Source organism: Anomalospiza imberbis, chromosome Z, assembly GCF_031753505.1.
Source record: "Anomalospiza imberbis isolate Cuckoo-Finch-1a 21T00152 chromosome Z, ASM3175350v1, whole genome shotgun sequence".
NCBI lineage: Eukaryota > Metazoa > Chordata > Aves > Passeriformes > Viduidae > Anomalospiza > Anomalospiza imberbis.
The window spans coordinates 21685487-21743414 of record NC_089721.1 but is presented as its reverse complement, the minus strand read 5'-3'; the positions used below and the strand labels follow the sequence as shown (position 1 = coordinate 21743414).

General features: G+C 41.4%; 1 protein-coding gene and 2 long non-coding RNA genes across 6 annotated transcripts; 1 reads left to right on the top strand and 2 right to left on the bottom strand.

The window, feature by feature from the left end:
- Window positions 1-22996: 22996 nt before the first annotated feature.
- Window positions 22997-23853, bottom strand: LOC137464903 (uncharacterized). Its single transcript, XR_010994476.1, has 2 exons — window positions 23414-23853; window positions 22997-23272 (listed from the first exon to the last, which is right to left on the bottom strand). It is a non-coding gene; the product is annotated as an uncharacterized lncRNA (long non-coding RNA).
- A 15330-nt stretch (window positions 23854-39183) lies between these two features.
- LOC137464818 (uncharacterized) lies at window positions 39184-49069 on the top strand. Its single transcript, XR_010994439.1, has 3 exons — window positions 39184-40047; window positions 40185-40418; window positions 48596-49069. It is a non-coding gene; the product is annotated as an uncharacterized lncRNA (long non-coding RNA).
- On the bottom strand, window positions 48510-56806 carry MTX3 (metaxin 3). Of its 4 annotated transcripts, none has more exons than XM_068176354.1 (9): window positions 56690-56806; window positions 56201-56270; window positions 54631-54707; window positions 52984-53076; window positions 51746-51928; window positions 51532-51608; window positions 50512-50669; window positions 50029-50117; window positions 48510-48685 (listed from the first exon to the last, which is right to left on the bottom strand). In XM_068176354.1, the coding sequence occupies exons 1-9, from the start codon at window positions 56768-56770 to the stop codon at window positions 48566-48568; spliced, it is 948 nt and encodes a 315-aa protein (XP_068032455.1). In that variant the 5' UTR covers window positions 56771-56806; the 3' UTR covers window positions 48510-48565. The 4 variants fall into 4 exon arrangements, with proteins under 4 accessions (XP_068032455.1, XP_068032456.1, XP_068032457.1 ...); XM_068176355.1 differs by having other exon boundaries at window positions 48510-48659; XM_068176356.1 differs by lacking the exon at window positions 50029-50117.
- Window positions 56807-57928: the final 1122 nt, after the last annotated feature.

Sequence of the window (57928 nt, the reverse complement as noted above, 5' to 3'; positions counted from 1 at the left end):
CCACTAAGACCTGCATAAATCCCTGGGGCCAGATGGGATCCACCTGAGGCAGTTAGTGGACGAGCTTAACCAGGAATTCTAGTTAGCCAGAGAGGTCCCAGGTGACCAGAAGCTGGCTAATGTGACACTCATCTCCAAGGAGGTTTGTAAGTGCATCAGACCAGAGCCAGGTGTCACTACCAGGGAAAGTCACAGAGTAGCTGATCCTGAGTGCCATGACATGGTGTGTGCAGAACAGCCAGAGCTCAGCCCCAGCCAGCAGGGCTCTGTGAAAGGCAGGTCCTGACTGACTACCCTGATCTCCTTCTGTGACAGGGTGACCTGCTTTGTAGATTAGGGAGAGCCTGTGCATGTAGTCTGCATGGACATTACTAAAGCCTTTGACTCTGTCTTCCACAGCATTATCCTTGAGAAACTGGCAGCAGCTAATGGCTTGGGCAGGTGCACTGTTCATGATTTAAAAACCTCCTGGATGGCTGGGCCTGGAGTGGTGGTGAGTGGAGTTATATCCAGCTCGTGCTCAGTCACCAGCAGTGGTTCAGTTACCTGGTGTTCCCCAGGGTCAGTACTGGGGCCAGTCCTGTTTAATATCTTTATCAGTGATCTGAACAAGGGGATCGAGTGCACCCTCAGGCAGTGTGCAGGTGACACCAAGCTGGGTGGGAGTGAGGATCTGCTGGAGGGCAGGAAGGCTCCACAGAGGGATCTGGACAGGCTGGATCATGGGCTGAGTCTAATGGTGTGAGTCTGATGAGGAGCAGTTGAGGGAGCTGGAGGTGTTTCGCCAGGGAAAAAGGAGGCTCAGGGGAAAACTCATTGCTCTCTACAACTCTGTGAATGGAGGCTATAGTCAGGTGGGTGCTTGGTCTCTTCTCCCAAGTAACCAGTGGTAGGACAAGAGAAAATGGCCTTAAGTTGTGGCAGGAGAAGTTTAGATAAAATATTAGGGGAAAAAAATCATAGAAAGCAGGGTAAAACATTGGAACAGGCTGCCAAGGAAAATGGTGAAGTCACCATCCCTGAAAGATTTAAAAAAAATGTGTGGATGGGCCACTTGGGGAAGTGGTTTAGTGGTGAACATGATGGTGGTTCTGGGTTCATGTTTGAACTTGATCTTAGAGATCCTTTTCAACCTTAATGATTCAAATAATTCTATGATTCTATCTACAGCCAGTAGAAACAACATCTACAAGTAAGGAAACTAGGAGGCATAGCAAGTCTTAGATTTTCTCTCATATTTCTCCTTCAGCTGTAGTGACAGCACTGATTGCTGTTTCTGCAAGTGTCTAATTCAGTGACTGCAGCAATGTGAGAAGCACTCTCACTTTCTCCTTTTTTAATCTACACTCAAAGCATGCATGTGTGGGAGTGTATCATGCAAGTATGGCTTCACAAGGACTGACAAATTCTTAAAACACTTTCCCCTGATTGCATTCCTGGAATGACCCTGGTGCAAATGATGAATATTTGGACAATTTTATGCCAGCTCATTAGTTCTTGTAACTGAGACTGAGGAAAGGGGAAGAGCATTTAATTAAAAAAAAAAGGCTGTGTGGAACTTTCAGGGGAACCAGGAGAAGACAGGGTAATGTTACTAAGCCACTTAATTCTGAGTTACTCAGTAACTCAAAAAAGATGGGTCTATATCTTTAATTATGTATTCTGCTTTGGAATAGAGGGCCATATCCTAATGAATCCCAAAGATTTACGAGTATAAAAGGTCCATCACCTGTATCATAGAATCACAGAATAGTTATTGAGGTTGTAAGGAACCTCTGTAGGTTATCTTGTCCAACCTCCCTGACAATCAGGGGCCCTGTTACTGGCTGCCCAGGATGATGTCCAGGTGGCTGTTGAAGACTTCCAAGGATGGTGACCCCATCAGCTCTCTGAGCAACATGTACCATTATTCTGTCATTCTCAAAGTAACAAAAATTTTCCTGATGTTTCCTGCCTCCTAGCCCTGGGGAACCCTCACACAATACTTGGAGCTGCAATAGCCAGGCTGCTGTTTTAGAAAAATGTCTGGAAAAGGCTTCGAGGGCTATGACTGGAGGATGACAAGAGCTATTTGGTTGCAGAGGTAACAGCAAGAGGGTCCAGCAAGGTCAGGGCTGTCAGCATGGACTCTGTCCAGGGGACCCTGCTTCACAGGTCTTCAGGACAGCAGGCCCAGCAGATACTTGAGATACTTAGCTCTGGCCTGGTGGCTGGGAGATAGAGGGGAGGAAACTGGAAAGCATTCCCTGCAGTAGCTTGTGCTTTGGTTTTGAAAAAAATGCTATCCAAAATCTTCTGCATCTTTATTCAAATTCCTCTCACCACTGCAGGTCATAGCAGCTATCAGGTTCATCTGCTGAGCTGGCTGCACTCCACCCTGTGGTCTGCTGGACAGAGACACTGGGATACCATGGAGCTGCTTGGTACCTCCCTGAGTAGCCCTTCTCCCAGTGGTGGGTTCACTGCAGGAGCCAGGGCCTTTGGCACAGGGTGCAGTGCTGCTGCAGGGTTCTGCTGCCCACCTGCTCCCTGGCCACAGCATTTTTCTGATAGGAGGCCAGCTCCGTGAAGCTGCTGACTGCCCTTACAGTGTCCAGGATGTGGCTGAAAGGCTGCCTGCAGGGCGGTCACAGCTGTCACGGCAGATCACAGTGGGAGGCAGTGGAAGCAGAAGGTGTGGAAGCATCTGTCAACAAGGGCTGCACTTCTGATGTCGCTCAGGCAGCTGGAGCTCAGCTCCAGCGCGCCCTGCCCACTGGTGGTGGCTGCTGCAGCAAAGGTGCTCAGCTTCTGGTTGTTCTCAGCACACAAAACCGTGTCCTGCCAAGAGGGATGTTTAGAGATTTCTTGGCACTAAAAATGGAAAAGCAAAGACCCAGAAAAAGGTGGGAGAGGAGAGTCAAAAGCTTCACAAATAGTTTCCTTGAAAGACGAAAAGTGGCAGCAGAAGCAGCCCTGGGGGACAGCCAGCCCCAAGGACTGCCCTCTCCCCTCCCTATCCTTCTCAGCTCTTTCATAGCTCAAGACCCCCCACCTGCTCTGTTCCACCCCCAGAAGCAACACAACTTGAGCAAGCAAAGGGTACTGAAGGAGGCATCCAAGAAAGGCAGAGGAAGGCTGGAAATCTCCAGTGGCACCTGTGTCTGGCTCGCAGAGGCCACGGGATGGAGGTTGGCCAGCTCGCTGTCCCGCTTGTGGCCGCAGGGCAGACACGCGAGCGGCCGCCCCCGAGTCTCTGCCGAGACTGTTGCGGGTGGCAGTGATTGCTGCGGCGTGGATAGCACAGCAGAGGCACAGAGCACAAGGAAACTGAGGCAAAGGAATAAGGGAAGGACACTTGTCTGAGTCTCCAAATATTTAATGTCGAAGTTCGGGCAGAGCAAGTGACAAATCTGAACCTGAAGGTGCTTCTTTTAAAGGGTGGGGGGAACACGGGGAGGACACAACCCTTGACCAATAGGAGGGCATTTGGGGAGGGGTGCAGGGTAAGGGCTCCCCAACAGAAGCCAACACGGGGAGGGAGCAAACCTTACAACCCAATTCTGCTTCGAGGAAGGGATGAGAGACAGGGAACACTCTAGAACCAACCTGTATATCTTTGACAGACAGGGGTGAGACAAGGGAACAAGGGAGGTATACGGGTGGATTGACATGTGAATTGACATACATTTTGGGGGGGAAACTGTGGTAAACAACTCAAGACTGAACCATTAGGGAAGTCAAATGGGGTACAGAGAATGAACCACTACAAACTTATAACAAGGAAAATTAAAACATACTACAAAAGAACAAACTGTAAAATAACAGACTACCACAGGCACCCACTCCAGTGGCCTTAGCCAGCCAAGGCTTGGCATAGAGGTGTTGCCGGTGGAGGTCTGCAGTCCTGAGAGCCCTCCAGGACCCACAGGTCCTTTACTGTGTAGCTGCTTTCCAGTCAGCCAGTTCTGTACATACAATGATGCTTATTCCTCCCCCAGGGCAGGACTTCATAATTCCCCTCACTGAAGTTGATGTTTCTTTCACCCCAGTTCTCCAGATTGTCAAGGTCCCTCTGGCCAGCAGCCTTACTTCTAGTATATCAACCACTCCTCCCAGTTGTGTGTCATTGGCAAACTTGCTGAAAGTACAGTCTACCTCATCATCCTGTTCATTAATAAAGATGTTGAACAACGTTGGCCCCCGTATTGAATTCCTGGGGTGCACCAAGTGTTACTGGCTTCCAACTAGACCTTATACCATTGATCACCATGCTGAATCCACCTGCCCATGCTTGTAACAAAAGTATCCTTTGTAACCCCTTCAAAAAATTATTTTAAGCTGCCGCAGTAAAATTAGCACTATATAATGGAAACTTTGCATGTAATCACATCTCAGTGGGATGTTTGAGCTTCACCATGACATTCTGCTGAGGCTGAGCCCCAAGATTTTGTGGAGGTCTGATGCCCACATAGATACTGCTTAGCAACCAAGAGCTTCTTTAGGAGAAAGCAAATCCTTTGCAGCCTGGGAGCTGGTTGCTCTGACTTCCATCCAGGAAGGAGGAGGAGAGCTGAAACTGGAGAGTGGCTCAAGGCTCATTCATCTCCAAGAAGATACCAATGGCTTTGTACCTCTACCCCATTATCTATGTTGATATCTGAACCAAGCACAGCTCAAAGCCAACCACTGCCTTGCAGACTTCCCTGGTGCTCTGAGGACATAAGGAATGCTTACTTCTTTCCTTACAAAAAGTTTTACTTAAAGGTCTGCTACCAGACTCCTGCTGTCAGAATCTAGACTGTTCTGAAAGTCTGTCCAAAATTTATTAATTTCTTCTGCTAAGATAGCATTAACCTAGCCTTGAGGAACACTGGCTATGAACCTAGCAGGGAGATGGGGCAAGCTGAGGCTCAGTACTTGCTTGTCACCATGAGGATCTGTTCCTTCACCTATAAAATTACCACAGGAGACCTGTTCCAAAGGGTGCAGTGCCTTCTGATTTTTCAGAGCTCTAGAAGTGTCTTTGCAAAGGGACAGATGAAGGAAAGGAGAAATTGCTGAGCCAGTGCAGGAGTAACAGTTATTTTCTAGTGAGTGATGGGCACATCCAGAGATGTCTGACACAGTCCTGTCTGACACAGTCCTGTCTGACACAGAGAATGCTGAGCTGCAGACCACTGGCAAAGAGATGCTTGTCCTGGGTTATTAACACTGTGTAAAGTTGGACTTCTGTTGGTACCCTGAACTTCTCCTGGAGGATAGAAAACATGTCCTCTTTCCCTCTCCCTGTTATTGTAGCTTTCCCAGCCATGGTAACAACACACTGTATATAAAGAGGAGACAAAATGGAAAAAATATGCTGTGTTTCAAATGTCCCCTGTGTTAAAAGTTAATTCTAAATCTTTGATAGCACCTTTGCTAACTTATCTCATGCTTCTCATTTTTTTCTGTCATTTTCATTGTCCTTTAGTAAGTCCATTCCGATGTGGATTTACATTGCTCTGCATCTTCTTATGGTCGTTTCTGTAAATATTAAGAGGTTGCCTTGGAATTCCTTCTCTAAATATTAAGGCAGTCTTAACCAGCATCTTATATGATCTGTGGCAATATTTTGGAGTTATTTTTAGGGCCACAGTCTTTAAGGATGGTGTGCAGACTTTGCAATTATTTTGCTCAGGGAAGTCCTCTTGTCCAAAAAAATTTTAAATTCTATAAGCTCTCTGAAAACCAGTCTGGTACTTGATGTTCCTTGTGGCTCAAGATTTTTTCCTTGTGCCAAATGTAAATGTTCCTTGCCATGCTATAAGCAAGTGACATGCAGAAAGATCTATTTCTTTCCATTTTGTAAATACTTATTTACATCATTGTGTCGCTGTACAATATCATCTTTGCATAAATCCAATTTGTAATCTATTTTCTCACAAGGTATCTTTCCACACCTCTGAATAGCAACTTTTCATTTTCTGTATGCTCCCCAGATGCTGTACTCTTTTTGTAGTTTGGTTTTTTCCTGACATCTACTGACTAATACAAGAAATAGAGACCCAACTATTACCAAGTCAAGAAGAGTATTTACGCAGAATTCTTAGTTATGTTTACGTATTCCCATAAAATGTACTCCCTTTTGTACAGCTTATGATACAGTGACAGACGCATTCCTGAATTACTGCTGCCATCCATTACTGTTCCCATCCTATACATATATATCCCATATATTCTTACCTAAGCGGTTTTTCTCTTTTTCTTCAGGTGGGGTAGGGTTATTCTGGGCTCTGCTTCTGTCTTCCAACACTCTTACACCACTGTGACTGTCCCTGGGCTCTGTTGTACGTTCCTGGAACAGCATTCAGATCATTATTGGAGTTATTCTGAAATAGCAGTGGAGTCACAATTCCTTCTTTCATCCAGGTGTTTTGAAGATAAGAAACGTGTATTTTCCAATTAAAACATTGATAAGTAATAGATTTTTTTTTTTCAAGAATAAACTTAGTTTCTGGTCACCTATTTTCCATAACAGGGCAATATGTAGCAAGAAGAAATGAACTGCACAGAAAGTTTTTGTCAGGACCCAAGACCGGGTGCATTTTTGCCACCCAGTTTTCTCTGCTTTTCTCCATCAGGAAAGGAATTTGAAGGATCTCAACCTATGGTGTTATTGATGTCTTACAGCTCTTGAGAAGTTAATTTTATTTTACACACTTACGGCCTTCAGTTGGGACAGTTGTGCTGCATTTGTCTTTAGAGAGAGAAAAAGTTATTTGCAAGAGAAAATGGCAACTTTTGTTTTCCTTTTTGATATGTTATATGAAGAACAGGATAGTAGTACAAATACGTTGTTCAGCTGAAGCTATACAATTTTGGAAAAACAGTTTTGTCAGAAGTGAATGAGATTCCAAGAGGAATATCCTGTCAGTGGTATTGAAAGGGAAATCTGTGTCAGTTCACTGGAAGTTCATCCACCTTTATGCTTTCATAGCAGTACTCCAGACAGAAGGGGGAGAGGGAAAGATAATTTTCCAGCTCATATATGACTTTGCTATTCCTAAACCAGCCTGATTCTTCACATAAAATTAAAAAAGCCTTATGGATGGAAGCCGCTGATGCCTAACATCTGGGATTAGACAAAAAATGATGTTCCAGACACATCCTATTTCCTTCATCTATGCCACAGATGGCACTGCCAATGAGGTCACTCTTCTGTATGTGGCACCCAGGGTGTCTGCCTGTGCTCGTCATGGGTGAATATTTTTGGTGGAGCAAAAGTGGTAGTGAGGTCCTCTGTATGTCACAGTGGTGGGCACTTGCACTAGCAGTTTACATCATTCTTTGACAGGTAAAAATAGTGATCATTACCTGTCCTGAAAAATATGTAGAATAGGACATGCAAGAAGAGACACTGTGTTCCAGAAGGAAAAATATGCACAGGAGACCCTGGTAGTCTCATCCTCTTTTCTGTTAGTCATAGACTGAAAGATCTGAGGGGTAAATCTGTAACCACTGAGCTAAGGACAGTAATTATGAACTGGGGGCCAGGACTTGCATCTGTTAAGTGAGTTTCTAATAGGTTTTGGTTGGTTCCAGCTGCTGTTATCTGAAAGATATTCTGAGTAAATTGTACTGTTTAAGTATTTTGGTGTATGGTAATGTTTCTGAATATGTTCCAGGAACAGTGGCAAAAAATATCCTTACTCAGATAATGAGTAAAGTTGTTAGATTCTACAGAGGCCAACTTCCCAATATCATTGAAATGCCAGGCAGTCTGAGTCAGTCTTGATCATCAATTTGGGGGAAAAATTTACTTATTTTCTGAAAAATAGCATGAGAGAGGCATGACCTCCCAATTACTCTGCCATTCCTCAGAAGTGGAGAACTTGGTGTGAAGCACAGCACAACTTCCTGAGGCTCAGGATGGGTCATGTGACAGACAACTCTTCTATGCCCCAATGCTTCAGGTACAGAAAAAGATATTTTAGACTCCATGGTGCTAAATGTCCTTTCCCCTCTTCACAGCTAAAGTCTATTTTTGTTTTCTGCTCTTCTTCCTTCCCAGGCATGGTAATCACCACCAGTGGATTTCTGATTTACTTCTCCATTTGACTTTTCTCTTATGCCACTTTTCATTAAATACTTCAGAAAATCCAGGCCAGGCTCTCTGCTGACAGAAGTTGAGCCCTTATTAAGAGATGGTGGATTCATATTTGTACAGCCTAGTCTGGAACTTTAGCCCCAGTAACATGTTATGCAAAGTAGTTGCTTCTTCTTATTTGGCTTGTCCTCTGGCTACACACACATCCCTGCCTCTCACCTGGGACAGTGGGTCTGGGACAGTGGGCCTTGGGAGACCTCCATGTGAGATTTTGCAAAGCTTCACATCACACTGCCCCTGCTGTGGCTGCAGAGAACCAAAGCCAAATGAGCACCAAAGGATTCAGGTCCAAAGGTGTATCCTTAAACACTAAATGTATCCAGTCTACCTAATTGGTCACATAATTCCTTACTTCAACATACTCTCTGCCTTAATACCAAATATATCTCTAAAATTAGAACTAACAAGAATACTAAGGAAACAGAAGAGGGAGATAAAGTGATTTAAAATTCTAAGACTGAAAACATTTTTCTCTTATGAATTTGATATAAAGAACAGATGGTCCTCTTAAAAAAACAAACAAACAAACAAAAACTCCAAAAAGGCCAAAAACCCCCAAACAAACAAAAAAATCCCCCAAACCCGACAAATAAATAAAATCCCCCAAAAAACAAAACAAAAACCGAACAAACAGTCAAACAAACAAAACCCAAAACCTGTTCAGGCAGAAGAAAGGAACCTAGAATGAGTCTCCCACTGCACCAGGACTATGACCAACCAAAAGGCTAATGCAATTGATTGTTCTGTAGAATGGAAATGCCCATCCTGTCCGCAGAAAAAACAGCTCTGAATTTTTTTAATTCATAGTTGCTTCTTTTAATTTTGTTTCTCAGTAACCAGTGTACAACAGAATCAGATTATGTGATGCTGAAATACATTGTCAGTGGGAACCCTTAGCTGGTCTTCCTAGGATGCATTTTCATTACTAATCTATATGTGCAAGAGCTAGACAATCTTGCTATAATGATGTTTGAAAAGGGATTGTTGTTGTGAAGATGAAGAAGCAAATAGCAGGACCTCTTGTTTTCTTTATCCTAAAATACACTCTATTTCCAGCCATCAAGACATTTGCTAAGTAGGTCAGTGTGTGTCTAAGAAGCTGAATTTTTCTTCTCCAGAAACTGCTCCGAAAAGCTCAGTTTTTATTAACTGAAACCACTGCCCCCAAAATGTAAACCCTACTGAAACAGGTTTTGCTTGTAAGAAATTATTTTTCTGCTTCAAAAACCCTAGTATTTCTCTTTACATCTGATGATGAACAACTGGTAGCTGAAGGACCAGCTAAACTTTTCTCAAGTCAGTGCATTACTTGCCTAGGTGGCCACCACAAAATCTGTCACAAATCCAGACCATCTTGTCTTATTTTCCTTCTGCAGTCACACCTCTCTTAAGCTGCTTTCTATTCATGTGGAAATAATTTTGCAAGTGGAAGTCAAGCAAGTGGTTCTCCTGTGGTAAATTTTTATTTAAAATAATTGTGTTATTAGCCATTTATGCTGGCTTGGCCTCCCACCATTCTTCTGTGGCAGGCCTGTGATGCCATATTTAAATAGAGGTTTGCTTCTAAAACTAACATAAAAGGTCCATTTCAAATTGAACCAGTTAAAACTTATTGTTTTCCGGGTGCCAAAGGGAGAGTATTTTGAGGTAAACAAGCATTTGGAGCCTTCACCTCACAAATCAAAGGGTGCTTCCTCAAATCAAATGCTTTTTATTCCAGCTTTGTTATAATGTTTTGTACCCTTCCTTCAATTTGTTTGATTTGGCAGGACTGTAATTACAGACCAGACATGGACAAGTGTTCATCTGAGGCAAAGAACAGTGAGTGAAGCAGAAGAGTCTAGTTGAATTTTCAAGAAGCATTTTTCAAGGATGAACATCCTGTTCTTTAAGGCTAAATATTCAGGGAAATGACAAGGCTCTTCTTTTTCTAATTGCTTCTGTTCTCCTTTAAAATTACTGCAATCAGTAATTTTAAAGGGGAACAAAACAAAATGAATTAATTCCAATCACATCGCAAAAAAAGGTAAGACCTCACTAAAGGGGCATCAGGCAAATTCAGACTGCAGCTGTTACAGAAATAAACACTGAGAATCTTATCCTCTTTTCTCCTCTGCAGAATCGATGCTCTTGTATCACCTTTATGCCATTGTAAGACTTTACTAGACTAACTTCTGGTTTATTCCCCTTGTCAGCATTGGAGGGTATATTCCCTCATGTTCATGCATCCAGTGTTGTGGGAACAGCAGGCCATACAACAAACTTAATCAATGGAAAAAAATTAAGAATATCTGACTAACAAGAGTGTTTCTCCAGAGGCAAGGGAAACTCCTTTGCCAAAGAACTGCTTCTGCATATTCTGCAGTTTTCATCCTTTGGCTGCTCCAAGTATGTGTCTGTAAAGGGTCTTTGTGCTTGAAGTGAAGTACTCAAATGAAGTACTATCATAAAAAGTTTCTGTATGCTATAAAAGTTCCCACCCTGTATATGTACATGTTGCTCTTACTGCTTTCTGATACTTCAGCAAGAGGAAAGACCATTTTTGTAATTGGAGTTGAGTAAAAATAACACTTGAATGTGAAAGATATTTGCTGGGTTTTAGAACATTTTGATTTCTGGAAACAGACCACCTGCTGCGTAGGACCCATAAGTCTCCTAGCTAATAATCTTCTCTCCACTTGGACTAATTTTAGCTATTGCCACTTGAAACTTTTAATGGTTTCAGCCACCTACTGCCTTAACGTAACTTTTACAGCCCCTCTCTAGAGCTCTGCCTGTTCATATATCTGAAGATTATAAATAGTTTTATTTGGAAAATGGTCATTGGAGATGGAGGTGGAGAGACAGGAATCATCTGAGAGTAAATAGATTGTTAATTCCCTTCTGAGCGCTGAGCTGCTGATTCATTCCAAATCAATTCCCACACAGCCTGGGCTGAGTCAGCCCAGAGGGTGTTGAATAGTCAAGAGCAAAGACAATTCAGAGGATAATGGTTCTGAAAAGTCCAAAACAGAAAAGTGATTCAGAATGGGAAACTAAAAGAAGAAAAATACATAGTGGAGACAGAGGGAAAAAAGGAAAAGTAAAAAAAAAAAAAAAAAAAAAAAAAAAAAAAAAAAAAGACAGGTAACCCCTATGCTGCAAGGAATGAATGGAAGCAGTGAAAAGTCATTAAAAACATAAAATAATATGGGAGTGAAATCAGCAGAAAGAGCCAAAAAAGAAGATGGGTGTAGGCAGAAAATGGACTTGAAGTAGGAACACCCTTCCAGGTATGTCTCAGCCTAGGCACTGATTTCCCATCCATGTAAGTAAGCACATGAAAGCTTGCATCTATAAATGTCATACCATACACATCCATGGGGAGGAAATAGAAGAAGATTGACCCTACAGTCAAGGACTTTCTATTCTTTATAGATCAAAGAGCATGAGAGGGAAAAATAATAAGATTCATATGAGAAATGGACACCTCAGAGATATATGAACATATTGGGAAGCACATTGATCCTGATTAAAGTCAGGCTTCTCCCTCAGAGTCTGCTGTCAATTAAGTGAAGAGAGTGAAGCTGAACTGGATGCTCTGAATCAACCTGTGAGACATTTCCACAGCCTTTGATTACTCTAACACTTCAAAAAGTTCTCTAAGCCTCCTCAGTCCTCATACTGCAGTTCTTTTAAATCTGAAGGTCAGTGCTGCAGCCTGCTTGGGCTCAGGACACAGACTTGGCACACCACAGAGTGTCTCGTGCAGGAGCCTTCTCCCCCTGCACTTTGTTCACATGAAGGCAAGCTGCTGCCATGGTGCTGTGCCTCCCACAGCAACAAGCTCCCTGCTTACTTTCAGCACTGCTGAATTCACGTTATGTCACAGTAATATAGGCTCTGATTTCCTTCTTCTTAAAGCTTCTTATTTTAAAATAGTGTGTATATATTTAACCTGAGCTAGTTTAAGGAGGCCATAGGGAAGGCTTATCAACAAGAAGACAGGAGATTGTTAGAAAGATACTGTATTGCCTTGCAATACAAATTAAAGCACAGTAATGGTTAAGATTTAGGCAAAAAATACTGGTATTAATCCCAAAGCTTGAGGACAAACACTTTAAGGCACGTATCTGGGTACATCAGCACTGCTCTGTACAGAACTATAGGGATGATGCAAGGCACACTTGAGTGAAATGCCTAAGTTAGGAGTGTGTTTGCCCAGTAAAAGATGTGGTATGTGTGGAGAGAGATGGCACCTGAGGTGATGATTCAGCCAACTTGACCTCTACAGGTTCAAAGAGCACTTGTATAGCCAGCATTATCAGCACAGACAGTTCATTAAAGATAGAAATGGATAAGCCCAAATCTACATTCCCAATTCAGACACTAAGTTAGGTGTTCAAGTGAGGCTGTGCAAGATCCTACAAGAGCATATTGATTATTTATATGCAGAAACAAGCCCCACGTAACTGTGATGGGAATGTTTGTATGACAATTAATCCCATCTAATTCCCCAGAGGAGTTGAGATAGACTTAGCATTACATCTAAGGCTGCTGTGTACTGCTCTGACACCCAAACACTTACCAGAACAGATGAAAAATAAAATTAACAGTTCTGGTATATTGTTCATAATACCACACTCTTCTGCCAAAGAAAGAGACTTGTATGATTGTGGCTTATGATCTGGTAAGCTCTTGAAGTTGTGGAGATAAATTTGTTTTGCTTTAGTTTGTTATGTATTCACATAGAGAAGGAAAACTCTAGAAAGCACTCTTCACACCGAGCAAATACCACTGAGTTTTGAGATGCTCCCTGGCTCCTGGTGTGGCTGAAGATCAACTTCCACAGTCTCAGACCAGCTCCAGAAAAATAATATCTCCATGAAATGGAGGTAGCTATTATATCTGTGAGGCACTGATAGGCCTCCAAAGAGAGCCTTATCGGTGTCTGACTGCTATCTGACTATTCTGACTGCTGACTGGGAAAAATTACCATGTGATGGCTACAGCAGGCTGTGCTAGTGTGACAGAAAAGAAAACCTGTGAACAGTCATGCTGCCTATGGCAGAACTAACCAGGCTACAGACCCTGAGCTCCACTGGGCCAGCTGGAGAGCACCTGGCTCAGCCTGGCATTGACCTGAGTCATGACCTCTCCATAGGCACTACTCAGCCATGCTTGTATTCCTCGTGGGCTGGAGTCCAGAGACCTCAAGTGAAAAACATCTGCTTACCGCCAATTCAGATGGAGCTCTTTGTCAAGTGCTGTCTTCATGCATCACTGTGCTACAGGCTCAAGGCATTCCTTGCTCAGCTCACTCTGACACATGGTTAGCTCAGAGCCACACAGAGGTGCGATGAGCTCCAAGCAGATGTGAGTCCTGGGCACTTCTCTCCCACCATTGCATGGTGTACTTTTCTTTGCTTCCTAACACCCTGCTTTAGGACTTGCCCTAGTTTTCTTTGCTGCTCTTCCCACAAGGTTGTTCTGGATTGATCTACTATTACCTAACAACACAGCTGGGGGAACAGGAAAGGAAATGGAACTATCTTCATGTTCTGAAAAGTTCCAACAGACATGTCAGCTTGAATTGTTCCTTGCTTCAGAGAGTCTTTGGTATTATAGTTGTTACACTATAAACATGACATGCATTTTATAATTTACGTGCTTGAACACATGACTAACTTCAGAGGACTGTTCCCATTATTAAAGTTAAATCTGTATATGTGTGTTGCTTAATCAGTGACCAAAGGCTAATGCAGAAACATTGATTCATTATATAAGAATAAGAATATAATAAGAATTAATAACACCTTAACACACTAATAAACTCCTAATTGGTTTCTGCCTATTTGCACTAATAGGATTTAAGAAAAAAACAAGTATACTTGCAAAAGAATTTGGGATCCTTATAAGCAGAAATGAATGGACTTGACTGGAAAAATTATATTTGCTTTTACTGATGGTGTAATCAATTGTGTCAAGGTTACGTGCTTTTTATATCAGCTAATACCTCAACACACTAAGAAAATTTTGATAGCAAGCTTTTTCAACAGCTCACTGTTCAGTGGCCATTAATTGCATGATTCTGTGTGTATACTTTACAGATGCGGATCTGGAATCTTATGGGGGTTTTCTTTTAAAAAAAGAAAAAAAAAAAGCCTGGAATTATGATATTTAGAATTTTTTTTATTCTGCCCAGAAAGCAAAAAATATTTGTTTGCTGAAAGCATTAATTTTTTATTCAAAATGGGACATCTCCATTTTGATGTTGGAGATTGGAGGGTTGGGAGAGTACAGCTAACAGAGAAAGAAGCACTTCAAGATAAAAGCAAGTGGAGACCTCAAAAAGACTGAGTGGGGAAAAAAAACACTCTTCAAGGAAAAAAAAAGTGAGAAATTACATAGGAAACTAAGGCACAATCAAGTTAACAATGTAAAATATTGAGATAACCTCTTGTTTATTAGCAGCCTCCATCTGGAAGAGACCAAGTCCAAACCTTTTGTCCACAAATGTCTGGCTTGCAATATGTTTTAACTGTGTTCTATGGGATGAAGTACCTTATGCAGGGAGTGTGTCTTATGACCTAAGTTAATGTTTCGTATCCTCTGGAAAACAGAGGGTTAGCTTCTAAGAATTTGAATCCACTATGTGCAGGATATTTGATCATCTGGAAACTCAACTGGAAAAAAGAGAGAGATCATAGGATCATAGCATGTGCTGAGTTGGAAAGGACCCAACAGGATCATCAATCCAACTCCTGGCCCCATGCAGGACACTTCAAGAATCACACCCTGTGCCTGAGAATGTTTCCAAACGCTTCTGGAACTCAGATATTCCTACTACAGACTGCATCAGTATGCTGGATAGCTTAGGCTGGGTACTAGGTACTTTAGCTATCCAATACCACATTGAAGTTTAGAAGTCAGCTAGAGTTTCATGAGAATACTTGAAGGAAAAATATTTTCCTTCACTTTATTCACTCAGTTCAAGTCTTAGGATATCAGGCTGTTCAGAAGAGCAGAATAAACAAAACCACAGAACTGAGCTAAGCCTTCAAGTGATAACAGTGGATGTTCTGGGGATCAGATCCAGGCTTGAGCATCATGGCATTTGAACAATCTCAGTACAGCTTTTCTGCCTTGGTTACCTCCTAACAACAACCTCAGACAGGGATTGCATCTGGAGCTGGAGTGCATTATCTTTTGAATAACCTTACTTTTCCAAATGCTGAGTTTTCTCTAAGCTGTTGTACTTAATGAATAATCCCATATAAATTACTGACAATTCCAACAGGACACTGACTGAAATGGTAGCACAGTGAAGGAGCAAACTGTCCCTCCCTTTGAACTGGTGCAATATACATAAGTATTTGTCAGTAAGTCTCTTTCACAACACTCCTGTAAGGGAGAAACAGTTTGTGGGCTTCTTTTGTTGGTTGGTTGGGGGTTTGTTAGGGGTTGTTTGGGTATTTTTGGTTTTTGTTTTGGTAGAGTTTTTTGTTGTTGTTGCTATTTTTTTTTTGTTTTGGTTGGTTTTTTTGGGGGGCTGTTTTGTTTCTTGAAAAAAATAGTTAACTCTCTGGTGTACTATTTCTTTACTTGTTTTTCTCCATCTTAAGTCACACCAACATCACATATTTTTTTACTTCAGTGTTGCACAGACTGGGCACTTTTTAACAGCCTGTTTTCTTCATTGAATTGGGAAAATTGAAATTTCTAATTGAAGTGCTTCTCAAAGGCAGATGCTTGAAAATGGTGCTATTTTTCCAAAGGATATTGCTTAATGGGACAGTGCTTAATGGCAACACCAGCAGCTTATGGCATTGGTTTATGCATTGCATTCCTGATGGTGCTGCAGGTTCCTGGAAGCTCTGCTCCCTTAGATGCCAACTTTCCAGCTTTCCTCTAGCCCAATTCAGACAGAAAAGCTCCTCTCTTGTCCATTAAGCACTGGCTATGAGTGCAGAGGCATTACAACCTGGATATTTTATATCTGTTACATATGATTAAGGGGGAAAGTCCTCATCCTGTATCAGCCAGGGCACACTCACAGTTTGAATTTTATGCCAGTCAGTGGAGCCAGAAACTGCTCCTCTGAGAAGATCCTTCTCTAGTTATAATGGTTATGAGCACCACCATCTTTGTGTGCTGTTTTCCTTTCCAGTGGGAAGGAGGATGTTTGAAGCAGAAAGCGCTGTGAGGAGTCTGCATGGGTTTAAACCAGTTTCTTCTTGCAGAGATTTAACACTGAATTCCAGCTCTCCTGCCAAGATAAGCCAGCTACTCCATAGCAGCCTGGATCAGAGTATAATCCTGCCACATCATCAGTTTAAACAGGAAGCAAACAGACTTTATTGAATTGGCTAAGTTTTCAATTAAAATAATTGGAATGCCAGAATATAACAAATGCTTAAGCAGTGAAGTGAGGACTAGATAAAAATGGTTTTAGAAACCACCACTGAGAGAGAAAAAAAAGAGCTCTCAAAGAAACCCAAGAGCATAATGTGTCATATCTACCAGGGAGGAAAATAAGCACTAGGAAAGAAAAACATATTATTACGATGATAAAAGGAACTATGTTGGAGTGATTGTCTGCAGACTCCAACATCAAAATTAGAAGAATTTATTTTCCCAGAGCTGCAAAAGAGCTGATTCTCCAAATGAATAATATGTTTACCATGTATTTTCTTGTGCTCTTCATTACTGAGACATTGCAGAAAAGAACTCTATTTTTTTTTTCTTGGAAGCCAGTAATTACAACAGGAACAGCTGAGGATCCTATGGCCCATCAGTCTAGAGGTCTGTATATTAGTGGAGAAATCAGTTGTTCATAGTCTGATCATAATCCAGGGCTTGCAGAAAATGACAAAGTGTTTTTTGATCCTACATATTGTTAAATTACCTTCATAATACATAGTACAGGTCACTGTGAGCTAGGAATTCATGCTGGGAAGGGAAGATCTATCCTTTGTAGCAGCATGGGGATGTATCAGCCTCAAACATCTGCCTCATTATAGTTGCTGGGTTTGCAGCATTCATATGAAAATATTTGGATAACTAGTTTGAGAGACTGTGGAATATCCCCTTCCCAGCAGAGCAGTCTTCAAAGTCTAAAGAAGATGTTTAAACTGTACTGGATGATCTAATTAAATTATGTGACTGAATAATAGTTTGTGTGTGCATGGCAGCACAGTGTGTGGCTAGCTCTTACTTTTGGAAACCAATGCACATATATCAATGTTTCTGTTTCACCTGCCAAGCAGTGAACCCTGAGCAAGATGGAGGAACAAAGGTTCCTCTAAGTGTGGTCATCAGGGAAGACTCTGCAGGGAACAAAGAAGGAGAAACTTTCTGATGAAGGATTAGTGAGGAAGTGGGAGTGTCACAGAAAACATGCTTAGCCCAAAATGGTTAGTCTGATCAGCTTGTGAGTACTCTGCTTTATCTAACTCCTCATATTGCTGTTATAATGGATCAGACCATCCCACAATCCCTGCCAAAACCTGTAACTGCTCATCTTCTTGCCCCTGTCATCTGACAAAGCATGAGCCACAGGGCTCCTTTGACTATGAGCCTCTCCTTGCACTTAGGAAGTGGAGGGTGCTTCCTCATTTGTTTTTTCCTACTTAAGCAAAAAAACATGCCTTTCATGATCTTTTCTTTCTTTCTTGGCCAAGAAAGATTATCTCCTGCTGCAAACCCCCCTCTACCTTGGATCCTGCTGTATGCCCTTACTATGTTGCACCCACCTAAACCAGGGAAAACCAGGAAGAGAGAAATGGGATCATGTGTACATTCTCTGCTGAGTCAGTATCTAGCTATTATCCATTTATTTTGTGATTTTAAACTGTTTCACCACCCATGATAAGAAGATACTCTGACCATAATTTGGAGTGAATAGGAAAGGAGAATTTTGGGTTCCCTTTCCAAAAGGAGAAATAAGCCTCAATCTAGCATTGCCTTTGCTACTGACACCAGACTAATGGAGGCAGATATCTACAATTATGACCACCTCCTCACCTCATTGCCTCGTATATCTCTGTGTCTTCTGGGAAGCTGTTTCCTGAGCACAGTCAGGGAAAACTTGAGCCTAAAAAACAAATGTTCCTCCTAACCTCTGTACCACAGAAAGGGCACCAGGAAAGACTAACATTATATAGTTGTGAATACTACAGATCTAGCGTTTGTATTAGAGTTGAGCATATTCTAGTAGTAGTAGTATTCCAAAATTGTGTGTTTCTTTTGCATTTAGATTGGACACAGATATATTTGGTGCCTAGATTTCAATCTTTTTTAGTCCACTTTTTGAGAGCATTTTGACCAAGCCTTTCTCGTAGCATTTCAACAAACTCATGCCCTGTGCCATCTCTTAATTTGGTCCCTGTGGGAGTATTCCCACAACTATTCCCTGAACCCCCAACCAGTTGCTGATTGAATTTCCTGCCTTTGCCCCTTGCTTCTTACCATATTGGATCTCATCTGGTCAAACACCTTAAAAATGTAATGTGGTGGTGTGCTGTCTGTCTTTATACCACATAGGAGGTGTAAACATGGGAGAAATCAATGATCCTTATAAGCTGTCAGAAAGAGAAGGTGGCCAACAAGCTGTCCATGGGCCAGCAGCATGTCCTGGTGGCCAAGAAGGCCAGTGCTGTCCTGGGGGGCATTAGGAACAGTATTGCCAGCGGGTGGAGGGAGGTGATCCTGCCCCTCTACTCAGCCCTGCTGAGGCCTCACCTGGAGTGCTGTGTCCAGTTCTGGGCTCCCCAGGACAACAGAGACATGGAGCTCCTGGGGTGGCTCCAGTGGAGGCTACAAAGATGATGAGGGCTCTGGAGAATCTCCCTTATGGAGAAAGGCAGGGGGAGCTGGGGCTGTTTAGCCTTGAGGAGATAGAACTGAGAGCAGACCTCATTGATGTGTACAAGTACGTGAAGGAAAAATACCAAGAGGTTGGATGAAGGCTCTTCTCAGTGGTGCTGAGCAACAGGACAAGAGGCAATGGGCAGATATTGATGCACAGGAAGATCTAGCTAGGCATCTTTACTGTGCACGTGACCATTCACTGGAACCGGTGGCCCAGAGACATTGTGGAGCCTCCCTCACTGCAAGGGAGAACTGTCTGGACACAATCCTATGAAATGTGTTCTGGGATGACCCTGCTGGCCCAGGGAGGTTGGACCACAGGACCCAATCCAGTTCCCTTCCAGCATTACCCATTCTGTGATATCATCAGAAAAATAAGTGAGAAGGAACTTTTTTGCATATATTGCATTTTATAAACAGGTTTTGAACTAGACAATTCTATAATAAAGAGATTCAGACATTCATCAGGAGATTAGTTTCTGCCATCATCACATTTATATAGCTGAAAGTTCACTTTGGCAATATTGCAGCAAATAAAGCACACATCATACAAGGCTCTGCCAGAAAGATCACCAGTAATAATTCCAGATACTACAAGATGCTAGACAAACATGGATCACCTTTCAGGATTAAAGCAACAGAATTTGAAATTTCATATCTGGATATCCTCCCAAATCCCTAGGCTTTTTTGATTGGCAACTAGTGGAACAACTGAAAGGTTACCAAGACTGTGCTTTGGAATTTCCTGAGGAGTTTAGCCATAGTATGTCCTAGTTTTTGACAATGATTGCAGATATCTGATATCCATAATGAGATTTTATTGCAATCCGTGGGTGCAGTTAATTCTGCTTTGATTTTTTCCAGTTGTCATAAGTCTTCAGTTTGGGGATGTTAGAATATCTATTACCTTTAAAAACCACCACTAGAAATCCCATTCCTGTCATAGCACACAAATAGTTTTAGCTTTAAACAATTTTAACCCAAATGCTGTTCTACGTCACAAAGATGAGAACTGACTCATAACAACCCAAACAAAGATAATGATGATTTTGGACACGTAGTATTAGTACCCTATCTCTTAAGCAACATAGTTCCTGGACAGGTTATCTGAACACCATTCTGCAAGCTCCCTTGAGTCATCATTCACCTCTTAACAGACATCTCATTCCGCAGAACATGAACCTGGATAGAAGCTGTAGAAATGGACACAGCCAGTGGCCTTGTAGATGAAACAGACAAACCTTAAGGGTTCTGCTGCAGAGAAAGGGTCTTGATCAGATGAGGTATTGGTATCTGTAGGTTGCAGAACACTGTTGTAAGGGTGAGGGTACAGAGACTGGAGACTGCCATCTGTGTCCACCTGTACAACATCTGCCCCAAACAGAGCCCTGCTCTGTGGCTAGGGAGTGCCCTCTGCCCTAGCAGTAAAGCCACCTTCTTCACCTGGTAACTTGCTGAGAATTGTGAAGACAGTGTACAGTCTTTAATAGGATCTGCTAGTTTAAAATACTGTTATGGTGCCCACGAGTCACCAGCTTCACCCATCATTGCAATTTAATTATGTAGCACACAGCAGGATTTTCACCACTTTTTTTCTTTTATCTATGAAATTCTGAAGGTGTCTCATTATAGTCTCTGAAAGCCTTCTCAGAATCTTCCCTGCACTAAGGTCATAATGCTGTTAATGAGTTATATTCAATTGTGTTTAGAACCATGTGAAGATTCACTCTGTTCCTATTAGACCCTGTACTTCTTGAAAGACACCAGAGATTTTAATTCTACAGAATTTTCTGCATATTTCAGTGACAATGCTCTTCCAAATAGGGGTGAGACTAAGATCTTCTGGCATGAAAAATTGATTGTCTTATCCACCCACAAATTATTGAGTCCAGCTATGTCTCTAAAATTCCAGTCCCTGGGACTCTGAAACTTAATTATTGACAGAAATTCAAACACCATTAAGAAAAGATAATTAGTAGGTTCTGAGAAGAGAACTGTTAGTGTTCTCAGAGCTCTCAGCAGGGCAAGATGATGTACCAGATGAGTTAGTATTTACTACTCAATGATGCTGCTGTTGCTAGAGCAGGCAGCTGAATGATCATCTTGAAATTCCTGTGTAAAAACTCAGACCAACAGGGCTACTCTGGGTTTTTACACAGGAATTTCAAGATGATAATTGAAGGGAGCAGGTTTTAGAGAAAGTATTTTTTCAGAAAATTCCTCCTCATATCTCACATTGCATTCTCAGTGTTTCACCTAGCATGTTCCTTAGAGGCTGCTCTTAATCACTGCTACCTGTACTTTATGATGATCCAGTTTTTCATCGGAATTTGTTTAAGTCTGGGTAGATCATACTCTGCTGTCTGAAAGTTAAAAGTTATCTTAACTAAATCTTTGTAGATTGTGTGTCTTTCAGCCCCACATGCTTTAAAGAGAGCTACCAATGGCAGGATGAGACTTATCCATAAGACTGTGCAGTACACTAGCCTGATACTTTCAATGTGTAGATACTGACTTGGCCTTGTAATACTGTCTGGTATAGAGGAATTGTTCTGGTAAATAAGATGGGGTTTCTGAATTGTTTTTTCCTATTAATATTGGCATACATTGCTCTCTCTGACAGCTCATTTGCTTGTAGATCAGAAGAAAATACTATGAGAGAAGCATAGCCCCTGTCTGTTCAGGATGCAAGGTGCTTGTGACCTATTGAGCCAATGAAGATGTTGATTGTTTGTTAAACATTATTTGCCTAAGCTTTGGTGTCTGAAAACCAGCTGAGCAATTCACTGCAGGTTTCCACTCACATCTGTGTAATTTGTATTGCATCCACCAACACCAAAACTGCTGATGTCTGCAGTAGTGTCAGTGGGCTTGGAAATTACATCAAATATAGCTTGCAATACATGATCAGGTGTTTCTAGGTCTTCCTTTAAGGAACTGTGTGAGATCAAGTTAGACATGATATTCCTCCATAAGTGTATTGCATGGGGGAATGCACCTGTCCTCATACACTTTCAGCTATGATATTTCAGGTTTGACCCTTTCTGAATGTGCCCTTTCCTTCATATATCAGTCATAGGTGCTAAGAACAGTAGCTGACTTTTCTGGATCATGTGTGTTTTTTCACAAATTCTAGTACATCTTAGCCACATGTTAAGCTGTACTAGAATTATCATAGGTGTGATTTTTCCCCTTACCTAAATGTCATATGTACAGCAGCCCAGTGCCTTCTTGGTATTAGAGAATCACACTCTTTTGTAGAGTTTCTGAAGGCCCTGTGACACTTTGATATTGTACACAAGTAAGATTCATGCCAAAGGGGCAATACAATACCTTTGTTCTGTTTCACTGGTCCTTGTTAAATTTGTACAGACTTCATATAGACCTAGCATGTGTCTTGGCTTTGCAGCTTGTCAATAGTTTTGAATCATCTTAGGTGAAATATGTGCCCCTCCAGATACTGAGGAAAGTGACTTTGAGCCATTCCAGTCATGGGCTGATAGTCTTCTTTGGGAAAGTTTCTAGTACAATACAGTGGAGAGAAGCTTTGTTTTTTATGTGAAAAGGTATTGCCGACACCAAGCTATAGATGCCGCCTCCCCTGAGGAGTTCTGCAATTCAGTAATGATCTTAGAAATAGCACACTGATCATCTTTGCTTAGGACCTATTTCCTTTGATCTGTTCTGTCTTCCAGTGGGGTTACTCTTGTTTTTTTGGTGATCTGATAGACCTCATCTTTTGTAGACTCTTATCACAGCTGTGTCTCTTCTGCTCCCACATTCAGAGTACTTTCTCTGTATTTATTTTAGGGCTGGGAGAGTCAGATCCCAGGGGGAGCTCCCTACCACCCTTACTGCTATTTGGTTACTTCAGACTACTTGAGACTACCTGCCTCATATAAATAAGGACATTTTTGTTTATTTTTCTGAAGTATGGGCACTGTTACCATTTCTTTATAAAAGTTTCTTCTGTGTTTTTTTACCTTCTAGCTCAGAATAAGGCATATAAAGCAGAAGTTTTGATTTCTGGCATTTTATTTATTCTCACTTCATTCAAAAACCATTTCCATTAACCACGGGAACAGAACTCAGTAGTGTTCAATCTTTTCTTTGCTATTGCAGCAACCTATCCCATTCTCTCTATGTTCTCTCTCCCACACCTCCATGCTGGGGTGTTGACTTTTCCCCCTGGCTATTTGTGTTGGAACCTTTGGCAATAGCATTTCAGACTCAGCATTCTTTCCAGGCTGGGAACAGCAGGGAGTTTGCCTTCTGACTGCTTCTGATAATTTCCTACAAGGTGAAAAAAGAAGGAGTGTGTGCTCTGAGCTCCCAAATGGGCATTGGTTTACATGTTTGAAGTTACAGGTCTAGACAGCCATTTGACTAATGACATTTTGGAAGTGCAAATGTGCTTTTTTTTTTTAAACCCACCTTCTGTCATCCTTCTCTAGAAACAGACAATCAAAATGTCTTGGAGGTAAAGCTAGTTCCCATGGCCTCTGGGTATTATTGGTTGTCAGTTATTTCTTTTTGAGATTTAATGTTGACAAAGGCAAGTACCTCTCAATAAAGCTTCAGCAGTGGGCTCCTTTAGGTGAAGTTCCCAGTTGTAAATTAAAGTGTTATTTACTGTCTGTGTAGGAAGACTAAGCAAAAGACCATGTGAAAGGAGAGTGGGATTTTATTTTGCAAATCTCTGTGTAAGTTGTTTCTACCCACTGACATTCTCACAAGCACAAATTCCAAAGCAGGAAGACATCCAGTCAGGTTTCTCAACTGTTTTCTTTCCCAATTTTGGGCAATTTGGCCACTATACTGTGTTGTCCTGTTGGGAGAGCTGGAAGAAGCACAGCCACATGCACCAGGCTGTACTTCTGTTACTGCACTTCTGAACTTCTGTTACTTCCTCTGTGTTGATCAGTTTCATTGCTTCCACTCGATGAAGCACAGGCCATTCTTCTAAACCTTGCTCTTTTTTCCTTCCTCCCCTGCTTCCACATTACAAATCTCCGCACCTGCCAGCAGATATTAGGATAGCTTGGGGGTGGAGATTTTCAAAGGATACCATATGGCAGGTTTTCTCACTAAATGTAGTCCCATGTCACACACTAATGCCAATACAACCCCACTCTGTGCATCTCACCAATACTTGTTTTCACAAAATATTGAGTAGCATTTTATATTCTTTAACAAGCCATACATTCCTGACACCTGCTGAGGTATTGGGCCTGGAAGAGGATGGTGTCTTCAAAAAAAACCAACCTAAAATTAATTTGGAGGAGTGTACTAGTAGGAAGCCACACTTCAGGTCGATTTTTTTGCTGTGTACACACAAAGCTGGCTTCTCTGCTGAAGATTCAGCCTTCAGACTATGAAGCCTTTGACTGCCTTTGAAGCGAGACCTGCCTGGGATGAGAGCATCACAACACATTTTGCATACATGGCCCAGCAACCCCTTGAGGGAAGGCACACTGTGCCATCTGCTGTCTCCAGCTCAGCAGAGGCATGCCGGTCATTTTCAGCAAGCAGAAATGTTGGCATGGAATAGGGAGTGGTAATACTTTCAATCTGTTAGCAGAGTTTTCTTCATTCTTTAAGAAAATCCATCCTTTTGGTTTCTTGCCTTAATCTTTTGGGAATCATAACTGGGCCTGTCTTTATTTAAAAACTCCTGTTTCTGCTGAAGAAACATATTTCTTAAACACTGGGCTCAAAGGATCTCATTGATAAGCTGCTGAGCTTCCAAGAAGTGTCATGATGAAGTCCTAGTGAGACATATGTTCCAAAGACCTTACATGAGAGATATCCATTTTCTTTTGCTATGAATAAAGGTTACAGAAAATGGCTCTAACACTGAGTAGAGTGCAAACAAATAAATTACATGCAAAACATTTCTAGCAATATAGTTATTCTGTAGTTCTGTATAAAAACATATTATTTTCATTAGCTGTAAAAGCAAAATTAGAATCATCTGCAGGATTTTTTAGTAATTCATTTAATTTCCTGTTTTCTGAGTTATTTGACTTCTAGACCATGATTGTTAAGACAGGGGTTGAAAGCATCAACTGCTTTTCTTTGAAGATGATACAGGAAACTCAGGAAAGTTAAGTTTCAAAAGATTAGCCAGTTCATAACAGGAATATATTTTACCAAGTCCATGTATATTCCAAATAGTGAACTGACTCTCAATTGAGCTGTGGTGACCAGCAGCCTTCATCTGTTTTTATAAATGGAGAAATAATGTTTTTCCTGTATGTCAAGGACCTGGGAAAAAAGGTTGTGTAACAGTGACAGAGAATATGTACCTGCCACCTTTAATGCATAAAAATAATTGAGGTACTCTCTCCTCACTGCCTCCCAGTCCCACATCTAGCCCATGTAAAGATTGGATCTTCACTAATCCTCCCAATTAAAACATTGCAAATGTTTTCCTTCCCACATCTCAAATCCAGATACAGAAACCTCCGCTTTAGTGAAACCTGCATTTGTTGTTGGGGAGTAGTGCAGCTATCATTCCAGTTTGCCCAACAACCATGGGTTAGGGCTTTGTCTTTCAGTATACAGATCTTTGGCAGCTTTGCCCTGTCCCTGTGGGATCCAGGGGCCTGTACAGACTGTGGTCTCACTCCCATTAGTGGACCCCAGCTAATATGCCTTACTCTGGCCTCCAGAGATCCCCAAAAAACACACAACGAAAAGGCAGCAGCATGAACTGGTAACATGAAAAAATTAATCCTGATGAAAGATATGGAAACATTCATATGGATTCCCCTTAAAGGCTAGATGCAGAAGAGATTAATGGTAGTGCTCGTAATGCACATGCCTTTATTCTCATGCCACCTGCTCCCAGGGCCCCATGACTTTACCCTGTGATCCCCCCAAGTGTCTGGGTTAGGATCAAGGGCATGAGTGCTATCTTTCAGAGGCGATTCAAGCTCGCCTCTAGACACACAACAGGTTCACCAGCCAACGCCTCTAAGCAAAGTCTTTCAGAGGCTATATTCAGAAATTATCGCTTGTTACAACCCCTGGATGTCAAGGGAATGTCTTGGCTGCCCTATTCAAGAAATGCCAAACTCCTGCACAGGCTGCTTCTTTGCTCCTGGAGAAGAAAAGCAGCCAAGTAAGGAAAGAGAAAGGCTCCTCAGAGAAAAGCTTTTATCTAACTTCAAAGACAAGATCTTCAGAGAGCTATGGAATAATGAGCTTATTAGCAAACAAGTTCCATGTTTCTACAGATAATAGCCATATCTGATTTCTGGCACTAAAACCTTTTGATTCTTCCCATATTTGTAGTCCAGATCCTTTGAGCTACTTCCAGGACCAAGTCCCAGTCGTATGGCTGAAACGTAGGCCCGGTGCATGCAGATGATGTGCAGTTCCATAACAAATGGGTCAGGGCAGAAGGAAGCGTCTCAGGGCTCAGAACCCAGAAGAGATGCTGTGACCATCCAGTCCAAGCTTTTCTAAAACTTAGGCCAGAAATGCATCCTGAATTCATTTCAGCTTATGCTGGAGCATACTAGTTAGGAAAGTAGCCCTCTCCATTATAAAGTTTCCATGGAGGTGGAATTCCTGCAGTTCTTTACTAGAAGGCATTTTCTGATCTGTTAATAACTCCTAGTTCTGCTCTGCCTCTAATTCACCAGCACCCTTTTTGGACTACAGGCATCTGAAACCATCTGAGCACTTTGGAATTTGCCCTGATGTCAGAGACAGACATGGCAACTCCTTTGCAACTAGACGCAGGCCCATTTTCACAGCATCCTTTAGCTGTTGTGGCCCTCATGTCCCGTGGAGAGCTCACAATTTGCTAACTATCTGCCATGAACCCTTGTCCTCCTTCAAACTGCTGAGACAGTTCCCTTATTCTGCAAACATTCACGATACTTTGGCATCTTCAATGGATGATTTGTCATTTAGCTGAATTCAAATGTACTCTGTTTGCTTACCCCACACAGTCAGCCTGTCTAGGTTCCACATGGTTATATCTTTATTTTGCATTCCTTAGCATTCAGGGGTATTTTTTACCATCTGTGTTGCTAACAGGCAGTGTGATAGAAAATAAAGAGAACATTAGTTATTCAGTCCAGGAACAGCAGGAAGGGCGACTACTCTTCAGCATCCTCCTTCCCTTTTCTCTCTCTTGTAGCTGCTGCCATTTTGGGTGAGCATAAGGACTGTTACAAAAGAGGACAGTGCATAGTAGTGCAGATGGAGAAGGGGTGCTTTGGTTTACAGTGAGTGTGGAATCTGCTGGAGAGCCTCGCCTCAGTGCTCACCCCCACGCAGTGCATGGGAAGCAGGGCATGGACACAGAGATGACCACCTCACACCTGATACATTCGCGCTTCTGGCAGGTGCACGGGAACAAGCTCTAAGCTGGCTATCCAGTTATCCCAGCAGCCAGCCATGGGGCCTTACCACAGGCAGCTGACCCAGCCTCTTCCTTGAGCCCCAGTTGTCGTGACTGCTGTGCCAGTGGCATCCAAGCCCACCTCTGCAACTGGCATGGCCTCTGCTGTGTGCTGTGTACTCAAAGGCCGCTCTGGAACCTTCCAGAATTAGAGTTTGTAAAGTATACCTCAGTGTCTTTTCTCATTTGCCTTTTGATACCAAAGGGAATTAATTAGTATCAGCATGAGTATAAGAACTGCAGGAAGCAGAAAAAGCTATGTGAACTTTCTTGAAAGCTATGTGAACTTTCAGCTCTCAGAGAATCTCATCAGACTTCATCCAAATGTCATCCTTGGTTTGCTTCTTTCAGAAACCTACTGTTCTGTTCATAAACTGTATGTTTAAAATGATCCTGTGCATGTACTGTTCATCTGAGCTAATTAAAGACTGTAGATTAACAGGCACATTTTGCTCCTTTTTCTATCTACAAATGCTGGAGATGCTGTATGTGCAAAGATGTATGGTATATTTTGCAGTCAAACTATGACAGCTTTATATACAATAAAAGGAATGTATCTGAGCTGATACTGTTTATTGCAGAACTGATTTTAAGTGTTTTTTATTTTGATGTTTCAATAATAACCTAATCATTTTAATCCGAGGAAGGAGGAATATATGACATTCCCATCTTATAAAATAGCTTCATTCTTATATGAAAGTTAATATTAAATAAGTTAATGTTATAGTTTGGTTTACTAACTCTTTCAAGTATTTTTGGTCAGCTCCTGATAAAACTTTTTAAATTAAAATCTTTTTTCATAATATTTGAAGAACGATGGTTAGGAATTTATTCTTATATCTGCCTTTTGAATCTAGAGTGATTTGCTAACTAAATCTATGGCTTTGAAAATTTGTTTTTTAGTCTGTGTAATGGGCTATTAAGGAAACAAAACAAAGGAAAAATATAATCTGGAACATGTCACTGCATGACCTATTCTCATTTTTTATTGTTGTTACTACATTCATAACATATTAAAAATTGCAAGAATTTGGAAGGAAATACATGCACAGCTATTTTAACAGGCAAACCTAGAATGATGCACAGCCACATTTCTGTCAAGATTTTAAAACAGTGCTTTTTAATTTTTCTTGGTATTGGTTCATCTGTGATCTTTTATTGTTGTCTACAATATGCCCTGTTAACTGAAGCCCCTTTCGAAATCACAAGTGCTATTCTCTGCTTGAATCAGCAAAGGCTGTTCCCATAGTGTGCATTAAGACCCTGTTGGAATGAAACGTCTGTGTGGCAAACAAGATTTATAGACAGATGGATAAGACAGGCAAATAGATGAATTAGATAGAGATCCAGTCCCAGCTGACATTTGTTGAATCAATATTAAAATAGCTGTGTTAAACCACAAGGCTTTTACATTGGGTATATTGACAGCAGTTAATGAGTGGAGAACAAGAACAAGCTTCTTCCAAAGCAAGACATTGGAACAGCTTTTTCATTTATGATCTCAATAAGCCAAGGGCATAATGCAAAGAAAATTCCATTGCTCCTAATGCTAAAATGAACTCCTGTAATTAGCATAGGCCGTCCTCCTCGCCTGGCTGGAAGGCAAGGGGGGAGGGTGTTGAAAGACATACATTGTTGAGCTGCTTAGCACTAGCTGTCAGAGGGGTACTCTTTGCCACCTAACGACCCTGATACTACTACTAGCCCTCACATATTTTGGGCTGTATGTCACTTAATCAGAAACTGATGCCCCTACTGCAATGTTATTCATTGCATTAATGCCTTGAGTATCTACATGGCGGTGGTCCTTTCACAGTATTACAAAAAGCTGTAGCAAATTCTAATCCCTGGAACTGATGGCTCAATCCTTTGCATGCCAGGGAAACATTTTTTTTGTGCAAGGAGGAGCTGCAGCATACCTTCCCATGTCAACCCTTGCATGTCCTTTGTAGTACAAAACTCAGGTAGGAAAGCATTGCCTAAGACGTGTTCTCACTGAGGTAGGCAAAACCTGCCATGAGAAATCATGGGATCAGTGGTCATGCTAAGATAAAATAACCAGCTAAATGGCAGGAGAAGAAGCAATAGGTGTCTGAACATGACTTTAAATGACTACCAATACTTCTGCATTGACCATAAGCCTGTGAGGAGGTGTTCCATTAGCGAAGATTCAAACCTCGCATATCACATTTTTCTAGAGTTAAAACAGACAAACAAACAAACAAAACAAAACAAAAACTACTGAGAAGACATGGGTCTTAAATATCAGTTTTCTGGATAGGAGGATGTACAAACAAAATTTGTTATCAGTCATTTCTATCACACAAGTCCAACACTGGTCAAATGATTCCCTGCTTTCCTGTTCCTCATGAATGCAAACCAGATTTTAAAAAAGCAGAGGCACACTACTATTTAGATACTTTGAAAACACCTGGTGGTGACCAAAAGCCTCTGTGTCAGTAAACCCAGCTTACAGCTGGATTAATTCTAAGAAAAAATATTATCTTCCATATCTATTGTTGAACCCCTGAGGAGCTGGGTAGAAGTGAGGAATATTATAATTAAATTGCCTCCTCTGTTATCATCTGATTGTGCCTTCCAAAAGAGCCAGGTGTCCCGAGTCCCCAGTTCTGGCTGAGTGATGAGGCTGAAAGTTTCTTGGTCTGGGCTTAAGCCTGCAGCGGTCTGAAAATCAGTCCTGCCATGTATTGTAGCATCAGTGTAATCTTGATATATCCACCCTTATGCAGAGCCAGGAAATAGGTGTGGATCTGGAAAAGCAAAACGCAGATCAGCTCACCCTATGTACAACTATCATGCAGGAGAAGTGGGTCTCTGAGGCCAGACTGTTTTGAATAGCCAAGCCTGGACTGGATGAGTATTAAGACCAAGCTATGAGCACTAACTATCGACAGCTGCCAGGTTTGAGACTCCTCTGCATTACACAACTTGGAGGAGGTTGGGTTGGGAGAGGCTGGGGTTTCCACATTCAGCTGTTCTCAATATTAACTGCTATTTCAGTGGTGTATTGATGCTGCTACAACAGGGGCTCATCACCAGCTTCTTGTGCTTTGTGAAATGCTGGGATCTTACCAGACTGCTCAGATCTGGTTTCTTTCTACCAAGGTAGAATTGATATAGGGGGGCTCTTGAAAATCCTAACTTAGTTTATGATATCAGGCCCTTGTGTCACCTTCAAAAAGAAGTTCAAGCTACTGCAGGTTGTGTAAACTCTGCACCTCTGCACAGCAAATGAAATGGAAATGTATTTTGACAAGATGGGGGAAAATGTTGAACTGCTGTTGACTTTGTCCAAGTGGCTTATTTGGGGCTTCATCTAGTCAAGAAGAAATGCCAAGTGGAAATTCCAGAAGAAAGGACATGAACTTCCTTTTTTGAGGCATCTTGAGTATGCAACAACTCTCTCACGCTATTTTTTTGGCCTATTTAATTCTGAGCAAACTCTAGAGACACAGTGCCGTCAAATGAAGTAGGGCACCTAGAGCCTGTGAGAAGTCCTAGTACAACAGGGTAGCACACCGCCCAGTACAGGCAACATTTTACACGTGTGTGTCTTCTTACAGTCACAATTTCTTAACTGTGGAGTCATGGAGCAGCCAGCTACCTCAGTAGGTGATAATGCTTAAATGATGAGGTAGGTAGGAAAACTCGTCATACAGTCATGGTGATTGGGAAAGCTCTAAATCTAAAATCTCATGTTTGTCACCATCTCTTCTAATTTATCTTTCAATGGAGAGTTTTAACAACATGAGAAGTAGTTAGAAGTAAATACGGAGGTTTTCTCCATCTGCTTATATTTTGAATCTGCAGTTGGTCAAGCCTAGCACAGTGAATTTGCAATTGGTTTTAGTCCCTGCTATGTTCAGTACAAGACATTTAAACCCCTGGTGAGATTTACAGGTGGAGGCAATGAAATTGCCATAGCACTGATCCCCAGATCCCACTGTGCCCCTGCAGGGCACTAACAGCAGGAGAAACCCCAAAGCTTCCAGAGCGTTGTCTGGCAATGAAGACAGGGCACCTCTGCTGTAGGAGCAGACGGGAAGCCCTGGGTTGGGGAAGATGTGCAAGGAAAGGGCTGCTGTGGGGTATAGCAATCCTAGCCAGGCAGGGCAGGACACCAACAGGAGATCTGCCACCCCATCTTTCTTTGCTGCTGAAGCACTCACTACAAATTCTCTGCAGTTATATCCAAAGTAATCTTGACCTGGAAAAGAAGAATATTTTTGTTTCCTTAGCTGAATGTCCCATTAAATTAACCACTCTGGAAAGACCAGTTTATCCTAATGAATACAGCCCAATAGTCCTGTCAGAGAAATGATAAGAGTTTATGCAAAGGCATATACTTAAGATCACCTTATGAAAACACTTAGATTGCATTTTCAGTTAGAGTAAACCTTCCAAAATTTAAAAAACTGCTGATATTTGAGAAATTTGGTGTTTTTCTGGCAGGGACACAGTTGAATGCTTTTATTCAGAAGGAAGCAAAGTTTGTCAGAATATACTGCATGTTTATACAACAGTCAGGCCTGTTCAGATGACACATCTGTTTTTTTCAGACACCAGCAGAAATGCCATCATTAAAGCAATATTTTGTTCCCAGAATCACTAGAAAAAGAAAAGAAAAAAACAAAACAAAACAAAACAAAACAAAACAAACAAAAAACCGAACTAAGCTAGTCACTGTCTCCACCTGGAGGCAAAAGTCTGTCTGAAAAAAACAGATTGTCCCATGAAGAAGAGACCATGTAGACAACACGGAATTCAAAATATTTGCCAAAAGCCCCTGAAAAGCCAGGTATTGTCAGCTTCAAGTGTAGTCTCAGGGCTTTTTTTTTTTCTTTTGCCTAAAACATGAATGTAAGCACTCCTGCTATTTAAATAACAAGTGTTAACTTCTAATTGCTCTGAAATATCTCTGGTTTTCAAAGACTGTAGTAGAAATATAGTATCTGTATTCCTCAAGAAGTTGTTTTCCTTGTTGATAACAAAATCCTCCTCTATTTCTTTCCTCAACCGTTTCTTTTTCCTCTCTATTTTAGTCCATGGGATCATGCAAGAGGTCTTTATCACTTCACATCACAGCGCAGTTAGCCTGAAGTGAGTTTCATATTGGGCTGCCAGGAGCATCTGCCAAGTGACTGCTTACTGTTATTGTGGACCAAAAGTCCCCACCAAAAAAAAGAGCACCACTAAGCTCATAGATTAATGTTAAATGCTCATTTGACACCAGGTCATGTTTCTCTGTGTGGAATAGAGTGACTGGGGTCCTGTTTGATCTCTCAGAAGAGGTCCAATATGGGAAGCGAGAGATCCCTGCTTAGTCACTCAGAACAGCAATTGCTGAAGATAATCAGGTGAAATAAAATGTGCCTAAATTCCCAACCTGACAACCATGAAATACATCCTCCTGCAAGTCAAAGTGTGACCCAAGCCTCTCTGATACTGCTGGGCAGTCCAGATGGTGAGGCAGAGTCCTTCTATGAGCCATGAACATTCTGGGCACAGCCAGTAAATTCAGTAGAGGGTTAGATCAGTACTTGGGTGAACTGGAGCTTTTCTGGAAACAGCTCAGAAAAAGATCAATCTGATTCTCAGTCAGAAAGACATGTTGTCCCTAAGGAGATATCACATGCTGCAGCACTTTCTATGCCCTCTCAGAGGTCCCGCCGACCTCACCAGCAGACAGAGGGAAGACAGTATTCTCAAATGTAATATGAAACTTGCCTTGGTTTGTTTTTTATCCCTGTGCTGTCTAAGAGGGGGTTTGTCTTTTCCATTTGCCTTGGTTGAACATTACAGGGAGGAAGCTGGGAAGAAAATGGAGCACAATGGGTTACAATTTTTTGTCTCTCAGGAGGAATTGTGCTGTGCCAAAATGTGTGAAACTAACGAATTTTAGCCAGCAGTTTCAGAAAGAAAAAAACAGAATGACAGAGCTTGTCATACTGGTTTTGAAATGCTAAGAGTCAGGGAAGGCTGGTCATATCTCTGGAGGAACAGCTGTGCAAACAAGAGCCTTGGTCTCTCGGAGGTGCACTGGTGTGAATTGGCTGGGTAGCCTGGAATTGCAGCAGGAAGGATTCCAGTGTTTCACAGCCTGGGATGTAGCTCAGGATGATTGCACAGCTGCAGTCTATAGTCAAACAGTGAGCCTTAGTCATCCTCTACCTGCCAGTCACTTAACCGTACCTCAGATTCCCACTCTACATGCATGCGTCTCATGGCTTTCAGCCCCACTGAGAGGTCGGGATGGGGCTTCCAGAGCTGTGAACACTGGCTGTGCAAGCTTCCATGGGTATCATCTAGATGCCTCCACTGTCAATTGGAGATGAAAATTAGAACAGAGGTGAGATGAAGCTGAGATAGTGTCTCAAAAAATCCCTGCAACAAGAAGGAACTTATCTCTACACTCAGCACCATCCCAGAGGGTTAGCAGGCTGGACATGGACATGCTGAACCAGAAGTTTCACCATGTGGGTATTCCACTGCTGTCATGAAGACAGTATCTGAGCCTATGTTCAGCATTTCAGTGTGAGGAAAGCCCAGGTTCATTTTGGTCTTTGTGGTTCCCAGGGAGTAATGTGATGAGTGTTATGCCAAAGGATACGCAATGTGATGAGTATTTGGATGAGAGTTACACTTTGAAATGGTTCTGTGATGGGTTCACTCCCACCTGCAAGAATTGCTCCAGGAGAAGGAAAAGTTCAGTATTTAGTAAGTGTCAGAGCACAGCTGCCTAAGGAGCTCTGTGCTGCCATGTTACATGTGTGTCCAGCCGTGGCTGCCACATACAGACACCCCCAACAGTGCTGCCCCAAGGTAGTTCCTACACCTAACTTCTGTCCAGACCAGGAGCTGCTGGAGCTTCAAACTGTTGCAGCTGGGCTGTTTATCTTCTAGGCGGTAAAACTTAAGTAAGTGGCAAACACCAATCACTTGTCATGTCTTGCAAATGAAGCAGGACAGTATTTGGATGACAGTCCTACAAGGGTGACGCATATGCCGCAACTTGTGATGGCACTGGCTGACTAAGCAAAGTCCACTTTAAAAGAACATAGCTGGAGTGTGCTACAAGCAGTGCTGTTTTTGACATGAGGCATTAAAGAGAAGTCCTCATTGCTTACTGCTATTCCCATTTCAGGAGTGCCTTTGTGTAGGAGTGATTGTCTAGTAAATCTTTTGCATCAGGATGCTAGCTTGGATTTGCTGGATGGTTTCCAATTCAGACAGTTACCATCTATCTCTGCAAATTTTCCATGCTCTTTCAGTTGGCTACAGAATGATTTCTCATTTCATGTTCAAATCTGACTTTAATAGTTACTTCATACACTTGAAGAATTCCTTTATTTCACACTCAGTGGTGGGTGGAAGGATGTTAAGGAGCATATACTTGGATCCACTTCAGTGGAAGCTATTACCATCTCTACTAGGTTGTGATGATGAATAAATCCATGCCAAAGGGAGCAAACCAGCAAAACTGGAGAATATTTCATTGTAAAACCTGCTGTGGGGCTTAGAGTACTCTACTCAATATACCAGCAGCTCATGACGGAAATCTATAGTAATTCCAACACCTTACTAAGTGTTTAGTTCTTGAAAAGGTTATTTGTGCTTATGTTAACTCTAGGAAATAATAACTCTCTTCACTGAAAACAAGCTTAGTCTCTGCAACAGTGACCAGACTTCATCCTAGATGCCTGAATTTTTACTGATACCCCAAGAGGCCTGACTCTTTTTTGGCTACTCAAGTTCCCTCACTTCCCAAGTAAATTTTTTTCTTCTCTTATATTCCAGTTGTTGAAATTGTTTTGTCACCCTCTGCTTAAAACTGCATTTATCCTTTTCCTCCCACTTTTCACAACTCTTGGGATTATCAGCTCAGCAATGTGCAATGTATATTCTTGAGATCTGATGTCATCTTGCTTGGCATATGTTACACACTCAAGTAAGCTGTTGTGATGAATAATGTAGCACATGTATACCTCCCAGGTTCTCCCAGCATTGTGAAGACTTATCAGTGCTCTGATTATGTATCACTTAAACCAGGATATTTTTATGTAGGGTTTCCAGGTCTGGTGTTACCAATGGAAATAAAATCCTCATCTCACCTTCTCTTCTCTGCTCTGCATATCAAACCCCCCAAAAAATCTGGGAAAAGCATACTCATTTGAAGATCTGATCTTTTGAAGACACTATGGGGATGCTGTGTGCCAGAGTCTGAGATGATGCAGACCATGACTTCAACCCTGGGATAAAGACAGTGATCCAGAATGTCCAGACCAGGCAGAGTAGTACCACAATCTTATTGCTGTATCTGCAGGCCATGCCCAGGCCTTGGGTACTCTTTGAAAAGTAAAGTTTCCCAGCAGGGAATGAAGGAGAAGTCATGGCACTGCTCATGCCAAGCCAGACACACACTTGAGCAGTGGACTCCTTTTCTGCCTTCTGAAAGAGCTATAAAACAGGCAGACACAGGATGCTTTCAGGGGCAAGGGGCTGCAAGTGATGCCACAACACACCAGGTTCATGCTCAGATTGTGCCTTTCATTTTAACTGATAAGGTCTCAAAAATATTCCATTTCTGAGGAACTTCTATAATGTCCTTTCTTGGAGGAACACAATAATTAGTCCACATAAAGCAGAGCTGTGCAACTGGTTCTCGTGAACAGAAGTGTCGGCTCTAATGAACCCTGTTATTTTTCCAGCTTTATTACTTTCTGCATGCATGTTACTGGCATCATGTGTTTAAGTGATACAAATTTAAAGACTTTCAAGCTATTAGTGGGAACTGGAGTCTGACCACCATTGTGATATCTGATTTACAGTTAGCAATACATTCTGTATTCCTGGATCCCATTTGCACCCTGAGAAAACATCAGGAACAGATGGTTTACTATCCAAATTTTACAAGCAGTTCAAAGAGGACTAGGCACCCTGCATGCTGCAAACATTTATAACACAATCAGCTCCCACTAGCCACAGCCAACTGTGTCAATTAAGTTAGCAGTAAGTATGGGGAGTAAAGCCTAAGGCAATACAGTTTTATGAACATATTACATTGTCTTGCACAGTACTTAAGATTACAGCTAAAGAGCTGAAACACATGAGAATTCCATGTCTAGAGTAGAGACTTTAACATTCGTGTTAGGTTATTCATCAGTACCAGTGGCTAGCAAAATAAATCTTTAGTTTTATTTTACCTTGCATGTGTGAAAAGCTCTTCATTTCTTTTTGGGGAGAAGTACTCCATCTGGAGTGCATTTTTTTGTTGATGCTGATCCCTGAACACAGAGTTAAAAGTAATGGGAAGCTTTTACTTGCTTAATGGTCTTTCGGCAACTGAAAAGGTATCTTTGGTGTCTTGCTTTTGTCCAGCAAGGGTTAAACATTATATATCTGCTCTTTCTTTCTTTGAGCAAGACAGTGTGAGAGAGATTCTGGTCAAGATTCGCAAAACTCAAATTGATACAGAAAATTAAAACCCCGTCTTCTATAACTGCATCTGAAGTGCAAAGCAACAAGAAGATCTGTCTTTGTTTTATTTCTATGTATGTTTGATTTCTAGTGTATTTTTTAACTTCATCAAGAGCCGTATTTCAGCAGACATCAGCAATCAATAGAATATGCAGTCTAATAGTTTTATTTCTTGCTTATTTAAAGTGTCTAATGAGTGCAGCACACTCTTTCTTGCAGGTGAAATATTTCCATAGCTTCCTCTTGATATCTGAAAAAATGTAAAGCTATTACAATCAGCATAATGACTCATTTAATAGCTCAAACAGATCTGCTCAGAAAGCACTACGACTCATGAAGTATAAGGAATAGGTTCTGTTCCATTAGTCTGTAGGAATAGTGGCTTGGAGGAAAAGATTTCATGTCAAATAAATGCTATTAGGAAAGAGCATCCATGCTATAAATGAAGTTTTAAAATTGGAATTTGGAGACAAGTAATGTAACATGCTCTACGTTGCAAACAGGCTTTGTTACACAACCTTTACACTGCATTTTTAAACTAAGCCACAGGTGTTAGTAACTATAAAATGTCTTCTGGTTATCTATAGGGTTAGTGATTCAAGAGTAAAAAAGTCTTTTTTCAGAGTCAGTACTGAAATAGAGTGACACTCTGTTTTACTTTTAGGACACAAAACCCAGGACTTGATCAGTTGGCTTCATATACATGTAATACATCTTAGTTTAATATGTATTGAATATTAATATGACAGAGAACTTGACTTCTGGAATCTGAAGAGAATTGAAGTGCATTTGCTGCTTGTACTGTGACAGCCAAGATTTCATTTCCTGGAAGAATCTGCAGTCACTCGGTTCAAGGTCTGCTGAGAATTGAGACTAATTGTGGTGACAAGGCGTCATCAAGTTTGGCGCTTCCACAGCAACTAAAGTTCTGCTCTTTTTTCCAGTGACCTAAGGACTTTAAAATACCTTTTGGAAAATCCCACAGCTCTGCCTCATATATTTGTCTCCTCAGGAAGACAGTTTTCAGTGAAGAAAGAAGTTTGGGAAGGAAGGAAAACAAAATTCACTCATGCCTTAACACAGCTAATGTTGAACAAAGAAATTCAAAGGGTGAGTATTAAACCATTAGGAAAAAACAAGATAAAAAGTTTCTATCAAGAAATAATCAAGAAATAATGTTTGTCTTTTTTTTTTTTACTGTATCATTTTGTCAAAAGCCCTAGGATATTCTCACTCTTAAATGCTCTGGGGAAAAAAAATTACTGGTTCTCAACAAAAAGAGAACACATAATTTAGAATATCAGCCTGCTTGCTCTTTTGAGGAATCAACCAAAATTTCACTCTCCTTTCTGGTACTCTGAGTACCTTTGTCTAGTACTGAAGTACTTGTAAAAGAATGCACTTTTAGTATGAGGTTCTACAGAACACCTTGGCAAAATCAGGCAGTGGGATTACAGACTGCTCTAAGTGATGAACACACTAACAGGTTCCCATGCAGGATCCTTTCTTTATATTCCTTGATATAATGCTTGCTGCTCCAAGTCTTTCTTTGGCTCCTAGCTCCTAGTACAGTATCCTTCTTCAGCTCTTGTCTTGTGACTTCTGAGGAGTAATACCATGAGCTCTAAAAACTCCTTTGCTTTCACTTTCAATAGATGGATAAAGTGATCCCATCAGCAGCTGGGGTCTCCAAGGGCACCTTGGGGGTCTGTCTCAAGAGGTGATACAGCTGCATATCAGGCTGGGATATATCTGAGCACTAAAGACTCTTTGTCTTGCTTCAGTGTATAAGTGCATGAGTGAGATACTAAAATACAGTAAGGAAAAAAAATAGGTAATTTCTGTTTTCTTAAGAACAGTATTTTAAGTTTCAGGCCCTAAAAAATAATATTGTCCTTTTAAAAAAGCTTTCCTAAAGATTTGCCCCTGATCAGTAATTTTGTTCTGTGAGTTAAACAAGAGAAATGCATACATGTCTTTGCAAAAATACTTAGTTCACTATATCTGCATTCATATGGCACAGGAGATCCTAGGAACACATCCTGTTTTCCTTCCAAAAGGCAACATCCTTCCAACATCCACACCAAGCACTGTGGATGTACCTGAAGTTACCAGAAATTTCTTGCAGAATTCAGCTAGCAAATAATTGAGAATGTCCTGGAAAATGATGAAGAGCAGAAGAGCACAAGCAATACAAGTGCTTGTGTCACATCAAGTCATCTCATCTGTTCAATGTTGGGGTTTGACCTGTAAAAGCATTCTGCAAAAATGCACCAGAATAAACGGATTTTTTAAAAACATGGGAGAGGGAGAAGTGGGATTATGTTAATAAACCTGCCATCAAATGTAGTCAGAAGAAATAAGTAGGCAATGTAAATTAACCTATATCAACTTCAAATGACTGTGTATCGGTCCTCTCCAAGATGTGTCAGCTTCATATGAAGAATTTCCTAACTTTTTTGTAGTGATTATCTTCAATCAAGTTTCAGGAAGATATCTGGTAAAATCTACAACTAAAGGAAGTATTAACAAAGCTGAAAACACACTGAACAGTTATTAAAACCTCAGGCCACACTAAACTGACTGAAAAATAATGAAAAGGATATCATTATTATTCAGAACTAGCAGCTAATTGCTTGATGAAAATTAGATGGTTTACATACTACGGTAATTTCTGAGAGTATAGCCTACTTTATTTTGTTCAAATGGCCTTTGGAAGAAAGGTGGTCTGGTTTTGTTCTGTCCTGGCCCATTTATGGCAATACACTATTTCAATAATAGCTCCAACAGATCAGCAGATGCAGTGAAGCAATGCAGGCTCTAAGGCTGTTGAAAACCCTTCAAATAGCCTGACAATTCAGGGAGCAGATGTCATTCTGGCACTTACTGTTTATTACTCCAAGAATACAATTTGTGATTCAGGAACTAAGATATTCCCTCTATGACAGTGGACAATTTTCTTAATGGTGAACAAAGAACCTCTCAAAACTGATGTTTCTTTATGTCAGACTTTGCCAGGCACAAGAAAAGAACAGAATACAAGAATTCTGTGCAGCAGAAATGTGAATTAAAAACTCAAGAGTGGAAAATGCAGTGTTATGCAGATGAGGGCAGGACTCTTCTACCAACACGTGCCCTTACTGTGAAGGAGGTAAGGAAGTCTTCCTTTACTCTGCCAGATAAAACAGCAACCTCATGCTCTGCAATTATTTTTTAGAGTACAAACCACTTTAGGAACTTGGTGAGTACTTTAACCAGCTCTGAAAACCAGCCCTTTGTATTTCTCAGGAACACCCACCTCTCCTGCAACCGGATGAGTCAGACAGCATCCAGGAGCTTCATTCCAGGAATCTGGCCCACTCAGAAACCCAGAAAAGAAGCACAGAGAACTGACATTTTCTTGATAAAAGGGAAAGCACAGTGAGCAAACACTCTGGACAAAGTCTACCCTGAACATTGAACAAAAGACCCTAAAATTGCCATGGACTCCTCTTCAACTATTTGCCTTAATGAACTATACAGGTTAGTAAAAGAGACATCTCCCCCCACTTTCCTATCACTAATATCTGTGCATCAGACTTTTTTCAGAGTCAATCCTTGTCACAGCTATGGGTTAATTTTTGATGTCCCAAGACAGGGCATCCATATTTACTTGTCTTGTCTCTTAGTACCAACCAGTTATTACATCCCAGAACAAAAGCAGTAAAAACAGGAATGGTAACATCTTAACATGTGTTGGAACTTCCCAAACTAAACATGATGAGCAATTATATGGACAGCTGGCAGCTTCAGGTTCAGTCTTCCTCCAACTGGTGGGACTGGAGGAGAGCAAACTGGAACAATGCCAGTGTCAAGGTACACCAACATAAGTCAGTCAGGAGCCTTCTACACCAAACCGACATAGGCAGACCTAAGTGTGACCTGAGGCTGACCCAAGAGAAAGCTGAGCTGGTAATCTGAGGAGAAATGTGGGTAGTGACCACTGTCTTTCACTGGGGGACTGTCATTTCAACTGTCCTAGTTCTCTTTGGAGTCTCTGGTGGAAACTGATGTCCACTGATCAGGGCTACAAGCAGCACAGAACCCTTGGGGATTGCTGTCATGACTGCCCATTGCTGGAAGCAGTATCTAGCAGATAGGGTGCCTCCCACAAAATATTCTTCAGGGGGGAAAAAAAAAGTATTCTGCCTCCTCAGTCCTTCAGTCCTTTTGAGCTCTGTTGCTCTGTTGCATGTCAATCCATTGCTATGTTCTCTGCACTGGGTGCCACTGGTTGCCAACACCATTTCAACATTTCATCTTCCCTCTGTGAAGACAGCTACCTGGCTCAGCTAAAATAAGGACACCAGATAAACAGAATAATCCTTGTGTGCAAGCTAAGAAAGCAAACAGAACAGGTGGGCAACTGCTTTCTTACCCCATGGAAACCAAGGGGATTTCTGAGTTTTTCATATCCTGCACCAAGGAAACAGGACCTTTCAGGGATGTTTGAGAAAAATAAGGTGCTTCTGCCCACTGCAGAGAAGCTACTGATCCACTGCCTCAGACACTTGCCAAGAGCTGTGGAGCAGCCAAAATGAGTTATCACTTTCCTTAATTGAGAGCAGAGAGCTGAAATCCCTTTCCCACGTAATCTCAGAGTATCAGCTATTCCAGGAGAATTTGTGCCTGTTCTGTATCCATCAGTTCCCTTCCCTCCTCTCCAAATTTCTATCTGGGTATGAGCAATCCTTCCTGTCCAAATCACTACATTTTTTTTGTAGAACAGGTAGGCGTAAATAATTAGCTTTCTCCAACAGCAGTTTCAGCAGGACAAGTCTCACTAGCCATGGAGGTGCTGTAGCTCTTCCTCTTACCATGGCTACTGCTGACCAGTTGTCTTGGTTTTTGGTGGGAAGTGATTTTCTGTGAGAAGCTTCTGGAAGCTTCCTCTGTGCCTGGCAAAACCAATCCTTGGCTGGCTTTGAGAATAGACATGCTGCTAAGCCAATTAGAGAAGTTGGTAACACCTCTGTAATGACATATTTAAGAAGGAAATCAAAACCATGCGCGGTTCTTCTGAGGGGTGGGGAGGCGTGGTGGCTGGGGCCATTCTGGCACTGAAAGTGTCCATGTGGTTGGTGTGACCATGTGGCCAGCAAGCCTTGCCTGTCTGGCTGCCCTTAGCCAGATGCACTGCAGACAGAAGGGTAGAGGGATGGCGGGTGCAGCTTCTCTCTTTTCTGCGCCCTGCATGGGGAGAGATGTAGAATGGTGTCAGCACTGGGACTGGCAGGGCCACATGGCCTGTGGTGGGAACATGGTGAGCGACTCCTCAGCATGGACCCAGATGAGATCAACCTTTCAGTGCTGCAAAACCCTATAAGGACTTTTCAATTGATAGAACTTGTACCTATGGACAACAATTTTCTTCCAAGTCAGAGAATAGGAAGAGGTGAAGTCACGTGAGGAGAACCAACATGGTGGCACTGAAGTCAGTAAAGAAAGAGGTAGAAGACAAGCTCCAAGTGTCAGAGCTGAAAGTTTCTTCTGCAAACTGTGGTCAAAGACTATAGTTAAGTAAGCTGTCCCCCCACAGCTCATTGGGTCCACAAGAGACATGCAGAGGTCCACTTGTGCGACAGAGCAAGTGGATGCCAAAAGGAGCTATAAAATCCTGCACTCACATGGATGAGTGACTCACAGGCAACAGCGTCAGGAAGCCTGTTTTACCCATGAGAAGGACTCATGTTTGCAGAAGATTGGGTGGGACTGCTGCTCACGAGAAGAGAACCAAGTTGGAGAAGTTCACAGAGAACTGTCTCCTACGGGGGGGACCTCACAGTACAACAGGGGAAAGACCTTTTTTCCCTGAATGAACAGAAGAAAATTCAGAGTGATGAACTGTGTCCAGTTTTGGGCCCCTCAGTTTAGGAAGGACGTTGAGACGCTTGAGCGCGTCCAGAGAAGGCAATGAGGCTGGTGAGGGGCTTGGAACACAAACCCTGTGAGGAACGGCTGAGGGAGCTGGGGTTGTTTAGCCTGGAGAAAAGGAGACTCAGATGTGACATTATCACTCTCTACAACTTCCTGAAGGGTGGTTGTAGTCGGTGGGGTTTGGTCTCTTTCACCAGGCAGCAACTGACAGAATGAGAGGACACAGTCTCAAGCTGCATCAAGGAAAATATAGGTTAGATATTAGGAAAAAGTTTTTCACGCAAAGGGTGATAAAGTTCTGGAATGGTCTGCCCGGGGAGGCGGTGCAGTCATCATCCCTGGATGTGTTTAAAAAAGACTGGATGTGGCACTCAGTGCCATGGTTTAGTTGAGGTGTCAGGGAACAGGTTGGACTCAATGATCTTGAAGGTCTCTTCCAACCTTGTGATTCTGTGATTCTGTGCTTCTGTGACTAAAAACCCCATGTTTTGTCTCCCTGCGCTGTCAGTGGGAAAGGGGTGGGGCTGGGAAGAAAAAGTGTTCTAAAAGTTTATTTTAGTTCTCATTGCACTCTTTTAAATCTGTTAATAATGATTTTTTTTTAATACGTTTTAAATATGAGCCTGTTTTGCCCTTAGTGTTTTTTTTCCTGATCCTTATCTCAACCCATGAGCCCTTTGAGGTTTTTTCCCCTGCTCTGCTCAACTATAGCAGAGGAGAATGAATGAACAGTTTTCCTAGATGCCTGGTCTTTCAACCAGTGTCAAAGTTGTAACATACCGCTGGAGGGATTTTCAGAAAAGTCTGTCACTAGTGGTCAACTCAGAGCAAAACTCACTTTGAAATCCTGGTCTGAACATACATAGCTCACTATATGTTCAGTGAATGTTTCTTTTCACCACAGAAAATGACAACACAAGCAAAATTAACTCCACCTCCAACACTTGGAGGTTGCTTTGGGTAAGCCAGAGCTTTGCAGAGACTTCCACTTTCTTGTTTGTGCTCTCCCCCTCTCACCTCTCTGTTCTTGAAAACAAAAACTGTGAGGTGTCTGTGTGAGTTGGCAGGCTGCCTAGCTGCCCTTGTTAAAATGGCTTGGTAAATTTGACCAGAGCACTGAATGTTTACACAAGGATTGCTTCTACTTAATGAGCTGCTTGATACTCAAAGCATATAATTTCTATGCACTAAGGGCTTAAATGAAGGACCACATTCTGAATTTTGATAACAGTAATTCACCAACAGAACCCACATGCAACACTTGAACATATACAAATTTGGAACGTTGACATTCATGATGAATAAAATCCAAGTGATTTTAAAGATAAATGAGCAAAAGGGAGGTGAACTGCACTGCGGAACATCCTTATGCCATGGGCTGATTTACTGCAAGATCCTGCTTGCTCTGGAAGTACAGTGATTCCTGATCTCAGCTTAACTTTTAATGAAATACAGTAAACCTTGCTCACTTGGTCCTGCAACTGAGGCAGACTGGCCTAGCACATTACAAATATTTTCTTTTTAGCAAACTTGCAGCAAGTCACTGAATTCCCCCCATGTTTTGCCAACAAGAGCAGTATATTGTAACACATGAAGCAGTCTTTCAGTCCCAAATACCATGACATTGATAAAACTGACATTGAAGAAGTCATTGAGGGTGAAAACAGATGCCCCTGATGTCTCTCCCTTGATCACCTTTTCTTTCCTTCTCCTTCCTAGGTTCTCAATCCAACCTGATCTGATATCTTTAGGGAGCTGGGATCTATTCCTGGGATCTTTGTTCCAGGCACAAACAGCAAACCAGCATGGCACAGGGAACCCTGGACTTAGTTTTTCCCTTCTTTGCTTTAACACATCCCTCAGACAGTGAAAAAAACTCACTTGCCATCCTGGCAGCTACCTCTGATACAGAACTCAGCTTCAGAACAGGCTGCTCCTGGCCCTTACTTCTGCTGGGCAGGTCTCCCTTCGGTGAGGAGGAGACCATAGAGTGGGGCTTGGCCTCTGCCCTGCTGCCCAGACCAGAACACAAGGCACTACAGGATCATTAAGCCCCACATCACCATTATCCTGGCATGGCTGGGTCTCACACAGTTGCAGAACAGCAGAGTTGCTGAAGGCCTCCACACCAGATATCACATACCATAAGCCTGGCAAGTGGGGAATAGCTTCTCACCAAGAAACATGCCTATGATCAACAACTTAGGACAACTTGTTGCCAACTGCACAGACCATCCAGATTTTTGAGCTACAGCATAGTTTGTCAAGCTAACATATAAAGCTGGTCTGCCTTTCTGCATGGAGGGGAAAAAAAGCACACTATGAATGGTTCCTGCTGCAATGCCAAGAATTACACCAAGGAAAAGAAACCTGCTCAAGGGAGTCTGCAAACCATTTTAACCAGGAATCAAATAGGTTTTTTTTCTTAATAGAAAAAATGTTATGCTACATTAGCAAAAGTGATGGGACAACATGAATGTGTAAGTATATATAAAAGCCTAATATAACAGTATTTTCAGAACAGGGATGGGAGGGTGGGAGAGGAAAAGGGGAAGGGAGCAGGAGACATTTTTGAAGCAGTCTTGGAAATGTTAAGTAGAACATATTTGTAGCTATTAATTTGTAACCTTTTTCATCTAATTTCTTCTGGAATATATATATTCCTACAACCAGGTTAACAGAAAAACACAAAATAGCCCTAAGGATAGCTACATACAGCTTTTATCAGAAAATTGCCTGGGAGCAAGGGCATTAAATTTGCAACCTGCCAAAGTGGTCCACTCCACTTACAACTGGCAGCTGGATAAGTTGCTTTCAAGGTAATATCTGTTCCTAGCCACCGTATTTCCAGGGGGTGGTGGGGGGGGCAAGGAGGACGAGGCTCATCAGCTGCCATGGAAGCAGCAAGGCCCTTGAAACCCAGTGCTATATCCCACACTTGCACATTGTAGGTGCGTGCACCAGAAGCTAGAAGTGAACATGTGAATCTTAAGTACTTTAGAGAATGCAGAGCTTCAGAAGCTACAGCAGCCAGTGCTCTGCACAAGAAGCAGGCTGCAAACAGTGGTTCCAAGGCCACACCACTGCTGCCCAGGCAGAAGGCTGCCTGAGTTCTTGTGTTTCAGACCACCCACCAGCTCAGGCAGTGGAGAAAAAGGCAATCACCACAGCAGGTTTTCATGTTATGGTAGAGTTAAGCGGCCAGGGCTTCCTTTGCACACAGCAGACACAGCACATGTCCAGGACTCAATTGTTAGGTATCTGCTCCAAGGAGAAAATCACATCTCAATCCCATCTTTCTCCCCTAGCCAGAGAAACAGCTTTGACTACTTCAGATGAAGTGTTACTCAAATTGATCCCACCCTGGAAAGCATTCACCTCCCAGCTTCAGAACTCAGGCACACAAAATACGCCAGTAAACTAACGGGCAAGTCTGAGTTACCAGGCCAGGGATGACACTGCCCACATAAAGGAGCCTGGGTTTGAATTCACCTTGGATAGAAAGTGAAATAAGGAAGTGTATGGCTGTGCAATGTAACGTCACTGGCTGCCTGGGATGGTGTGCCTGACTGCAGGCTATGTTTGCTGTGATGTCCAGCCCTGTTGTCCTCTGCCATCAAGTGCATGAAGTTCCTTGAGCATTGGTTTACCAAAATTTCAGATCAGCCCAATCACATGGCCCAAAGCTCACATTTAGTAAGATCAGCAAATGTGTGCCTCCTCATTCCCCCTTTCAGAAAAGCAGTTGTGTTGAAAGAAAGGAATGGTATTGAAAGTGTGATAAAAATTTAAAATCTGATCTCATTAATATGCTGAGATGCTTCAATTTCTTGTCTTAGCAGTCAGCAGAGGGTTTTTTTTTTTTTTTTTTTTTTTGTTTGTTTTAATGTACAAGATAAACTGTTCTACAAGGAAGTAAGAAAAACACTCAAAAAAGTCAATGTATATACCACAAAAAACTCTACCAAAATTCCACTAAAAATCCAGAATTTTAATCTTGGAACAACAACCCTTTTTACAAAGAGATTTTATAGGTCGAATGTATGCATTCACAAAAGCTACTAACTAAGGCATATTCTCCATATCCATGTTTGCAAAAGAAATGCTCTGGAAAGCTATGTGATTTGATCTCAGGTAAATCTTGTCAAGGTACAGACAGTATGAATTTTAAACATTTAAATAACTTTTGCATGTAATGACTGTCAGTTTATACAGTTGTGAATATGAGCTAAATTAGTTTCAAATCACTGCAACAAATACTCTAGTAAGAGCGTGAAGCTTAAACATTATTTTAAAGTGCTCATTAGAAACCCAACATTTCAATTAAGAAATGTTAAAGATATTACATTCCTTACATATCAAGTCCAAAGGTACAATATGTACACAATCTACCATCTTGTCTTTACAAACAGGAAGTAATTTATCTGTGTATCTCAAACATGACTAGTAGCCAAAGTGAAGAATGAAAGACTATTTTGATTTGGCCAGGAAAACAACAAAACATCCCCCCCAGAACAGTTATCCCACACATACTGCTATGAGAATTCTATATCCCAAGCACTGCCTCTTTGGCCAATCTCCTTGTCTGTTTTTACACCTACTCATGAAGCATCTGCCAGTACTTTGTCAGTAAAAAATTACAGCATCTCTCTTGTAACAGAATTGCTTGGGTCTCTAGGAATTTGCAAGGCTTCTGTTAAAGACAAAATGTAACTGAACAGAAGAAATATACACTGCAATATACCACAGTTTTCAAAGAGAAAAGAGCTCTTAACTAGATAGCCCATCATATAACAAAAATTTTGACAGTTTTTAGTTAATTTTTGAATGAACTGTAGTGCTTATTAAAAAAAAAAGATGAAACTAATTAAGAGGCATTTGTGACACCTTTAAAAGCCTACATCAGCTTTCTTATAAAGCCCTAACCTGTCCCTTTCAATCCATAGATGCAGTACATTTGCTAGTCAAGTCTTGTCCTGACAGCAACTAATCAAACGTCTCCATCCACTACAAGGTTTCTGTGATTTTGACTTAACAGTTTTGCAGCATGTGGTATTACTCTGTGCACAGGTTAAGCCTGTTTCACAAAGGACGAATACGAGGTACTGTGAAATGTTAGCATTGTGCATCATTTTAATCCCCATAGCGCACATGCTTTTCAATAATCCCCTTCGAAGTACAACATGACAAATTTTCAAAGATACAAACAACCATAAAACACAAATCCCAAGTTCATTAAAGCACAATAAAAATATTTACGTTTCTGTCATTGATTTCATGTCTCAGCTGCCATGAATGGCAACATTTTGTCTTTTCAGACTTTGCAACTGGACTTTGTCCTTTTCAGACAAAGAGTATACCCACTTACATACAGTAACATGATTACAGTAAAATCAAACCCCACAAAATAAAATAACAGTGAACATTCCATAAGCAGATTCTTAACTTTAGGTAAACATTTCTGCTAGGCTAAAGGCAAAAATATGCTGTACAAAATCATGTTAACATCTCAGTAATAAGCTTTGTATAGCTTAGCTTAGCTTCAACGTAGTGTGTGGCCAGCCTGATCTAAGCAATTTCTTAAAAGAACAGGAAGATAAAAGACTGTAAAGATCTAGTTCTGCTCTACTTGTACTCATTAGCAGATTCTTCCCTTGCAAAACATTCATGTCAAAAAAAATCTACTGTGGCACTCAGTTAAGTTACAAAACACACATTTATGGGCAACAGGAGATGTCAAGGTGATAAACGACTCATTGGACTGCTTTCTTCTCCTCCTGCAGCAAGCTTGAGTGTTGTGAGCTTACGAGGGGGATGCTGAGGACTCTTACGAAGATTGTCGTCCATCTGCAGAGAAACAATGAGAGCTGGCTCTGGCAACAGCAGAATATAGATTATATGATTAGTCTTATTTGTCAGGGCTACCATCAATAATACTGGCTTGGTTGGTGCATCTTTACCGTCAGGACCAGAAACAACTGGTTCTTTGGCTTCTTTCCACTCCCAAATATATGTTTGTCTTAGAGCTGCTAATCATTCCCTTACACATGATGCATCAAGCCCAGGGCATTTGGATGTGCTTCTGCTCAAGTTATTTGGTCAAGATTACTGAAGGAAGCAACACCAATTCTAAGAGGTCAAATATTGTACAATATCCAAATGCTGTGAGAAGGCAGATCAAGAGTGAAACTGCTAACAGCAATGGATGCTTCTGTATATTCAGCAGCATGCAAGAATAAATCTTTTGAAATCAGAAATGTTCTGGAGATGCTGAATGAATTTGTATTAGTTACACATTTCAAAAAGTATGTAATAAAGCACTTGTGATAAGACCTTTTCAAAGACAGGTTAAAATTAATCTCTGAATATAAACAATTTGTATTTTCATAGGGAATCACTCTAATGCCCTTCGTGTAATGTGGTCTGAAAAGGTTTAGTTGGTATAGAATAAAAGCACAGGGGAGTTCTGCAGAGGCTGTCTTGTCTATTCCATTTCTTCAAGGCAGGATCAGATTTTCCTCAGTCATACTTGACAAATGTCTATGTAACCCATTGTTTAAAACTTCCACAGGCACACTTCAATACCAGAAAGAGCACCAATACCTAATGCTACAAAAGCTGATCATAATTAATGATCTATTTCACACACTGATCTTTTTCAGGAAGAAATGCCTTCTACCCTTTCAGTTAGAGTGTTCTATCTGCATGAAAAGGCTAATTCTTCACAAGTATTTTTCAGTTAAGTTGTATAGGTTTTGATAGGTGCTGAGTGACAGCCTTAAAAACAGAGAACATAAGAAAAAACAACTAGAACAAGCAGAAGAGTGACTGCTGGACAGTTACTACAGCATGCAGCTGCAAGCAAGGAAAGCTGGTGATCAGTCTTAATTTGCAGGACCATTTCTGAGTTTTGACCAATACATTTTCCTCCTTCTTAGCTGAATATACATTTGCAGAAAGATACCACTCCTCTGTTGGTGTGAACACCTGCAAGACAGTGTTCTTTTGGTTGTATTAAAAATACTTTCTTAGCGCAAGGCTTCATTAATTCCTCCTTCCAAATGACGTAATATTCTTCCTGCCCCTCTACACACTCACTAGAAAAGAAGTAATTAAAATAAAGCCCACTGCACAGTTGCAATTTCCATGCAAGGGTATCTGTGAACAAGTAACCACAACAAACCAGTAAAATTAAAGATACTGAAGCAAAAGTAACCTTTTCAATCAAGTTGGATTCCTTATTTACAAGCTGTGTGAGTTTCTGCAGATTAGCATCTGCTATATCCTGTCCAGCTGGAGAATAGCCTGGAGAGCGAAGGCAGAAAGATGAAGAGTGAAAAAGTATTTACAGAAGCTTTTAAATTCTTAAAAAATAAACTCACATTGGAGAGAGTTCATGCAGTATTTTTACACAAAGAAGAATTTAAGTGAAAAAGCCATTCCATGTGAGAAAATAAGGAGTACTAAGCATAAGCCGTAAGGTTTTGCCAGTGCTTGACAGAATCTAAAACTCAGTATTAACACTTGCTTTTAATTTTGAATTCTTTCTGCCCAACTTCAGAAGTTTCTCCATTTCCCCACAGAAAGTCTAGCATAAATTACATGAAATCTAATCTGCCTTGGTTCACAAATAGAATCCTGGAATACTAATCCCAACATGAGTACAGATGACAAAAAGGAGAAAAGAAACACGACTTACCTGAGACAGTTAACCTGAAGTAGCGAGTTAAAATATCATCACAAAATCGGCACAGATTGGGAAGCTGTTTCAAGTGCTCTTGCAAATGTACCCTTGGGAAGCACACTTTATAAACTGGTGCCAGGAAACCAAACACAAAGGCATCCAAGGTAGTAGGCCTACAAAGAGTGACACAGGAAAATACTGAAGTGACTTGAGATAAGCCTTTTATGACTTCTACAACCTAGTTTTCCATGTATGTCAAATACTACTCAGGACAGAATATAGTCAGCCCTTCTGTCATTCCACCTTTGCCTATCAACTATAAGCCTGGTAAATGCTTTGTACCAACTATCTACTCCTTTCAGCATCTCTTAACTAGAGACATGCTGACAATATGAAACAGTAATGTCAGCATCACAACACAGTCATGCTATCCCATACCCTGATAAGCAAGCCCATCTAGAACACCTTTCTGGCACCACAAAAGTTGTGCTGAGCACCAGGGGACCAGGATCCTCCCTCATGAAGTGGTCCAACTTCAACAGCTAAAGAAGAGATCATGCTTTTCAGGACCTGTTGGCTCTATGTTGCTGGCCCTATCTGCTTCCTGCTCTGCACACATACCACAGAATAGTGTTTCTGGACCTATGCCCTCCTCCCATGAGGGCAGTAGTAGCACCTCAGCCTCAAGCATTTTTTCTTACAAACAAAGCCAGGAGGTGACATTCAGTGGCTAGAAAAAATGTTCTCCAGTGCACCTCACATTTTCTTAGCAGCTGTGGGAAGCATTTCTCTCTCTGTGGAACAAAGCAGGCTAAGAGAGACAGCACATTGATTCAGTCTGACAATCTCATTTGTGCCCTGTTTGCTCTTTCAGATTTATCTGAAAAGCAGAGTGTGAGACATCAAACTACTGGGAAGCACTTTTAACATTCTGGCAGGTTAGAAGAGAAGAGGAAGTTCAAGTGTTCATAGAGTGATGTGGTACCATTTTCATTAGTCATTTATCAAAATTATTTTTAAAAAAATCACACTCACATATCTCCAAAGAAAAACTGAGATGTTCCCAGCCTCTTCGACAGGAGATTTAGGCACTCCTTGGCATCCCTGTATATCTGATGAGACACAAGAGCCTTAGGTGTAGCCAGGCTGGTATGCACAGCACCATTCATCGTTTGACAGAGTGCTAAACTGTTTAAGTTCTTGTCTTTGACAGAACCAACTTACAAATTCCTTACTGCACAACCCATACCTGTGCTTCCACTTCAGTGAGACTGTAGAGTGGAGGGCCTCCCTTGGTCAGCAAGATCCTGTTCAGTGCTTCCCTGGACATCTTTCCAGGCAGATACAAACTCAGTGGAAAGGCAAACCTTGAGGCAAACCATGGCTTTGTCACACTGCAGTAATTTTCAGCCTCAATCCAGAAAGTGTGCAGCTGTATCAACATGAGGAAAAATGTAACTGAAATTTGAATGACATGAGTAGACATCTCATGACACTTGATATGCAAGACCTCTCTCAGAAAAGCAGAAGAACCAGGAATTATTGTAATTTAAGGCTATCAAGCTCTGTAGAGGAATATACTAATCCTCTGAGTGTAGGAGTACATGCGTAAGAAAACAGTTACCTTCCAAATAAAGAAAAACACTGAAGATATTACAGACATCTATGTGCATCTGCATAAAATTACGTACACGCTATGTATGTACAGATACGTACACACACACACAGACTATATTGAAAATATATTGCAAAAGAGTTACAGACATACAGCAACAGGTTTGAACTTCTTGGAATTTTGTTTTGAAATTTTATACAAATCTTAAAATACAAGATACTTCTAAATGATGAATTTGAAACCAAGGTCAGCTGAAAAGGTTAGCTCATGATAACATCTGGTCAGAGTATTTTTTGCTGTACAAACTGAAGCCAAAGTCATTCAAGAGACTCAGTATCTGTGGGTCTTATAGCTCCAATGTAATTACACTGAAATAATGAGGGCAAATGGCCATGGTTTTAGACATTGTATTTAGATATTGTATTTAGAACTGAAAAATTAAACAAGCTACAAGCATTTTAATTTATTAAAAGTTTTAACTCAGCAGTTCAAAAGACTTTAAGTTGTGTGTCTCACATCAGACACATCTAATCAAAAGTTTTTCAGGAAATCAAATGAACCAAAAAATGGCCACAATAAGGTGTTTTCAGGATACTGTTTCCTGAAGACCAACAGGAAAAAAAACCCTAAGTAAGTGTATTTTTAAAATGTCTTTCACAGATCTACTGTGTCAAATTACTTGACACTCCACAAACAGACTTACTTCTTTTGAAAAAGTTGTTAGGCAGTAATTCCAAATAACTGACTAACAAAATAACTACGTTTTATCCAGGTCTGAGGCTGACAGACTTTAATGTCTGTCACACTGGGCACCTCTTACAGCATTAAATTCCAAGTATTCAGACCATTACAAAGTATTTATTAATAATTACCAGAGCAGGAAGCAATTTCTCTTCAAGTAGTGCAATATATGCCAGTGTATCAGCTCCTTGTTTTGCAGACAAATTATAATCAGCATTGTATTTCTATGAATTTAAAAAAAAACAGACTTACGATGAACTTTCAAAAAGCATTATCAATTGAAAGTTACTTCAAACTTAAAACCTATCAAGGCAGTAAATATATAAACAATTTTTGGAACAGAAAGCATGCACTCACTAGAATTTTCCTTCTTCAGGCCAACTCTGCCAAACCTTGTTGCATCTCACTTTTCCACCTTCCCATTCCTACAGCTTTAGGCCCTCCTATTTCCAAAATAATTCTTGTGTCTCCTTTCTATTAGTTTCCAAGCAAATGTCCAGCTATACAGAAGCAATTTTTCAATACTCAGGGATGTAGCAAACCTCTGGTAAATCTCCACTGTTATTTTTCAAGAAGCATCTGACACTTCAGCAAGTGTAAGCATAAAAAAAAAAGTATGCATTCCCATATTTTGCTTTTAATCAACATTCTAGAAGTTAAGCAATTGGATGGTAACAATGTAAGGGAACAAATATACAGCAAAATTAATGCAGTTACTAACTGAATTTTTCATTCTAACAGTGGATTCTTCTACGATACATTATAAAGATTGAAAAATTGGCGGGGGGGGGAGTGAGTAGATTTGCTTCATTCATTTATAAACAAAGGGCCAGTAATGACACTTGAACATCTAAAAAGCAAACATATAATTATTATACTTTAACATAAACAGGGTTTTTCCCCCCACCATTATGGAGCCGTTGGTATTCATATGAATACCAAATTCAATTCAAATTAATCTGAAACTTCAGAATTTCAAAACAACTGTCTAAAATTCCATCTCAAATGCAGTTTTCAATTCTGTTTTTCTCCCCATGAAGATCTGAAGTTTCACTAACATGGAGTTTCACTAAAATGAAGTTTCACTAACATCAGATCATCTGACAGGATAGGAACTGCCTTTCTAATGTAAAAGCAGAACAGTGGGCTAGAGAACCATCTTGGGAATAAAAAGATGATGCCATGGTTTATTAGGTATCTTTATACTTTGTGAAAAGAAGAAATTGTACAGCTTTATTCTTTTGCATAAAACATTAAGAGTCCTACAAAAGGCAAGCAAGAGGTTGTAACATGGTGCGCATCAAGAAACACATGCAGACCTTTTTATTTTACAAGCTATAGAAAAAAATTCATAGATTAAAGACAATGCTGTATGTATTATCTTTCAAAAAAGAGCACTGGGAAATAACCCATTTAAACTGTTAACCTAAACTATGATATCCTAGGTCTGCAAAGTCATAATGACATAAAAGTGTTACAGTTACAAGCAGGGTGATCAGTAAGAAATTGTTCAATTAGGGATAGTTTGTTGTCCTTTTCAAATAATTTTTTTTCATGCTTATTTTTAAATCTTTCACAGAACTAATGATCAAACTTTTAAAGAGCAATTTCAAAGAGCAATTTCTTGTCCACCATTTTGCAATTCTCATGCCTGTATAAGAAAAAGCATTGGGTCTGAACTAAACTCCAGGTTTTTGGAAGCCTGTATCAGTGCACAAAAGAAACGTGCAATATTCACTGCAAGTCAAGGAAAACAAATATTTTTGAAAGAGACCTACCTGCTTTCTTAAAAAGTTTAATATTTTTGCTGGCTGAGAAATAACAATGTCTTCTGATACCAGGACTGGTAGATCTCCTAGAAGGCATAAATAATACAGTTAATTTGTATGGAAGATTTCTAACTTGAAACAGTCACTGTATGTACTTTCCTTTTCTCAATAGCATGCTCTCATTTTACTAACATGTAAACATAAACTTAAAATTTTACATAGCATGAAAGTTCCACCAAGGTTACAAATACTTTACTAAAAAAAAAACATTAAAAAGGGCAACATCAAATCAGACTGAAGCCAATGTTTTTTGCTAGGTATCCAATACTTTGAAAACCAGGCTACTTGTCTGGATTTCAGATGTTCATCTTAAGACAGAAATTCCAGCTCAGTTCAACTGCCCTCTCAATTCATCCACCTCTGAGCCTCTTTTCAATTTTTCCTCTGTCCTTCCCCTCCAAATCCATTTTAACCATCTTTTTTTCTCTAGCCTTGCTACAAACAATGCCCAAGCTACCACTGCATAACCATGAATTACTAAAAGAACTAAGTACTTCCTCTCTACCAGAAGTTGAGTGGACAGCCTTTAGTCTTAAGTTGCAGGATCAAAGCCTATAGAGTGCAAAGTCTCTGTAACAGAGGCTACCTTACAACATATTCACAAAAGAACTGCCAGAATGAGCCCAACAGGACAGTGTGAAATACTACTAAATTATCAATTATCACCAACAATTATTATTTAAACTGCTTTTTTAAATTATTTTATACATTTTCCTTATGAGGATAGCCACCAAATTTCTACAAGTCCACCCAGCTAGTTCTTGGTATTTTCCCCTAACAGAACAAGACATTGAAAAGCAAGAACCAAAGGCTTAACTTCTGCAACTTCTTCTACTTCTCAACTTCAATACAGTACTGCCTGAACTGATAAAGTGATTAAGTGTAAGTAACAGAGGACTTTAACCCTGCAGTGATTTTACCTCTCTTAAAGACACCAAGACAGTAACTGCTGAGCAAACAAATAAGCAATGAATAGACGCATCCTAAACAAAGAAGTCCTCTCTGACAGCTTACCTTCACCTTTTCTCAGTCAAACCCTCTAATTCAGCCCAATACCAAACATCACAGCTAGTGTAAGCTGTATTGCTGAGGCTCACATTCCACTTCCAACTATACCAACTCATTAAGCTACAGGTAATTAAAGAGCTCTTCCATACACATGTCTAGTTACTACCTTCATAAATATGCAAAGTGCAAAAAGCTTGCAAATTTGCTTTCACTACACCATCAACTCAGACTGCCTGAATGAAACAGTTATGTACTTGGCCTTACTGCTTTGTTAACTGTCTGTTGCCTCACCCATACACATTTTAATAAACTGTCTTCTGGAGCACTTTATTTATGACTTCCATTATCTCATTCTCACAAATTCATCACACTTGATCCTGTGAAGTCATTTAATTGGGGCAGACATGCACTCAGACTGCAGACATACACAAACCCAATGCAAGCACAGAAACTAGTAACTACATATGTAACACGGCTGTGATTAGAGTAAGAAAGGCTGCAAAGATGGTACCTTTCAGAGGTCTCCAGGAGTTATTTATAGAATTCACTGTCAGGGGAGCACCAGAAAATCTGGCGTAAGCCTGCAATAAAGATTGGAGGGCAGGGAAGAAAACCTGTCACAATGTGTAAGAAAAGCTTAAAACAGAGCTTTAGAAGTTGTGTTAAACACCTTCGTGCACTGAGGACCAACCACCAGCAGGTGCGCGACGGGTTTGGTTCCGACTTCATTGCCCTAAGGAGGCTCCAGGGAATGCTGGGCAGAGGCCCCGCAGCCCCCGGGAAGGGCTCGGCGGCCCCGGGAAGGGCGGCAGCGTTGCCCACTTCTCCCGTGGGGAACGAGCCAGGCGCGCACCGCGGGCCCAACATCTTGCTTCCCACCCTCGGCCTCTCCCGAGGCAAGAAGGAGCCCCGCGGACGTCCGTGCGAGCGTCAGGCAAGCCCCGGGGCGCCGGCGCTCCCTCCCTCCCTCCCGGGCCGGGCGGTGGCCGCCGCCCGTTACCATGACGGCGAGAGACTCCGGGTGCAGGGACGGCAGCCCCCAGCCTCCTCCCCAGCAGCTCAGCTCCATGGGAGCCGCCATCTTGTCCGCCGCGCCGGCCGGGGAGCGCGGTGCTGCTCGCCCCGCATGGCGGCGCTCGAGCGCCCGCGGCCGCGCGCGGGGCCCCGCGAGGGCGGAGGTGTCGCAGCGCCGCCCGGAGGGACGCGGCCGCACGGCCTCCTGCTCCGGGGAGTCGCTTGGGTTGGATACGGCCTCTGAGATCATCGCGGCCAACTTGTGGCCGAACGCCGTGTCAACCAGACCGTGGCACCAAGTGGTATATATTTTCCTTGAACACCTCTAGGGATGGTGACTCCACCACGTTCCTGGGCAGCCCATTCCAGTGTCTAATCACCCTTTCTGTCAGGAAATTCTTCCTAATGTCCAGCCCAAAGTTCCCTTGGCACAGCTTATGACTATGTCGTCATACTACCCACATCCCTTCCGGCTACAGCCTCCTTTTAAGTAATTGTAGAAAACAGTAATGACTTCCCCGAGGCGCCTTTTCACCAGGCTAAACAAACTCTTCTCAGCCCCTCCCCGCAGGACTTGTGCTCCAGAGCCTTTCACAGCTCTGATGCCCTTCTCTGGACTTGCTCCAGTACCTCAATGTCCTTTTTTTTTTTTTTTTTTTTTTTAAATTTAATTTAATAATTTAATTGAGAACTATGTCTTCTTGTCCTGTCTCTACTTGCCTGTGAGAAGAAGCCAACCCCTACCTGGAAACAAGGTCCTTTCAGGTTGTATCCAGGTGGGGGCCAGCCTTTTGGGAAGGGACATGGGTGGCCAGTACCTGTGATCCTGTGGGAAATGCGGCAGCCATAGTCCTCTTGGTACTGTCTGGCTGAACCTTCACCCTCCGGCCCTGACACTGCACACAGAGTTAGGACTTTTCATAGGAGCAAAAAAAAAAAAAAAAAAAAAAAGGTTGTGGTTCTCAATCAGCTGTGATGAGCAGCCATCACTAGTTTGGCAGTAAAACCAAGGAGCTCTGACTGTATGTTACCAGTTTTGACCAGGTTATAATGATAACCATTCGGTGTGGTTTTAACTGCAGATCTTTAGAGGCAGTAAGTTGTCAGCTGTTTATTCCAGAGCTTGTGCAGATGTGCCAGAGCACATCTAAATGCTAAGTCAAGTTTTCATCCTTCCTACAAAATGAAAAAATACCACACACTGTCTAAAAAAACTCCCTGCACT

Excerpts from the sequence above, each read along its gene's own strand:
- MTX3 (XM_068176354.1), bottom strand. The coding sequence starts at position 56,770 with ATGGCGGCTCCCATGGAGCTGAGCTGCTGGGGAGGAGGCTGGGGGCTG. Across the intron at positions 51,929-52,983 it reads AGAAATTGCTTCCTGCTCTG|CTGCACACTTTCTGGATTGA; the intron begins GTAATTATTAAT and ends ATGTTGATACAG. Across the intron at positions 50,118-50,511 it reads CTTCAGGTTAACTGTCTCAG|GCTATTCTCCAGCTGGACAG; the intron begins GTAAGTCGTGTT and ends TTCGCTCTCCAG.